General features: G+C 32.0%; 1 protein-coding gene across 1 annotated transcript; it reads left to right on the plus strand.

Annotated features, from left to right (window-relative positions):
* Nucleotides 1–30,118: 30,118 nt before the first annotated feature.
* LOC139901828 (probable ADP-ribosylation factor GTPase-activating protein AGD11) lies at nt 30,119–52,255 on the plus strand. The gene is made up of 5 exons (XM_071884504.1): nt 30,119–30,156; nt 30,833–30,917; nt 51,299–51,373; nt 51,482–51,577; nt 51,968–52,255. Exons 1-5 carry the CDS (start codon nt 30,119–30,121, stop codon nt 52,253–52,255), a joined length of 582 nt encoding a protein of 193 aa, XP_071740605.1.
* Nucleotides 52,256–72,089: the final 19,834 nt, after the last annotated feature.

Consider the following 72,089-nt stretch of genomic DNA (forward strand, 5'->3'; position numbering starts at 1 on the left):
CGCCACCATCATCTTACCACCGTCCAGACTAGTTTCACCACCCACAACCACTTTCCATCATTACCTTAAACCCACTTCGGTCAAAACATATATGAACACCATTAACACTAATAACCACGAGTAATGATTTTATTTTTTACATGAATCGAACACTTCATATTTTGTATCAAACAACCATCACAAACCACCCCAATATCATAACTCATAAACAAACACCACCTAACCATCACAAACTGTTGCAGCTACGATCGTCTTCTATTTTGCAGCCGTGAAACCACCATTGTTGCCATATGCTACAGTTGTATTGCTGCTACTAAGCTGTAAGTTTCTGTTTCTAATCAAGAACCAAAACGAACTCCAGCTGCAAACCTTTACTATTTCAGTACACCCTTTTTCTGTTTCTATTTAAAATATCCACGATGACTGCTACTGTACATCATCATCTTGAACTATCACTCGCCTCCTGTTGCTGCTATATCGATTCTAAACTGCTGCTTCTAAGTGTATTCTTCTATTTCACGCTGTAATTTATTCTTCTTCTTGAGACAATAAAGTTACAATGAAAATGATAGATTAAGGGGGCATGATGATTGATGTTGCAAATGGGCATCGTGCTAGTCTAAAAAGTAATAAGAAAACGATAGGATGAGCTGTAAAGGAAAATGAAACCTTTTTAAATTCTTATCTATCCGTGACTGCTTTACTCCCGTTTGGACTAGACGATCTCACATCACTCACCCATTGATTTTACTTGGGCCGTTTTTCTATTAGTGTTTTGGGCTGTAACAAAGACCCGTTTGCTTTCTGTTTTAATCGAAGCCCAACTATTATTTAGCCAACATTTAACTGCTATCTTTTTTCTTCTTCTTCTTCTTCCGTAAAACGCTCAACAAACCACCACACATGTTATTGTTGCTGCTATGGGTCTGCTTCAAATACTAACCTTGGATCATTGAAAACGACTGCTATTTTGTTCGAACCCAAAAACCATCCCAATCTTTATCTTTCAGTTCCTGTTGATGGCCAAGAACTACCACCACCGAACCCTTTAAAATTTGTTGATTAAAACAATTTGGATCGGGCTTCAATTGGGCCAAATAACTTACTTATGGGCTGCTAGTGGACTAGTCCTTGAAGTTGGGCCTTTAACAAAATTTCACTTGTAATTGAATCACTGCCATCATGACGTGTTTCTATTGTTTTCGAATGATGAAACTATTGACAATGGTGATGATGATTAAGAAGACAATAGAGTATGATTATGATGATGGTAATGACGGTATTATGTTGATACGAAGATAATTTTAGGATGATGATAATATCATAAAATAACAAGTATTCGTGATAATATGATTAATTGGTGATGTTAAATTGAAACGATGAAGCTGTTAAAACGATATATGATTATGGGACGTGGTGATAATCCTGTGATTTTATGAATCTGTGATAATCATGATTAAGATTATGAAGAAGATTAGTTACAGGATAAATAAATTTAAATGGTGGATTTAATCAGCAAGTAACGAAACAGAGGATTGGTTTGAGGGTGTTTTGGGTTTTCGAGAAGTCGTGGGTTCGAATCTGGGCTAAGGCGTTTATTTTTATAAAGCTTGTCTTCAAAGGTTGTATTCTATTATTAATTGTATTATTATTATTATTATCATTATTATTATTATCATTATTATTATTATTATTATTATTATTATTATTATTATTATTATTATTATTATTATTATTATTATTATTATTATTATTATTATTATTAACATTAGTAGTAAGATTATTGTTATTATTATTATTATTATTATTATTATTATTATTATTATTATTATTATTATTATTATTATTATTATTATTATTATTATTATTATTATTATTATTATTATTATTATTATTATCATTTATCATTAAAGATAGCATTTTTATTAAAATTTTCATTTCTAATAAAGTTATCATTTTTATTAAAACTATCATTTTATTTATTATTATTATTATTATTATTATTATTATTTTTAGCATTAACATTATTCTTATTATTACTATTATTATTAACATTATTTTTAATACATAAAAACATATTTGATATATAATCATATTGTATTACATAAAATATTGAATAAACATATTAACATTTATTATATAAATATTACATATAACAAATTATTAAATACCTATACACATATATTAATATAACTGTATGATTAAATATTAATTTTTATCATATACAAAATAAATAAATAAATAAATAAATAAATAAATATATATATATATATATATATATATATATATATATATATATATAAATATATATATATATATATATATATATATATACACATATGACATTCATGAAGAAGAAAATCCAACACCCATCACTCTTGTCTTCCTTCTTCACCCATGATCACGTCCGCCACCATGAACAACCCGCCACCATCATCTTACCACCGGCCAGACTAGTTTCACCACCCACAACCACTTTCCACCATTACCTTAAACCCACTTCGGTCAAAACATATATGAACACCATTAACACCAATAACCACGAGTAATGATTTTATTTTTTACATGAATCGAACACTTCATATTTTGTATCAAACAACCATCACAAACCACCCCAATATCATAATTCATAAACAAACACCACCCAACCATCACAAACTGTTACAGCTACGATCGTCTTCTATTTTGCAGCCGTGAAACCACCATTGTTGCCATCTGCTACAGTTGTATTGCTGCTACTAAGCTGTAAGTTTCTGTTTCTAATCAAGAACCAAAACGAACTCCACCTGCAAACCTTTACTATTGCAGTACACCCTTTTTCTATTTCTATTTAAAATATCCACGATGACTGCTACTGTACATCATTATCTTGAACTATCACTCGCCTCCTGTTGCTGCTATATCGATTCTAAACTGCTGCTTCTAAGTGTATTCTTCTATTTCACGCTGTAATTTATTCTTCTTCTTGAGACAATAAAGTTACAATGAAAATGATAGATTAAGGGGGCATGATGATTGATGTTGCAAATGGGCATCGTGCTAGTCTAAAAAGTAATAAGAAAACGATAGGATGATCTGTAAAGGAAAATGAAACCTTTTTAAATTCTTATCTATCCGTGACTGCTTTACTCCCGTTTGGACTGGACGATCTCACATCACTCACCCATTGATTTTACTTGGGCCATTTTTCTATTAGTGTTTTGGGCTGTAACAAAGACCCGTTTGCTTTCTGTTTTAATCGAAGCCCAACTATTATTTAGCCAACATTTAACTGCTATCTTTTTTCTTCTTCTTCCGTAAAACACTCAACAAACCACCACACATGTTATTGTTGCTGCTATGGGTCTGCTTCAAATACTAACCTTGGATCATTGAAAACGACTGCTATTTTGTTCGAACCCAAAAACCATCCCAAGCTTTATCTTTCGGTTCCTGTTGATGGCCAAGAACTACCACCACCGAACCCTTTAAAATTTGTTGATTAAAACAATTTGGAACGGGCTTCAATTGGGCCAAATAACTTACTTATGGGCTGCTAGTGGACTAGTCCTTGAAGTTGGGCCTTTAACAAAATTTCACTTGTAATTGAATCACTGCCATCATGACGTGTTTTTATTATTTTCGAATGATGAAACTATTGACAATGGTGATGATGATTAAGAAGACAATAGAGTATGATTATGATGATGGTAATGACGGTATTATGTTGATACGAAGATAATTTTAGGATGATGATAATATCATAAAATAACAAGCATTCGTGATAATATGATTAATTGGTGATGTTAAACTGAAACGATGAAGCTGTTAAAACGATATATGATTATGGGACGTGGTGATAATCCTGTGATTTTATGAATCTGTGATAATCATGATTAAGATTATGAAGAAGATTAGTTACAGGATAAATAAATTTAAATGGTGGATTTAATCAGCAAGTAACGAAACAGAGGATTGGTTTGAGGGTGTTTTGGGTTTTCGAGAAGTCGTGGGTTCGAATCTGGGCTAAGGCGTTTATTTTTATAAAGCTTGTCTTCAAAGGTTGTATTCTATTGTTAATTGTATTATTATTATTATCATTATTATTATTATCATTATTATTATTATTATTATTATTATTATTATTATTATTATTATTATTATTATTATTATTATTATTATTATTATTATTATTATTATTATTATTATTATTATTATTATTATTATTATTATTAGTATATTATTAACATTAGTAGTAAGATTATTGTTATTATTATTATTATTATTATTATTATTATTATTATTATTAAAATTATCATTTATTATTAAAGATAGCATTTTTATTAAAATTTTCATTTCTAATAAAGTTATCATTTTTATTAAAAATATCATTTTATTTATTATTATTATTAGTATTATTATTATTATTAGCATTAACATTATTCTTATTATTACTATTATTATTAACATTATTTTTAATACATAAAAACATATTTGATATATAATCATATTGTATTACATAAAATATTGAATAAACATATTAACATTTATTATATAAATATTACATATAACAAATTATTAAATACCTATACACATATATTAATATAACTGTATGATTAAATATTAATTTTTATCATATACAAAATAAATAAATAAATAAATAAATAAATAAATATATATATATATATATATATATATATATATATATATATATATATATATATATATATATAACGTATAATTTAAGATATAAATAAAATATACATCGAGATTTAGTAAAAATTCTATATAAACTACAAACAATAAATATATAAATATTATATAATTAATAGGTAAAATTATTTGATTTCAATTATATATGTTAATGTATATACTTGATATAGGTTCGTGAATCCGAAGCCAACCCTACACTTGTTCAATGTCGTCATATGTATTTTTACTACAAAATACATTAAGTGAGTTTCATTACTCCCCTTTTAAATGCTTTTGCAATTATATATTTTTGGGACTGAGAATACATGCGCTTTTATAAATGTTTTACGAAATAGACACAAGTAATTGAAACTACATTATATGGGTGAATGATCGAAGCCGAATATGCCCCTTTTGCTTGGTAGCCTAAGAATTAGTAAACCGATCTACTAATTGACACGAATCCTAAAGATAGATCTATTGGGCCTAACGAACCCCATCTAAAGTACCAGATGCTTTAGTACTTCGAATTCGTTTTTATCATGTTCGAAGGATTTTCCGGAATGATAGGGGATATTCTTATATGCATCTTGTTAATGTCGGTTACCAGGTGTTCACCATATGAATGATTTTTGTCTCTATGCATGGGACGGATATTTATGAGAACTGGAAATGAAATTCTTGTGGTCTATTAAAATGATGGAAATGATTATTTGTGTTAAACTAATGAACTCACCAACATTTTGGTTGACACTTTAAAGCATGTTTATTCTCAGTTATGAAAGAAATCTTCCGCTGTGCATTTGGTCATTTTAAAGATATTACTTGGAGTCATTCATGGCATATTTCAAAAGACGTTGCATTCGAGTCGTTGAGTTCATCAAGATTATTATTAAGTTAATTATAGTTAGATATATTATGAAATGGTATGCATGCTGTCAACTTTCATTGTAAAGAAATATTGCCTTTTAAAAACGAATGCAATGTTTGTAAAATGTATCATTTAGAGGTCAAGTACCTCGCGATGTAATCAACTATTGTGAATCGTTTATAATCGATATGGACTTCGTCCAGATGGATTAGGACGGGTTATTATAGCATCCGTGACAACGGATGGGGTTTGTTAGACCCAATAGATCTATCTTTAGGATTCACGTCAATTAGGGGCTCGGTTCCCTAATTCTTAGATTACCAGGCTAAAAGGGGCATATTCGGCTTCGATCATTCAACCATATAATGTAGTTTCGATTACTTGTGTCTATTTCGTAAAACAGTTATAAAAACAGCGCATGTATTCTCAATCCCACAAATATATATTGCAAAAGATTTAAAAAGGGAGCAAATGAAACTCACAATACTGTATTTTGTAGTAAAAATACATATGACGACATTGAACAATGCAGGGTTGGCCTCAGATTCACGAACCTATATCATTTCTATATATATATATATATATATATATATATATATTAATACCTATAATCGTAATTGAACAATTTCATATATTATAACTTATATTATATATATATATATATATATTTAATTTGTGTATATACATTTATAATGACTAATATTTATATAGTTATATTAATATATATTTGGTAAATATTATATTAAAAATACTTAATATGTTATATATGAATATCTATATAAAATGTTAATGTGATTAATACTTCCTTATATGTAATGTTACTAAAAGTATATTTTCTATATACGAAATATTTATTTGGTAACATAATATCAATAATAGCAATAAAAGTTGTTTTTGATTATAATGATAATACTACTAATAATAATAACTATAAAAATAATGATTTTACAAATAATAATAATACTAATATTTATTTTAATATCTATAATGATAATAATACTACTAATAATAAAACTAGTACTTATGATATTAAAAAAATAATAATGATAATAATAATAATAATAATAATAATAATAATAATAATAATAATAATAATAATAATAATAATAATAATAATAATAAATATAGTAATAATAACAACAATAATAATAATGGTAATCGTAATACTACCTCAAAGGAGTAGTCCTAAAAATAATGCCCAAGTCCGGGTTTGAACCCTCAACATCCAGCTAACCCGAAAACTCCCCTAACCACTACTCCATTTACCATTTTCTGTTTTAATCACCTCCCTAAATTTTTTAACCCTGATCTGTTTCCATTTTCATAACCCAAACATTATCATCTCATTAATTTCATCATTCTTTTAAATCATGTATCATCTATCATCACCATCTTTTATTATTCACGCATCATCATCATAACATATCCTTATCATGATCATACCAATATCATAATCTTAATCTAATTATAATCACAATCACTCTCGTTCATCATAACATGTATCATGCTTTTGGCCCAAATAATCCATTTTAACAGGAGTCCAATGGAAGAAAGGTACACGGCCCAACTTTACAATAAAATTATCGGCCCAACTAAGTATGATCATGGCAGTCCGTTAGTAACCTAATTCATTTGCACAGATAGTTTTAGGATTAGTAACTAGTGCGTGGAATTCGTAATCCAATAATACCCGTCCCCATCTTGACCCCATTAACGACATTATTAAATTCCAACTTGTTCATCATCATTATCTTTAAGTTCTATCCACTAGTAACATAAATACTACGAGTATAATGATAGTGCTTGGTTGAACCAGGAAACATTAACAGTAATAATCGATGGTCGTTGGCATTGATGGTGTTCGAGGGTGAGGTTGATGATGGTCTGAAACAGTAAACGAGCAGGTGGTTTAATTTAGTACACGATCATAGCATAAGAACAATAAATAATTTGGTGTTGGATGTTTGTTTCGAAGCAGAAATATGGTGTGAGTGTGTGTGGCTTTGGTCTGATACAGAATTAGTGATGAGGTTGTTGATCGAGGTAAAAACATAAGACGGGCACGAGTAGTAAATTGAAGAATAAAGAAGCAAACTCTTTTATGAAAAGGTGACGTTGGTTATTGTTGAAGAAGTCAGCCATATGCATTTTCGTAGCAAAATGATGGAACCTTTTATAGCTACTGTAACATTGACGTGTATAACATGATGGTTGTTCAATGATCCACAAGCAAGAAAAGGAATTCGTGAATTTACCATATTATCTAGACGATCAAGTATAGGAAGCATGGGTTCTTCAATTGTTGTTGTCGCAATTATTGATTTATTGTACTAAAAGGTTTTCTTCTAAAAGTTGTGGTCCTAACTTTTGTTTAAAGTAGTGGGTGTGGGTGAAGTGGGGTTAATTACTTTAGTATATGTCGTCCAAAAAGGAAATAAAAAAAGGCTAGTAGTTCAATTCATCCTCTTTAATATCTATCAAATGGGTTTTAGTTTATTAAAATAAACTAACAGAAGTTTCGGGTGACTCACGATAATGGTATTGGTGTTTTCAAATCAATGCAGGAACATAAACATAGCTGCGACAGCTTGTTCGTTTGGAAGGGCAGCAACTTTAAAATAGTTTATGGGATGGCGTTTTTCAAACAGAAGTAATAACAAGTAAGTGTAACAATAGCATGACAAAGTTGATGATGGGTTTAAGGTGGTGGTTGTTGATTCACGAAGACGAAATCAAAAACAGTAAATGGTGCTCGAATAATGTCGTGAAAGCTGGTGGTTGATGGTTGAAGAGGGTGGTGAATGGTTGATGGTGGTGATTTTCAAACGAAAAAATATAATAGGTGTGCTCGGTTTGGGTAGAAATAGAATACACACTAGCATAGTAAGCACGATGGTTGTGGGTTCAATATAGTAATATGCAGGTGATCATCATGGTAGTTTGTTTTTGTTTTTAAAACGGAAATGAGACGGAAATGAAAACAAATGAAGGGAGATGAAAAGTGTTCATGGTGGTTATGGGTTTTAAACAGAAATGAAGATACCTAGCGAGTAGTTGTGGTTCACACTATGGTGATGGTGTGGTCGAATCCAGGAGCAAGAAATTTGGGTTTGTGGTTGTCCATGGTGGAAGTATAGTGATGTTGGTAATCGAAACCAGAAGTCGAGATGGACAGATGGTTGTTCTTCGAATGATAGCAGCAAACTAGTGATCATGACTATTCGATGTTTGGTTAAAATGGGTTGTTCAATGATTGAAGAAAATGAAAGGGGTTGTGAATGACTTAGTGTGTATGTATATCTATATGTACCACATTCGTTCATATGCACTATATGTTGCAGATATTTTCATCAATCAACAATAGTGATTGAGTAGTAATATAATACTAATACTAATTTACTCAGTTGAATAAAATGAAGCGAAGAAACAGTAATCAAAATAATAGAGATCAACTTTACAGCTCAAATTCAATTTTTGTTGGTATAATATCACGCATGGAAATTGAAAACATGAACCAAACTGAAAGTGATATATAACAACTTATATTCGCTTAATTAGTTATTTATATAATTTATTAAATATTAATATTTATTAAATATATTAATAATAATAATAATAATGTTGTTAATATTAATAGTAATAATTATCATGATAGTAATAATTATTAATAACAATGTTAATAATAATAATCATTAATATTAGTGTTAAAAATGATATAATAATTATATTATTATGACAAATTAATATTAATACATAATTATTTACATAAAATGAAATATTATAAATCTTTACATATAATAATTACAATGTAAATGATTTTGTATAGAATTTATACATATATATATATACACACACACACACACACACACACACACACACACACACATACACACATACATATATTTATATATATCTAATTAGGTCGTTCGTGAATCGTCGGGAAATAGTTGAAGGGTAAATGAATACATGAACACAGTTCAAAGTTTTTGAGATTTCATCATTACAGACTTTGCTTATCGTGTCGGAAACATATAAAGATTAAGTTTAAATTTGATCGGAAATTTCCGGGTCGTCACAGTACCTACCCGTTAAAGAAATTTCGTCCCGAAATTTGATTGGGATGGTTATGGATGACAATAAGTATGTTTTCATGACGCATACGAGCTGAAAATTAAAGTTTTATCATTGATAATGCTAAAAACGAACATATATTTCATAGCATTATCCCTCAAGAAAGACAAGCTTTTAGTTGCAATTGTTCTATTTACAAGTGATATTCGTTTAAATAATAAAAGGTGAAGACAAAAGACAGATTCGACGAATTGAAGACGCAAACGACCAAAAAGCTCAAAAGTACAAAGTACAATCAAAGTGGTTCAAATTATTGATGAGAAACGTCTCAAAATTACAAGAGTACAAGACGCTAAACGCAAAATACAAGATATTAAATTGTACGAAAGGACGCTCGAAAATCCGGAACCGGGACCAAAGTCAACTCTCAACGCAACGGACTAAAAATTACAAGTCAACTATGCACATAAATATAATATAATATTTAAATAATTCTTAAAATTATTTATATATTATATTTATTTATAAAAACCGTCGGCAGAAGAAACAAGCTCAAGTGAGCTGGAAAAGCAGGCCATGCGATCGCATGGCCTGGCAGTTATAAAGCCATGCGATCGCATGGTGAATAGTACCAGGCCACATTCCTATAAAAGCATGCTTTGGTTGACTGATATATCCATCCATCTCTCTATCTATAAACGTATATATATTTATATTTTAATTTTAATTTTAATTTTAATTTCTAATAATAAGGGTATGTTAGCGAATGTTGTAAGGGTGTAAGTCGAAATTCTGTCCGTGTAACGCTACGCTATTTTTAATCACTGTAAGTTATGGTTAATGTTATTTTTAAATTAATGTCTAGTAGCTAAGTTATTATTATGCTTATTTAATGCCGAAGTAATCATGATGTTGGGCTAAATATTAAAATTGGGTAATTGGGCTTTGGACCATAATTGGGGTTTGGACAAAAGAACGACAATTGTAGAAATTAGACTATGGGCTATTAATGGGTTTTATATTAACTAAATGATACCTCGTTGATTTAATATATAGACTTATAATTTGACGTATTTATATATAACCACATACGCTTGACTGGGTACGGTGGGCGGGATATCTATAAATACCAATAATTTTTCATTTTATCGGACACAGAACTGGATTAATAGTTAATAGACTTGTTGAAACAGGGGTGGATTACATTCAAGGGTAATTGGTGTAATTATTAACAAAGTAGTAAAACCTTGGTCTACACGCAGTCGATAACCTGGTGTATTCATTAAACAAAGTATTAAGACCTAGTTACAATTCGAATCCCCAATTAGTTGGAATATTTGACTTCGGGAGTAAGAATAATTTGACGAAGACTTTCGCACTTTATGATTATGACTGATGGACTATTATGGACAAATCCGTATGGACATATCGAATAATCCAGGACAAAGGACAATTAACCCATGGGAATAAACTAAAATCAACACGTCAAACATCATGATTACGGAAGTTTAAATAAGCATAATTCCTTTATTTTCATATTTAATTGCACTTTTAATTATTGTACTTTTATTTATTATCATTTTATTTAATTGCATTTTTAATTATCGTACTCTTTAATTATCGCAATTTTATTTTATCGCACTTTTATTTATCGCAATTTCATTATCGTTATTTACTTTACGTAAAAAATTAAGTCTTTTATATAATTAATATTTTACATTAGGTTTTAACCGCGACTAAAGTTTTAAAATCGACAAACCGGTCATTAAACGGTAAAAACCCCTTTTATAATAATAATATTACTTATATATTTTTGTATTTTTACAAATATAGTTTTTAAAAATATAGCGTTAAGCTTGTTTAAAAGTCTCCCTGTGGAACGAACCGGACTTACTAAAAACTACACTACTGTACGATTAGGTACACTACCTATAAGTGTTGTAGCAAGGTTTAGGTATATCCATTCTATAAATAAATAAATATCTTGTGTATAATTATATCGTATTTAATAGTATTTCGTTGTAAAAATTAATACTATTTCCTAGTACACCTCGCACACATCAAGTATTTTTGGCGCCGCTGCCGGGGACAGCTAATACGCGAAAGCGCAAGGCTATAAAAAAAAAGATTTTTTTTATTATTAAGTTCTTTGTATAAACATTTACGTTTTAAATTTTAAAATACAAAAATATAAAAAGAAAAACAAAATATTTATATATTTTTAATAGTTTGTTATATATATATATAAAATTATAAAGTTCCTTTGTTTTTATTTTAATTTTTAAAATACAAGTTTTTATTTATTTATATCATTATTTATTAAAACAGAAAAAAAATATATAAAATAAAATTACTCGACCCGATCACTGTAGCAGCCCAAACCGTGGCCCGAAACCCTAGCTCATGCGATCGCATGAGCCCGAAGGCAAAAATTCATGCGATCGCATGAGTGTACCTGACACGCCAGAGTTAACTAGTTCAGCAATTATTACGTAATTATTATTATTATTATAATTAAAACCCTAATTAGGGTTATATTTAATATTAATTTAGTTTAGTTTTTAGTATTTAATTTATATATTTAGTTTATTTAGTTTTAATAAATTATAAAATTAATAGTTTTATAAAATAAATAATATAAAAATAATATTTTTATAAAAATTGTACTTTTTACAATTTTAAGATTATTTTTATATTTTGTAACTTTTAATTTATTTTAGCGTAATATTTGTATTTTTCGCTCGTATTTAGTTTTAAGTCATAGTTTTTGCCATAGTTATTTTTATTTCTAGATTTTTAGGCTTTGCCGTAAAATCCCTTAAGTGCTTTTTCTTTAGACTAAGATTTAGGTGCTTTAGAATTTTGCGACGCCGTTTTATATATTTTAGTACCATTTTAAGTTATTGCCATTTGGGATATAGTTTTTCTTTTAAGCTTTAATATTTTTAGACGCAACTTTTAATTCTTAGTTTTTAGTTCCTTTTTAAGTTTCGACGCGCTACGTTCTTTTTATTTTTCGACCTTTTATTTTTCGACGTTTTTCGACGCGCAATCTTTTTCTTTCTTATTTCTCGACGCTCTAGTTTATAGGACATAGAATTTTTTTTCTATTTCTTCTATAAAATTTCAAAACGAAAAATTATTTTAAGTGGTTAAATTGATAGACATCCATTTTCTGCTTCGTAGTAATAGTTGGATTTGTTAGTGGCTGAGTTGTGAGCTTCCGATTTAAAGGGTTCTGGCTCCCTGCTGCATCTATTGGCTATTCGAAACGTGGGCAAAAGCAGAAAAGTCTATTAATTAGATAACTTATATAATTTTTCTTTCTTTTATAACTAATAGGATATTCAGTGAATGCACCGAGCAAAACGTTCACCACCTTTTATACGTTCACCACCTGTAACTCGATCAAGACATCTAGCAAATATTGTCGCCGTTGATTTTTCTTTAGAATCGTCATCCAGTCGACCAAGTACTCCAATTCAAATTTCATAGTCCATTTTTTGAACCTGACCTCACAATTGAGAATCCGGAGAATATTCAAGAACAATTCATAGATCCTGAACCATTAATCTTTCCTCCAGAACCACCAATCATTCAAACAGAGATTGTCGAGGAACCAACCATTAAATCAGAATCCTTTAGTGATTCAGATTCAACAAATTCAATCATGGAGAATCTGGAACCTCTAAGTATGAAAGACCGAATGAGAGCTAAACGCACTGGCCAAGGTCACGCAATTACTCAACCAGACATTAATGCACCAGATTATGAAATCAAAGGACAAATTCTACACATGGTAACTAATCAATGCCAATTTAGTGGTGCGCCGAAGGAAGATCCAAATGAACATCTTCATACATTTAATAGGATCTGTACACTATTTAAAATCCGAGAAGTGGAGGATGAACAGATATATCTCATGTTATTTCCCTGGACTTTAAAGGGAAAAGCCAAAGATTGGTTAGAATCGTTACCTGAAGGGGCGATTGATACATGGGACGTTTTAGTTGAAAAATTTCTTAAACAATTCTTTCCGGCATCTAAAGCCGTGAGACTTCAAGGAGAAATTGTTACGTTCACACAAAAACCAAATGAAACTCTATACGAAGCGTGGACAAGATTTGGAAAGTTATTAAGAGAATGTCCGCAACATGGTTTAGATACTTGTCAAATAGTACAAATATTCTACCAAGGATGCGACTTCACTACAAGGAAAGACATCGATATAGCAGCTGGTGGTTCCATTATGAAGAAAACCGCAACTGATGCTTACAAAATTATTGATAACACTGCTTCCCACTCACATGAGTGGCACCAAGAAAAAGATATCGTTAGATCATCTAAAGCAGCTAGAGCCGATTCTAGCCATGATTTCGATTCCATTTCTGCAAAGATAGATGCTGTCGAGAGACGAATGGAAAAGATGACTAAAGATATTCACTCAATACGAATTAGTTGTCAGCAGTGTGGAGGACCACATTTGACAAAAGATTGTCTCAGTATTGAACTAACAATGGAACAAAGAGAGAATGTTTCATACATAAACCAAAGGCATGGAAATAATTATCAGAATAATTATCAACCGCCAAGACCAATTTACAATCAAAACCAGAATTATAACCGAAATGTTCCATACAACAACCAACAAGGTCCTAGTAATCAACAAGTATCCAATAATATTTACAATCAGCAAAGACCTATTTTTCAAAATAAACCACCACAAACCGATGATAAAAAGCCAAATTTAGAAGATATGATGTCAAAGCTAGTTGAATCTCAAACTCAGTTTTTCACATCTCAGAAACAAACCAATGAACAAAATGCTCAAGCATTTAGAAATCAACAAGCTTTTATTCAAAATCTGGAACAAGAAGTAAGTAACCTAGCAAGATTGATAGGTGAAAGAAAACCGGGAAGTTTACCTAGCGATACTAATGCTAACCCCCGGAATGAAACAGCTAAAGCCATTACCACAAGAAGTGATATTACACTTAAACCACCTGAAATACCTGTAATTTCTGATGAAGCTATTCCTACTCCACAAGAACCACAACCTGAGCAAAATAAGGAAACAGAACAGGTAGTTGAAAAGGTTAATGAAGATAACACAGTTAAGGCTAAACCTTATGTTAAACCATACCAACCACCACTTCCTTACCCGAGTAAAATGAGAAAAGAGAGACTTGAAGCCGAGCAATCCAAATTCTTGGATATGTTTAAACAAACAAATGTAAATCTTCCTTTCATTGATGTGATTTCAGGAATGCCTAGATATGCTAAATTCTTGAAAGATCTAATCACTAATAGAAAGAAAATGGAGGAACTCTTGGCTGTTACTATGAATGCTAATTGTTCTGCAGTGTTGTTGAATAAGATACCATAAAAATTATCAGATCCAGAAAGTTTCACAATTCCATGTTTTCTGGGTAGTCTTAGTTTAATAGAAGCATTGGCAGACTTAGGTGCTAGTATAAATCTAATGCCGTATTCATTATACGCTAAACTAGACCTTGGAGAATTGAAACCAACACGAATAAGTATACAACTAGCCGATCGATCAGTAAAATATCCCAGAGGGATAATTGAGAACATGCTAGTTAAAGTTGGTACTTTAGTATTTCCAGTAGATTTTGTTATTCTGGACATGGAAGAAGATTCTCGAGTTCCTCTCATATTAGGAAGACCATTCTTAAACACGGCCAAAGCAATAATAGACGTATTTGGTAAGAAACTGACCCTAAGTATAGAGGACGAGAGTGTTACCTTTTTAGTTGATAGAGCCATGCAACAACCGCAATCTGCAGATGATACATGTTATTATATTCAAACTAGAGATTCACATGCAGAATTGTTAGAAGAATTTCCAGAATTACAAGGAACAGGAGAATGTTCTTTAAGAGAAGGAACTGAACAAATTGATGAAGCTAAAATGTTAGCTACACTTATGGCTAATGGATATGAACCAACAACAGAAGAAATTCAAATGCTAAAAGAGGAAGACAGATATCGATATAAATCATCGATAGAAGAACCACCGACATTAGAGTTAAAGCCACTTCCAAACCATTTGGAATATGCTTATTTACATGGTGAGTCTGAATTACCTGTAATAATATCGTCTTCTCTTACTGAAAATGAAAAATCTCAACTCATTTCTGTGCTAAAAGCTCATAAACCAGCCATTGCATGGAAAATTCATGATATTAAAGGAATAAGTCCTTCGTATTGCACACATAAAATCCTTATGGAAGAAGGTCATAAAACGTATGTGCAATACCAACGAAGACTAAATCCTAATATGCAAGATGTTGTTAAGAAACAAATTATTAAACTGCTTGATGCAGGTTTAATTTATCCAATTTCTGATAGTCCATAGGTAAGCCCAGTTCAATGCGTACCTAAGAAGGGTGGCATGACTGTCATCATAAATGAGAAAAATGAGCTTATTCCTACTAGGACTATAACAGGATGGCTTATTTGTATAGATTATAGAAAATTAAATGACACCACCAGAAAAGATCACTTTCCCTTACCTTTCATTGATCAAATGTTGGAAAGATTAGCCGGAAATAGTTACTATTGTTTTCTTGATGGTTTTTTCGGATATTTTCAAATTCCAATAGCACCTGAGGATCAAGAGAAAACCACATTCACATGCCCTTATGGTACTTTTGCTTACAAACGCATGCCATTTGGACTTTGCAACGCCCCTGCAACCTTTCAAAGGTGCATGATGGCGATTTTTCACGACATGATAGAAGAATGCATGGAAGTTTTCATGGATGACTTTTTAGTCTTCGGTGATACTTTTGAAACATGTCTTGTTAATCTTGAACGAATGCTTATTAAGTGCGAACAATCAAATCTAGTACTTAATTGGGAGAAATGCCATTTCATGGTTAAAGAAGGCATCGTTCTTGGTCATAAAATTTTAAAGGAAGGAATTGAAGTGGATAGAGCTAAAGTAGATGTAATTGCTAAACTTCCACATCCCACCAATGTTAGAGGAGTTAGGAGTTTTCCAGGGCATGCCGGTTTTTACCGACGTTTCATAAAAGATTTTTCTAAAATTGCCACTCCTATGAATAAACTCCTAGAAAAGGATGCTCCATTCATCTTTTCAGATGAATGCATCAAATCTTTTAATATTCTTAAAGAAAAACTCACTAATGCGCCAATTATGATAACTCCAAATTGGAATCTACCGTTTGAACTAATGTGCGATGCAAGTGATTTTGCAATGGGAGCCGTTTTAGGACAAAGGATTGAAAAACGATTTCAACCTATATATTATGCTGGTAAGACGTTACAAGGAGTACAAACGAATTGCACAACTACTTAAAAAGAACTCCTGGCTATTGTCTTTGCTTTTGACAAATTTCGTTCATATCTCGTTCTAGCAAAAACGGTGGTCTATACCGACCATTCTGCTCTTAGATACCTTTTCTCGAAACAAGATGCCAAACCAAGATTAATCCATTGTATCTTACTCTTACAAGAGTTCAATATTGAAATCCGAGATAAAAAGGGAGCAAAAAATCTCGCCGCTGATCATCTTTCTCGTCTTGAAAATCCTGAATTAGAAGTTATAAATGAATCGGCCATACAAGACAACTTTCCTGATGAATATCTATTGAAGATAGATTGTAATGAAATTCCATGGTTTGCAGACTATACAAACTACTTAGCATGTGGATTCCTTGAAAAAGGATTATCGTACCAAAAATGAAAGAAATTCTTTAGTGATATAAAACACTATTTCTGGGAAGATCCACATTTGTTTAAAAGTTGTCCCGATGGAATAATACGCCGATGTGTATTCGGAGATAAATCTAGTAAAATATTAAACCATTGTCACACAGGACCAACAGGAGGGCATTATGGGCCTCAACTTACAGCAAGAAAAGTTTACGATGCTGGATTCTATTGGCCTACAATTTTCAAAGACGCACACCTTCTTTGCAAATTCTGTGATGCTTGTCAAAGGACCGGAAAAATAAGTTAACGTGATGAAATACCAAAAAATGTCATTCAAGTATGTGAAGTATTTGACATTTAGGGTATTGACTTTATGGGTCCATTTCCAAAATCTCATAATAATCTCTACATTCTAATTGCCATTGATTATGTATCTAAATGGGCGGAAGCACAAGCTCTCCCAACTAACGATGCATGAGTTGTAGTCAACTTTTTAAAACGTCTTTTTGCTAGGTTTGGAACACCGAAAGCTTTAATAAGTGATCGAGGTACTCATTTCTGTAATAATTAACTTGAGAAAGTTCTCAAAAGATATGGAGTAACTCATAAAATCTCCACTGCATATCATCCACAAACAAGTGGACAAGTTGAAAATACCAACCGAGCTTTAAAACGTATTCTAGAGAAAACCGTAGGATCAAATCCGAAGGAATGGTCCATAAAATTGGAGGATGCACTCTGGGCTTTTAGAACAGCCTACAAAACTCCAATTGGTACCACACCTTTTAAACTCGTTTACGAAAAAGCATGTCATCTTCCAGTAGAAATTGAACACAAAGTATTTTGAGCTTTGAAGACATGTAATCTGGATTTACATGAAGCCGGACGTCTACTATTAAGTCAAATAAATGAATTAGAAGAATTAAGACAAGAAGCATATGAAAATTCGTTAATCTATAAGGAAAGAACGAAGAAATGGCATGATAAAAGAATCAGAAGTTCAAAAGAATTTAAAGAAGGAGATAGAGTTCTTCTTTTCAATTCACGATTCAAGCTATTTTCTGGAAAATTGAAATCAAGATGGTCTGGACCATTCATAGTTAAAAGAGTTTTCCCATACGGAACAGTAGAGTTAATAAATTCAAATGGGATTGAATTTAAAGTTAATGGTCACAGAGTTAAACATTACATACATGATCCGATGAAAGTTGACAACGAAGTTAATCACAATTTCAACACCACAGCTAACTAAGTGTGGGGAGAATCAAATCTTTTTAGGGTAATATGTATTTCTGTTAGAGTTAGATTTTCTGTTTTCGTGTAGTTCTCGAAAATGGAATTCGAATGGTCTTTCCCTAGCAGACCCTAAAGAACTAGTCTTCTCCCCCCATTCTGAATTTTTATTTTTTTAGGTTTTACGAGATGAAGACTTCCTGTGAACTAAAACATGCTCTAATGCTACACGCTTTGATCACTAAACATAATAATGACACCCTTCCATGTGAATTGGTATCATTAATCAGAGGTAAATTGGACGGAGTAAGAAAAGAATCCAGGAACAAAAATAATAAGTTACAGTTTGGTAAAGGAAAATCAAAATCCGCAGCGAAAAGAAGAGCACGACACCTTGAAAGATGTCACAAATGCGGAAAATGGTCACACGAAGGAAAATGCTCAACGAATCAGACATATTCCAATACTGAATTCGTTACTTTATGCAGAGATGGACCGTTCATATGTTTCGAAGAAAAAACATTGAATGCTCGAGGTTACGCCTATGTAGCTATGGAAAACCAATTAGTCCGACTATCTTATGAGTGGGCTAAAACAGGTCACTGAGAATTCTATCTCACAGGTAAGTATGTACAGTTTTCATTGCTTTTAACCTTTTGATAATAAACGCTAAATTGTTCGCTATAAAGTATTAAATTGGTATTCAATAAAATTAGGTTTTGCGACCGAAATTATTGATATCATACAAAAAATTTATTACATCACTGCGAAATTTACCGTTTATTCTTAAGGTATAAATATCTTTAATCAATCAACCCAAAATATTTCAAAAATTCGTCATGAGTTAAACTAGGTTATGGAACCGAAATTACTTTACCGAAAAGAGGGGCGTATATTTTTGATAATATTTGATTGATTAAAGTGGGATAAAAGACCAAAAAGATTTTTAATTTTATTTTTACTTTGTTTATTAATATATAAATATTAAATTATTATTGTAAACTTTTTAAATCAATATATTTAAGTTTGTAAATATTTGAAAAATTAATATTTTTAATATAAGTTTCAATGTATAAAAACCAAAATATAATAAAAGTTTGGTGTGAATTTTCAATTTTATTAATATAAATTTTTAATTTTATGCATTTTAAATTTAAGTTTGGGGTGTGTTTGGGTGACGAGCTTGTTGGAGCTTATGGGAGCTTATAGGAGCTTGATCTTATGATTTTAATAAGCTCCAAGTCATAAGCTTCGTTTGGTAGAGAAAAAAAGTAGAGCTTATGAAAATCATAAGCTCTGAAAAAATAAGCTACTTTTAGTAGCTTATGAAAAAAAGTAGAGCTTATGAACTGAAAAATAAGCTCCAGCTAGTTTACCAAACACTTATAAAAAATAATAAGCTCCAGCTACCAGCTTAAAAAATAAGCTCCAGCTCCAGCTCTATCTCATAAGCTCCAGCTCCAGCTACAAGCTCCAGCTCCAGCTACTTTCATCCAAACACACCCTTGGTGTGAATTTAAAAACAAAAATTTACTTTATTTCGTTAAGTTAAAAATATGATTTTTAAAATTCGTCGTGAGTTGAAAACTAGGTCGTTAAACCAAAATTGCTTTACCCGAGGGCGGGACGAGAAATTTTATTATCATTATTTTTAATCTTATTGAATTAAAGTATGCCAAAAACATTAAAAAAAAAAACTAAAAATCTTTGCTTTTAAACGCCAATATGTTTGGAAACTTTGGTAAAATTTAATCATTTTTCTACGCTAATCACCCTCAATAATTTAAATTGTTACTGATTTCTTGCAAATGAGGGCATTTCAAGATCTTAAGTGTGGGAAGGAGTTAAATTCTTTCGAATTTTTAAAATTTTTGACTTATACACTTGGTTACCATTAAAAATACTAGTAACGCAGTAGTTGTATTAGAATCTAGTGCTCTCTGATAATAGAGAACCGTCCTAGTCTTATATACTGACTACCCAATTCTAGTAAAATTTTCAAAATTTTCAATTAAATGAATTCAAAATCATGTTTATACATATTTATGAACGATAAAACTAGGTGTTAATACTGAAATTATTGTTACCTCGGAAAGGACATAAATTGAGAAACAAACTAAAATGTTAGAATTCATTTAAAATGGAATAGAGGACAATAAAAAGGAAAATAAAAGCCAAGTATGGGAAAAATTATCAAGTTTTTTAAAACATATATCACATATTTTGTACAAAGATACTTTTGTTTTGGACAAAATTAACCATTTTACCCGATTTATTTTAATACTTTTAAAAGAAAGATGGATCTACACGATGAATCAATTCCATCATTAAAAGGAAGTAAAGTATTCCGAAAAAAGACACGCGCTTCTTGATTTAGGTCATGAAGTTGTCGTCCAGACCAGCTGTAGGTTGACGAAAAATCTAGAAAAGTCATCACGAAAATCAGCAGGAAATCCACGGACCTCAGCATCAAACAGGGTCGCCAAGTGGTTAGACTTATCCTAACCATGAGAGGATCTGTCTCGTAAAATGGGGAGGACGCCGTGCAAATTAGCTGGATAAGACTAATGAACCAGATTCTCAGAAAGGATAATCTCCTTAAAAAATCAAAAATCAGCTTTTAAGCCTGATATTACTCAATCCTAGAGATTGACCTTAAATATTGAGAATTACAAACTCATGGAATTTGATGATATCTAAACTCGAGCTTGAACGAGAAAATATTTTGATCAAAACTACAAACCGATTTGTTTTCTGAAAATCCATTTTCAATGCGTTCATTATCATTGAACATAAAATCCTAAGAATTCACCTGGAATTCATTAGGTCACCTGAACCAAATCGGGTGTCAACCGTAAGAACGGTGGTTGCATAGCATGGTCAAAGACATGACCTTGTGCCAGACTGAAAAAAAACTATAGGGTGAGCTTTACTATTGCTCCTACAAAGGATAGTAATTGCATCCGACACGTTATAAACCATAATTAAAAGCATGTCAGGGGACAATGCCTTAACAGTTGCTTGTTCAACGCTTTCCTTTACAACCGGACGGTAGTTTACCGAAAGGTAATATACGGAGCAAGTATACTGGACGTGTTGCTTTCCCAATACAAGGTTAGCAAGTGGGTGACACAAAACCGCAAGTTTTGAGCTAAAGTTTTCAAATCTGAAACCTACCAAACCCACAAAAACAATTTGCAAACACCGGTGAAGGGTTATTCTGGAAAACTTATCTAGGGTAAAAGCTAGATTAAATTTTCAAAAGATCAAATATTTTCATAAAGATTCAATTTCCTTAAAGGATCTAAATTTTTATAGTCATGTGGGACTGTAAACCACAACGTTACTACCATTGTTTATACCGCCGTATAGAAATCACTGATGTACAAAGTGTGAAGAATAAAGAAGTGATTCTAGTATTTTTATTTCAAGACTATATTGCTTGAGGACAAGCAACGCTCAAGTGTGGGAATATTTGATAATGCTAAAAACGAACATATATTTCATAGCATTACCCCTCAAGAAAGACAAGCTTTTAGTTGCAATTGTTCTATTTACAAGTGATATTCATTTAAATAATAAAAGGTGAAGGCAAAAGACAGATTCGACGAATTGAAGACTCAAACGACCAAAAAGCTCAAAAGTACAAAGTACAATCAAAGTGGTTCAAATTATTGATGAGAAACGTCTCAAAATTACAAGAGTACAAGACGCTAAACGCAAAATACAAGATATTAAATTGTACGAAAGGACGTTCAAAAATCCGGAACCGGGACCAAAGTCAACTCTCAACGCTCAACGCAACGGACTAAAAATTATAAGTCAACTATGCACATAAATATAATATAATATTTAAATAATTCTTAAAATTATTTATATATTATATTTATTTATAAAAACCGTCGGCAGAAGAAACAAGCTCATGTGAGCTGGAAAAGCAGGCCATGCGATCGCATGGCCTGGCAGTTATAAAGCCATGCGATCGCATGGTGAATAGTACCAGGCCACATTCCTATAAAAGCATGCTCTGGTCGACTGATATATCCATCCATCTCTCTATCTATAAACGTATATATATATATATATATATATATATATATATATATATATATATATATATATATATATATTTTAATTTTAATTTTAATTTTAATTTCTAATAATAAGGGTATGTTAGCGAATGTTGTAAGGGTGTAAGTCGAAATTCTGTCCGTGTAACGCTACGCTATTTTTAATCACTGTAAGTTATGGTTAATGTTATTTTTAAATTAATGTCTCGTAGCTAAGTTATTATTATGCTTATTTAATGCCGAAGTAATCATGATGTTGGTCTAAATATTAAAATTGGGTAATTGGGCTTTGGACCATAATTGGTGTTTGGACAAAAGAACGACACTTGTGGAAATTAGACTATGGGCTATTAATGGGTTTTATATTAACTAAATGATATCTCGTTGATTTAATATATAGACTTATAATTTGACGTATTTATATATAACCACATACGCTTGACTGGGTACTGTGGGCGGGATATCTATAAATACCAATAATTGTTCATTTTACCGGACACGGAACTGGATTAATAGTTAATAGACTTGTTGAAACATGGGTGGATTACATTCAAGGGTAATTGGTGTAATTGTTAACAAAGTAGTAAAACCTTGGTCTACACGCAGTCGATAACCTGGTGTATTCATTAAACAAAGTATTAAGACCTTGTTACAATTTGAATCCCCAATTAGTTGGAATATTTGACTTCGGAAATAAGAATAATTTGACGAAGACTTTCGCACTTTATGATTATGACTGATGGACTATTATGGACAAATCCGTATGGACATATTGAATAATCCAGGACAAAGGACAATTAACCCATGGGAATAAACTAAAATCAACACGTCAAACATCATGATTACGGAAGTTTAAATAAGCATAATTCCTTTATTTTCATATTTAATTGCACTTTTAATTATCGCACTTTTATTTATTGTCATTTTATTTAATTGCATTTTTAATTATCGTACTCTTTAATTATCGCAATTTTATTTTATCGCACTTTATTTATCGCAATTTCATTATCGTTATTTACTTTACATTTTAAATTAAGTCTTTTATATAATTAATATTTTACATTAGGTTTTAACTGCGACTAAAGTTTTAAAATCGACAAACCGGTCATTAAATTGTAAAAATCCCCTTTTATAATAATAATATTACTTATATATTTTTGTATTTTTACAAATATAGTTTTTAAAAATATAGCGTTAAGCTTGTTTAAAAGTCTCCCTGTGGAACGAACCGGACTTACTAAAAACTACACTACTGTACAATTAGGTACACTGCCTATAAGTGTTGTAGCAAGGTTTAGGTATATCCATTCTATAAATAAATAAATATCTTGTATAAAATTGTATCGTATTTAATAGTATTTCGTTGTAAAAATTAAAACTATTTCCTAGTACCTCGCACACATCAATCATCATCGAGTAATATAGACAAAACAATTTGATTTTGTGAAGAGTACGAGCGAAGCTATCATAAAAGAGTGAAATGAGTAAATGTAGGTTCGTCTTAACCGGCGACGTAGTCACAGTTGATTTCCGGAATTCAATGGATTTTGAGAAAATCTTCGTAATAAGATTTGTTCTTCGATAATTAATGAAATTAGGATCCGCTTTGATTAAATGCGATAATCTGTTTTGATTGCTTTGTCGGATATTTTACTATATATCCACCCCCTTCGTTTCCTTATTTCCACAACTCACACCTTCTATTCTTTCTCCCTCAATTTATACTTTAATGCATTTGTCAATATGTTCTATCCAGTTCTGATTCTTGATATACTCCTAACCTTCATATCTGTCATTCTTCTTTTTCATCTGCCGCCGGAAGAATCTATTCATTTCTACTATACTCTTGGTTTTATAGTGTTTTTAGTCCTCCCGTGTCTTTATATTGCTATATGCATCAATATATATGGTTTGTAATTTCTGGGTCGTTGTTGGGCTTTATATCTTCCCTTATATTTCGATGTCTCTGCTCCTGTCTTTCTGTAACTTTTGACATCTACGATTAATGTCTCTCCTATTTGCTGCGATTTATACTCCCATTTCTATTTCGGAGATTCATGCTTTTGTTTTCTCTTCGCAAGTAATGGTCCAGAATTCGTAGGTATGAAGTTTCGAATGAACATGGCTAATGTTCTAAGAGATTGTAATGGCACAATCTTGATTGGTTAAAATACCAGAATTCAAGAGGAAAGATTGGACTATCAAGAAATTATGTTCTTGATATGTTTATATATTAGATAGAATGTAAGAGTCGTGTAACATGGCATATGATGATGATATGGTCTGTGAATTATCACATTCTATTTAGAAACTCAGCATGACTTACGGTAATATAATCACGTTGATCAAGTGTCATTATATTATACTAACTCATGCATCAATTTCCAACACTACTTTAAAACATTCATAATTTCAACTCGAAGGTTTACAGAATATAGAAACTAAACAGTTTCCTTTATGATGTAATACAGATAACGCGAAGGGATAAATGATTTCAGATAAGAATAGTTATGAAAATACCTTCAGAAATATCGAGGATATTTATAATAAAAGATACGATGATATCTTAGAATTTCTAATATCGATGGATGATGAAGAAGATTTTTTCGTAAAAGTGTAGAGTCAGGAGCAAGGTATTCGTTAATGACTTCAGCAGATACTGAATCATTTAGATTCTTTGAAGACAGGTTTAGTCTTTGTGATTTATCTACAGCCTTCTTCATAGTTTGCTCAATTCATTTTTTAGTATCAAAACTTTTGAGCTTTTTTGACACTCCATTCTTTATCATCAAATTTTTGACTGTTAAGGCAGTCTTCAGTTTTCACTGCTTCATCAGCTTTTTTTCAAAGCTCAGAAAACTGATTCATAGGCTAAAACGCTTTTCAGGAATTCAGAATTGAAGATCATCATTCTAGGAGATAAAGGTTATATGTATATAACTATTGATATAGAAACCCTGCGAGATTCGAAATACTGATTACTGATTCTCGGTAATTGGTATGGTAATTCTCGTTACAAGATGCGGATAAGTATATGATAGGGTTTCGGTGTATATAATAATTTTTCAAAAAATCAAAGATCAATCAGGTTGTTGGTAAGTTTACTGCTAATGTGGCGGAATATAAAAGGTTCCCCGGTAACGATGGCAAAAGGCAATGTATATATATCGAGGTTATAATAAGGCTAGTCCGACTAAAAAGTAGAAGTTGACTTGCCGAAGCTGTGACAAAACTAGCTACTTTGAAAAGGAATTGCAATGTTATTTTCGGTAATAACAATGCCAAAGGAGCTAGCACAGATACGTGTTAAACATTTTCTCAGGTTCTGAGTGTGTTTAGGTGCATGAATATATGCATCAATCTTTTCTTCTGTAGATGAAGTGCGGTTGGTTCATCCTCTTAATTGAGGTGTTTTCAAGAATCATGAAAGGTTTGAACGCAGATTGTAATCGTCGAGATACAAATGAGGTTTAAGATGAAATCAAGTGGCAAACTTGAAGAATTGTTTAGTTTCATATGTTATAATCAATATTTTAATTCATTTTAATTGTCCAAGGTTAGTAGTCCACAATTAATAGTTCAACAATTCATACATAGTTTAATATATAATATTTGAATTAATTAATACGTGTCGTGACCCATTATATACATGTCTCAGACTCGATCACAACTCAAAGTATATATATATTATTTAGAATCAACCTCAACCCTGTATAGCTAACTCGAGCATTATTGCATATAGAGTGTCTATGGTTATTCCAAATAATATATAAAGATGCGTCGATATGATATGTCAAAACCTTGTATACGTGTCCCGATATTTAAAGTGCGTAAAATAAATAACAGAAATTACATGAGGATAAATAAAATTGCGATAATTAAAATTGAGATAAATAAATTGCGATAAATAAAATGTAATAAGGAATTAACAGTTAGCTAGGAACAGTTAGCTAGGATTTCGTTAGCGTGATTCTTAACAAAATTTCTCATAGTTAATTTGTTTGTATCTAACAAATTTTATTTTGTCCAATGTTTTCTTCATTATGCCACTTATTGAATTCTGATAGGTTAAAATTCAGATATGAAATTGAATGAAAATGGTTATTCTGTGGTGAATGAATTCGTATATCTGTGGATGTAAGTAGGATAGTAAATGACTGTTGAATCAGATTCAAAGAATGTACAGTGTAACTTATTAATGTGAAATCTAAATATTCCTCGGGTATTACCTACCCGTTAAAATATTTTTACCATTAACAGTTTGTACAAAAGAATTTTTAATTACAATCTTTATGAAAATATACCTACATATATATTTTCTTCAGATGTAATCATGGATTTAATGAGTCAATATGATATTAGACTCATTTGATTTACCGTTAGAACAAGAATATATAATATCTAAAACATTAGAGATTACATAATCGCCATGTCGAACGAAGATAAATGATGTAGAACGTCATGTAGAATGATGATTATGCTCGAGGTACATATTGTGATGTTGAGGCATGTGTTGTTGATGGTACGGGTGCTGTAATGGTTCTGTTGGCGTTGCTGATGTTGTTGAAGCTGGTAAGTTTTGCACCATATTCTCTAAAGCTATTACTCGAGCACGAAGTTAGTTGACATCTTGTATTACTCCGGGATGATTGTCGATTCGGACGAGCGGATGAATAAGATTCAGAATTTGAGATAGTATATAATCATGGCGAGATATTCAGGAAATGAGGGTGAAAATGGTGTTTCGAATTGGTTTGCCGGTGAGTGCTTCAGGTTCATCGCCAAGAGAAATTTGGTTGATGTAAAGTATCGCATTCTTCTCGTCTCCATTGATTAAGTCGACTACGAACTCATTAGATGAATTAGGGATGGCTGATTTGGTTGATTCATTCTGGTGACGCTGCTTTCGGAGCTCGAGTGAAACTCCATATCGGAATCCGAGGGACTTGAACTAGTGGCGATTTCCATTTCGTACGATTGAATAAAGGATTTTTCGGTATGAAATGAATTTCGGATATTGAATGGTATTCTAATTACATAGAATATCTATATATCTAGAACAAAAGATTTCGTAGATTACGGAGGAATTTACGGAATATATCAGGAAAAGTTTATAGTAACAGATATGCAAAGATATGGATTAGCAAATACGCTAAGATATGAATTTTTGTCTATACACTATTCATACAATCAATGAAGTAAGATATGTCTAGACTAAGAATGATAAGCATGTAATTTCCGACAGGATATGATAAGCAAAACGTTTTGACATGCAGCTAAGGTCGAAGTTCAGACTTACTAATGCATCCTAACAACTATCAGTTAGACACACTAATGCAAGACCTGGTTCGCTAAGACCACCGCTCTGATACCAACTGAAATGCCCCATTCATACCGATTATAAACGATTCACAATAGTTGATTTCATTGCGAGGTACTTGACCTTTATATGATACATTTTACAAACATTGTATTCGTTTTTAAAAGACAAACTTCCATTACATCGAAAGTTGATAGATATGCATATCCTTTCATAATATATCTAAACTATGAATGACTTAATATTGATCTTGATGAACTCAATGATTCGAATGCAACGTCTTTTGAAATATGTCATGAATGACTCCAAGTAATATCTCTAAAATGAGCAAATGCACAGCGGAAGATTTCTTTCATACCTGAGAATAAACATGCTTTAAAGTGTCAACCAAAAGGCTGGTGAGTTCATTAGTTTATCATAAACAATCATTTCCATTAATTTAATAGACCACAAGATTTCATTTTTGTTTCAAGGCGCAGGTCTGCTCACTGCTATAAAATTCATTCATATGGATTGAACACCTGATAATCGACATTTACAAGATGCATATAGAATATCCCCATCATTCCGGGACTCCTTCGGACATGATAAATTTTGAAGTACTAAAGCATCCGCGACAACGGATGGGGTTTGTTAGGCCCAATAGATCTATCTTTAGGATTCGCGTCAATTAGGGACTCGGTTCCCTAATTCTTAGATTACTTGGCTAAAAGGGGCATATTCGGCTTCGATCCATTCAACCATATAATTTAGTTTCGATTACTTGTGTCTATTTCATAAAACAGTTATAAAAACAGCGCATGTATTCTCAGTCCCAAAAATATATATTGCAAAAGCATTTAAAAAGGGAGCAAATGAAACTCACAATACTGTATTTTGTAGTAAAAATACATATGACGACATTGAACAATGCAGGGTTGGCCTCGGATTCACGAACCTATATCATTTATATATATATATATATATTAATACCTATAATCGTAATTGAACAAATTCATATATTATAAGTAATATTATATATATTTAATTTGTGTATATACATTTATAATGACTAATATTATATTTATATAGTTATATTAACATATATTTGGTTAATATTATATTAAAAATACTTAATTTGTTATATATGAATATCTATATAAAATGTTAATGTGATTAATACTTACTTATATGTAATGTTACTAATGTATATTTTTTATATACGAAATGTTTATTTGGTAACATAATATCAATAATAGTAATAAAAGTTGTTTTTGATTATAATGATAATACTACTAATAATAATAACTATAAAAATAATGATTCTATAAATAATAATAATAATAATACTAATATTTATTTTAATATCTATAATGATAATAATACTACTAATAATAAAACTAGTACTTATGATATTAAAAAAATAATAATGATAGTAATAATAATAATAATAATAATAATAATAATAATATATATTAATAATAACAACAATAATAATAATGGTAATAGTAATACTACCTCAAAGGAGTAGTCCTAAAAAAATACCCAAGTCCGGGTTTGAACCCGCGACATCCAGCTAACCCGAAAACTCCCCTAACCACTACTCCATTTACCATTTTCTATTTTAATCACCTCCCTAAATTCTTTTAACCCTGATATGTTTCCATTTTCATAACCCAAACATTATCATCTCATTAATTTCATCATTCTTTTAAATCATGTATCATCTATGATCACCATCTTTTATTAATCACGCATCATCATCATAACATATCCTTATCATCATCATACCAATATCATAATCTTAATCTAATTATAATCACAATCACTCTCGTTCATCACAACATATATCATGCTTTTGGCCCAAATAATCCATTTTAACAGGAGTCCAATGGAAGAAAGGTACACGGCCCAACTTGACAATAAAATTATCGGCCCAACTAAGTATGATCATGGCAGTCCATTAGTAACCCAATTCATTTGCACAGATAGTTTTAGGATTAGTAACTAGTGCGTGGAATTCGTAATCCAATAATACCCGTCCCCATCTTGACCCCATTAACGACATTATTAAATTCTAACTTGTTCATCATCATTATCTTTAAGTTCTATCCACATGTAACATAAATACTACGAGTATAATGATAGTGCTCGATTAAACCAGGAAACATTTACAGCAATAATCGAGGGTCGTTGGCATTGATGGTGTTCGAGGGTGAGGTTGATGATGGTCTGAAACAGTAAGCGAGCAGGTGGTTTAATTTAGTACACGATCAAAGCATAAGAACAATAAATAATTTGGTGTTGGATGTTTGTTTCGAAGTATAAATATGGTGTGTGTGTGTGTGTGGCTTTGGTCTGATACAGAATTAGTGATGAGGTTGTTGATCGAGGTAAAAACATAAGACGGGCACGAGTAGTAAATTGAAGAATAAAGAAGCAAACTCTTTTATGAAAAGGTGACGTTGGTTATTGTTGAAGAAGTCAGTCATATGCGTTTTCGTAGCAAAATGATGGAACCTTTTATAGCTACTGTAACATTGACGTGTATAACATGATGGTTGTTCAATGATCCACAAGCAAGAAAAGGAATTCGTGAATTTAACATATTATCTAGACGATCAAGTCTAGGAAGCATGGGTTCTTCAATTGTTGTTGTCGCCATTATTGATTTATTGTACTAAAAATTTTTCTTCTAAAAGTTGTGGTCCTAACTTTTGTTTAAAGTAGTGGGTGTGGGTGAAGTGGGGTTAATTACTTTAGTATATGTCGACCAAAAAGGAAATAAAAAAAAAGGCTGGTAGTTCAATTCATCCTCTTTAATATCTATCAAATGGGTTTTAGTTTATTAAAATAAACTAACAGAAGTTTCGGGTGACTCACGATAATGGTATTGGTGTTTTCAATTCAATGCAGGAACATAAACATAACAGCGACAGCTTGTTCGTTTGGAAGGGCAGCAGCTTTAAAACAGTTTATGGATGGCATTTTTCAAATAAAAGTAATAACAAGTAAGTGTAACAATAGCATGACAAAGTTGATGATGGGTTTAAGGTGGTGGTTGTTGATTCACGAAGAGGAAATCAAAAACAGTAAATGGTGCTCGAATAATGTCGTGAATGTTGGTGGTTGATGGTTGAAGAGGGTGGTGAATGGTTGATGGTGGTGATTTTCAAACGAAAACATATAACAGGTGTACTCGGCTTGGGTAGAAATAGAATACACACTAGCATAGTAAGCACGATGGTTGTGGGTTCAATATAGTAGTATGCAGGTGATCATCATGGTAGTTTGTGTTTGTTTTCAAAATGGAAATGAGATGGAAAGGAAAACAAATGAAGGGAGATTAAAAGTGTTCATGGTGGTTATGGGTTTTAAACAGAAATGAAGATACCTAGCGAGTGGTTGTGGTTTACACTATGGTGATGGTGTGGTCGAATCCAGGAGCAAGAAATTTGGGTTTGTGGTTGTCCATGGTGGAAGTATATTGATGTTGGTAATCGAAACCAAAAGTCGAGATGGACAGATGGTTGCTCTTAGAATGACAGCAGCAAACTAGTGATCATGACTATTCGATGTTTGGTTAAGATGGGTTGTTCAATGATTGAAGAAAATGAAAGAGGTTGTGAATGACTTAGTGTGTATGTATATCTATATGTACCACATTCGTTCATATGCACTATATGTTGCAGATATTTTCTTCAATCAACAATAGTGATTGAGTAGTAATATAATACTAATACTAATTTACTCAGTTGAATGAAATGGAGCGAAGAAACAGTAATCAAAATAATAGAGATCAACTTTACAGCTCAAATTCAATTTTTGTTGGTATAATATCACGAATGGAAATTGAAGACATGAACCAAACTGAAAGTGATATATAACAACTTATATTCGCTTAATTAGTTATTTATATAATATATTAAATATTAATATTTATTAAATATATTAATAATAATAATAATAATATTGTTAATATTAATAGTAATAATTATCATGATAGTAATAATTATTAATAACAATGTTAATAATAATAATCATTAATATTAGTGTTAAAAATGATATAATAATTATATTATTATGACAAATTAATATTAATACATAATTATTTACATAAAATGAAATATTATAAATCTTTACATATAATAATTACAATGTAAATGATTTTGTATAGAATATATATATATATATATATATATATATATATATATATATATATATATATATATACACACACACATACACACACACATACACATATATTTATACATATCTAATTAGGTCATTCGTGAATCGTCGGGAAATAGTTGAAGGGTAAATGAATACATGAACACAGTTCAAAGTTTTTGAGATTTCATCATTACAGACTTTGCTTATCGTGTCGGAAACATATAAAGATTAAGTTTAAATTTGATCGGAAATTTCTGGGTCGTCACAAAATTGATTAAGAGACATATCATTGCAAGAGACATATTCAACGTGCATTAAATACAAAATGGCTAGGTGAATGGTGCATTTACCTATGCCGACATCACCCATACAGTTGTACCCACTGTTGTAAAAAACCCGATTACTCTCCGATTAATCTTCGTGTACTCATTTTTTAGAGAAATTCATTCCGATTTTCTAAAATCCATTTGATTAATCGATCAATATCGATTGATAGGTTAAAATCAAATTTGGTAATCAAAGTCGGTCAAAGTCAAAATTGGTCAAAATTTTAACATTAATTTAAACTAGAACTTTAGAGTTTTGGAACAAAATGAAAAATTTTAAACAATTATATTAAAATTTATGTTATACTTTATGGTTTTTTCTATATACACATATAATTCATGAAATTTAATATTTATATGTATAAAGTACAATCCGATTAATCTACAATCAATCCTGAATTGACGATTGCTCCTTCCAAATTCCTGACTGATTAATCTCCGCATATGTATCCATCCAATCCTTGCACCAATTAACAGATCCAACGGTTCAGATATCCCCAATTTCAAATAATGGACACATGTAAGGCCATGATAGTTTCAACCCATGGCCCAAGCCCACAAGTGCCTACTATATAACTCATGTATTTACCCTCATCGTTATTTTACCAACTCCTCCGCCCTTATTACTGAGCATTTTTAATCTTCAAGGTCTTCATCTTCTTCATTCATCTTCGATCAGATTCTTCATATCCACCATGGTCAATTTTTACCCTTCACTCCATCGCGTATAAATATCTCAAAAGCAAATGTAGAGGATGAAGTGTATACGGTAAACAATGAGTTGCATGCACAATGTACATAACAAAATTCATTACTTATTAAATGGAAACCAATTGCGCTCACCAATGAGCAAAGATCAAACAAACCCACAGATGATAAAATTACCCTCTACTTGAAAGCTATCTCGGTTGGAAATTGACGGTCACCCTCAATTGATTTTTTGTTACAAGTATTATCATTTTACCAAATTAAATACAAAACTAAGTGATTCAATTTTTGTGTTTTACATGACATATTTACCTTTTTCATCTTGAATATTATCAGAATTATACATAGAAGACTACATATGTTTATATTTGCCTCCAACACGGTTGTATCTCAGACAAATTTGATTATGCTACAACTAGGGATAGCAACGGGCGAGAAAAAACCCGTGACCCACGGGTATCCGATCCGCGACGGGCGGGTAACATCATAAATTCTTACCCGCGGGAACGGGTACGGGTAAAAAATTATACCCACAGCCTCCTCTATAGTTTGCTCAATCCGTTTTCCAATTCCAAACCTTCTTTTTTTCTGAGCTTTACTATCACATTATTCTTTATCATCAAACTTTTGACTGTTAAGGTCGTTTACAGTTTTTGCTGCTTCATTCAACTTTTTCAACATTTAGAGTATTGGTTCATAGACAAGGTGCTTTTCAGAATTTCAGAATGAAAGATCATAATTGTAAGAGATAAATGTTATATGTATACATATAACTATTGAAGTAGAAACGTTGCAAGATTTAAAATACTGATTGCTGATTTCTAGTAATTGGTATGGTAATTCTCGTTATAAGATGTGGATGAGTATATGAATAAGTTTTAACGAACAAATATAATGGTTCTTCGGAGAGACTTGAGCCAATGAGTAATGAAGTTGCTGGTAAGTTTACTGCTAATGTGGTGGAATATAAACGGTTCTCCGGTAACGATGATGAAAGGCAACTTATATATCGAGGTTATAATAGAGTTTATTCAAATGAAAAGTCAAAATTGATTTGTTGAAGCTGTGACAAAATTGACTACTTTGGAAAGGGATTGCAAAATTATTTTCGGTGATAACAACGCCAAAGGAGCTAGCACAGATACGTGTTAAACGTTTATTCATCCTCCATTTTCTAAGCCAAACTCCATGTTGTATTTTATCTTCAATCTTCATATTGTTACATTTATTTAAAATTAAAAAATACAACTAATCTAGCACTTTTACAAATTTAAATAAATCTAAATACAATACTATGAAATTGAAAAATAAATATATACAACTTTGGCTTCAAAATCGCCTTTCTAATAGAATAAATAACCAACATGACATAATATTATCATAATCAACAATCATGACAATCTCACATAGGTCGGGGCATTATGGGCTATGTGTGCAATCACAATTTTAATAACTACATTATTAAAACCTAAGTATGGCTTGTCCATGGTTACAATGCGTGTGTATAACCATGGAATAAAATAAACAACAATTATTCAAGCTATAGTAAATAAATTCAAAATTTATAACGGTGATTCTTTTCAGATCTTATTCGTGCGTCATGAGGTAATCAACAAAGTTGACTTTCAAAACCATAAAGGTTTTGACTTTTACCAATTCACCACAAAGCTAAATCCAAAGAAAATCACGTGACAATTAAGATGGTGTAAAAGAGGCTCGGATACCATTGTTGGAAAACCGTGTGTACTTTTAAATCAGATTAACGCAGCGGATAGTTAAAATAATAATCAATTATTATTTTATAAACCATTTACAAAATTAAATATTCATATATTTAAATTTATTAAAACATGCACATGATTAACGATCCCAAAGATCCAGTTACAAACACTAATAATTGTCAAAATATGTAATTCACAAAGTGAGTAAACGATACGATATACCTTTCTTGAAGAAATTGATTGAAGGAGAGAAACCTATGATCAAAAATATGACAGTCTCTTAGGATAGTCCACACTACACTTCAAACGACCGTAAATGGATGCTAGTCCAAACCCAAGTAACGTAATTAATATAATCGAATTATATTAATATATCAAATAATAGATATACTCCGTATATAGTTTTAACTAATGTTGGCTTCGGTTTCATGCGGCTCAATAGCAAAATTTTGTTTTTTAACCAATGCATAAAATCAGAGAGTTTTTTGAGTATTTTTTTTCTTCCTCTGTTATGCCAAGCGAAAAATCCCATATATATATTCTGTTTTTCAAACTAGTTTGCAAGTTGATTGAATAAAATACTTAAGATATGAAAAAGTATAAATGCTCCATCCAATCATATATATATATATATATATATATATATATATATATATATATATATATATATATATATATATATATATATATATATATATATATATATATATATATATATATATATATATATATATATATATATATATATTTTATTGTATTTTGTGTCTAAGTCCACCGATTCCAAACAAGTTGTTAGATGCCCTTTTCAAAACAAACAAGATTTTATGGATCTTGTATATCATTAAATATAAACCATCAATCAAATCAATTCACAAGTTCAATATGGTGATTTGAGTATATATTTTCTTAAAGTTGTTTGTTTTATTTCTTGTATCAAGACAAAAATAAACCAACAACCAAATCAAGGAAATCAATTAATATTAATCATTTAATTAATTAATTAATTATTTTAATTTGTTTCGCTACTTGAGTAATATATATACATCATATATATATTTCATTTGACATCTAAGTGTATATTTGTGTGACCCCGAAGGCTCAAATGAATTAGCCATATAGTTATACGTTGTACCTTGCACATTAATCCTACAGACTCCCACTTGTGCATTGTGCAACAGCAACTAACTATACAAACAATGGATACTGTCTAGCAACATGCCATTGTCCCTAAATTCATGTGAGGGTAGTTTCTCAGAACTGGTTGTAGTAAGTGTTAAATGTCATTCATCCCTTTGTTTCAGATACTTTAGTTAAACTTGAGATATGGATCATCGGTCATTCTCATTTGTTCAACAATTTTATTTCTCGATCTTAGAACTGAATTAGATCACCAAATTAATTAAGTATCATCTTAATTACATCTATTTGCGGCCACCCAAATATCTTATTCATTCATCGAGGAGCTCAAAAGTATCTAACTCCAAACATTTCAGAGGAACAAATCCTATATTGCATACACGTGTCTATCACGAGCTTTACATTATACCCAATAATGGCCTTTATAACAGCCTTATTCAGGACAACGTTTAACCATATCAAAGTACAATGCTACAATCATCAAGACGGGCGTGCATCTCAAGTCTAAGGACACAAAGAGATAATCACTAAAAGATTCACTACTGACTACGATCCATGTAGTGACATCTCATGGTTGGGTCATTCCAATATTCATCATCAATGAATACATATGAATTTTGGTCTCAACAAGTTAACTATTCATCATCAATGAATATAACCAAAATTTCACATTAATCTTAATTCATGTTATTCCCATAACATGACCGATTATGGAAATTTTGAATAATCAACAATTATTCATGGATTAAACATGCTAATATAGAACACAGTGATATAAATGAAAACGATCATACCAACTATATATCAATCCATTAATATAAAACTGCTTAATGTTCCAAAAATATCCAAATACTAAATTACAAATGAAAAAGATCAGCAGCATAACGAAGTCCAGTATTACTAGAATGATCATCATGCTTGTTGTGCATCATGGGCTTCATGAACGGGTCAGCCACTTTATCATTTGTATGAACCTTTAAGAATACTAATATCATTCCTCTTAATGAATTAATGAATGTAGTCAAACTTTTGAAGAATGTGCCTGATACTTTTATGTACATGTGATTCTTTCAAAAGTATATTAACACTCAAACTATCACAGTACATATTATAGAAGATTAAATGTTGTGTACTACTCTGAGTATAATAACAAACTTCCTTATCCAGACATCTTTCTGAGCAGCTTCTCAGTCAACAATGTATTCTGCTTTTGTTGTAGATTGTTCAATAGTTCTCTTCCTAGAGCTCTTCCAATCAACTATCTTTCCCATCATGACAAAGAAACAACGTGACTGGATCGAGAATCATCTTGATCAGTTTGGAAACTAGAATCAGTATAAAACTTAATACTTAACTCTTCTTCCAAACTACCGTAAACCAAGAACATATCATTAGTACTATGCAAATACTACAGAATATTCTTAACAACAATCCAATATACTTCACCAGGATTATGTTGACAATGACTCGTCAAACTCAAAACTAATTAAACATCGAGTATAGTACATATCATGGCATACATAATGGATCATATAGCCGAAGCATATGTGATACATTTCATTTTTCTCATCTCGTCTGCTGTGATAGGACTTTTGAGACTTTCTCACGGTTATGCCCTTTTGCATTGGCAAAGCTCCATGCTTGGAGTTTTGCATGCTAAATCTCTGCAAGATAATGTATGTACTTTGATTCAAATCAATAAGCCAATTGGATCTATTATATAGATTCTTATTCCAATAATATAAGTAGCTTCATCACAATCCTTTATGGAAATACATTTTCCAAGCCAAGACTTGACATCTTGCAAGTTGGAATGTTATTTCTAATAAGTAATATGTCATCAACATATAAGATCAAGAAGACTACTCTGCTCCCACTAGCTCTAATGTAAACTCAGGGCTTATCTTGGTTTTGAGAAAAATTAAACACTTTGATTTTCTCATTAAACTTAAGATTCTAGCTCCTGGATGCTTGATTTTATCCATAAATGGATTTTAGAAGCTTGCATACTTTATTAGGATGCTTAGGATTCATGAACCCTTCTGCCTGAACCATATATACGTCCTCGCTTAGGTCGTCATTTAGGAAAGCGGTTTTGACATCCATTAGCCATATTTTATTATCATGAAAAGTAACCATGGCAATAAGTATCCTAATTGTTTTAAGGCTCGCGACTGGTGAAAAACTTTCATCATAACCTTTTGTCACTAATCGATCTTTAAAAATGTTTACATTACCGTCCATATTAGTCTTCCTTTGAAGACCCATTTTTACCTCATTGTCTTACAATTGGGTAGAAGATCATTCAAGTCTCATACTTGATTATCCTTCATGGACTGCATATATGTATTCATAGAATCTAGTCATTTTCAGATTCAGGATCTGATATGGCCTCACGCAGCTAGAGGGTTCATTATAATCCCTTAGTTGAGGTTTATCTGAATTAATCAGATAATTAAACCTCATAAGCCGATGAGTTCTACTAGATCTATAAAGTGCAGGTGTAACACGTTCTGGCTCACCAATAGTGCACTCAGTTTCAACGTGTGGATTGCTAGTGCTTACTGAAGGTATGGTACTTTAAAGTACTTAAATTTCTTCGAGATCTACTTTACTCCCACTGACTTCTTGTAAGAGAAGATCTCTTTCCAGGAATTCAGCAGATCGAGCAGAAAACACGTTGTCTTCAGCTTGGTAGTAAAAGTAGTAACCCATTGTTTCCTTTATGTATCGTACAAAGTAACATTAGATAGTTCTGGGTTCTAATTTGTTTGAAGTGTCATGCTTCATGTACTCTTTACAACCCCGGACTTTCAGATAAAACAACTTGGGATTCTTCCCATGCCATAACTCATATGGTGTCTTTTCTACCTTCATAGTTGGAATCACATTGAGTATGCATGCAACAGACTCTCATGCATATCCCTAAAAGACGGTAGTAGAGAAATCAGACTCATCATAAATACAACTATATCAAGTAAAGTTCGATTCCTCTTACTCAGACACACCATTGTGTTGTGGTGTGTAAGGTAGAGTGAACTATGAGACAATCCCACAATTCTTTAGGTGGTCGAAAAAACTCTTAACTCATAAACTTACTTACTCCATCGGAGTGAAGTGCTTTAATGGTCTTTCCAAGCTGATTATCTACTTCATTTTGGAATAATTTTGAATGTTAAAATAGCTTTATGTTTATGTTTCAGCAAGTGAACATAATCATAGCTACTGTACTCATCAGTAAATGTAAAGAAGTAAAATTAACTAAATCTATACATTATGCTTAAAGGGCTACATACAACAGTATGTGTTAGTCCTAAAAGATCTTTAGCTCTTTTATCTAAATCGGAGAAAGAAACATTTGTCATCTTTTCACATAAACATGACTCACATACATCAAATGACTCAGAGTCAATTGATTCTAAAAGTCCATTAGATTGGAGTTTTGAAATGTATTGTTTGTTTATATGACCAATATGACAATGTCATAAATAGATCGTATTCAAGTCTTGCTTGAAGACTTTGACGATGTAGGTATACACAGAATTCTCATTTGAAATTACACTATGCATATCAATTTCAAAAATACCATCACGTGGATAGGTGTTAAGATAAATATATTATCCTTAGAAACTGAAATACCTAAGTGTGTAAATGCAAGTTCAAAACTAGCATCTTTCAAACTATGTCGCTCGCAGTATTGAGAGCATAATGTTATTATTCCAACAAAATAATAAGACCACTTAGAGAAAAAAGTTCAGAGGTACCAATAGCTTTAACAAAAGCTTGATCCCCATTGCCTACTTACAAATCTAGTATGTCTTCCTTCAGTCTATTACTTCTTCTCATTCCCTTCATATTGTTACAGGTGTGAATGCCACAATCAGTTAACAAAGATCTAGGAATCACTAGAAGAAGTTTATAACTATATATAGAATATACCTGATTTGCTAGTCTCACTAGCGTTGCTTTTTCTCAGCTCAGATTGGAAGATATGACAACTTCCTTCTTCAATTGCCAACCTTTCCACAATGGAAACATTCGGCATCTTTTGTTGGGCTTTCCTTCTTGGAAGGTGGAATATTTTTCCTAGCAAATGATTTGTCATTTTCCTTCCACAAAGTATTCACCTTATTCTTTTTCACCCTTCAATCCTATTTCTTCCTGATCATCGAACAACATTCGATAATCATTTTGCTGAGCAGCAGCAACTGCCATAACAGAAAGAAAGGATATGGGTTCTAAACTTTATTCAACTTCCAATTATACTTGAGAACAATTCTCAGGTTATAGTGCCAGTCTAGGAAGTTTGAACATTGAGTTTATCCTTCTCAAACAAAGAAGGAAGTGTGTTTTGGTTTACATTTTGATTATTTGACATCTACATCAGATATAAGATTCAATTTAGTATTTTTGATATTGAGCTTTAATAAATTAACTACCCAAGTTTTTATAATATTTTTAAAAAACAATTAATTTACGAAATCCTAAGATCCACATAGAGGTTCCATAGCCACATCTGTTGATCAGCTAGCAGTTATGGAGTCTATTGGTAGGTAGCGGGTACCAATTGCATTACAAGTACAACTCTTAGATCTTTATGGGACCTAGAGATATATGTAGTCCAACAAACCACTATTATCTAATGTCGTGTTTGTCCAATCATTGCCTCGAACTCAGGTCTCACCGTGAATACGGTTAAGTCGTCCAATTTGGAAACAGTGGAATTCACGCTTGTCTCACTAGATCGAAAAATCCACCTCGTGGCTATAATTTAGCCTATCTCACTAGATCAGAAAAATAACGTGGAGTGTTTGCAAGCTCATTGGATGGCATGACTTAAATTTAACGGGTATTTTGGAAAAAGTTTGTGTCAACGAATAATGCATGCACACAAGATTCGCTACACTATTAGTTAAAAAACTTTTTAACCAATTGTATATGTCGATTATGTTTGTGATCTAATTTGTTATTTAATTTATAGGATATAAAAATAACAAATACACAAACGTGTATCGTTTTAAAACAGTTTTAAAAGATGTCGTCCATATATATTATTTGACTTTCAAAATCATTTAACATTAAACTCGTTAGAGTTTAACTTATTTTAAAATCATCAATTTTAATCTTTGAAACTCGTTTAGAGTTTTAGTTAATGTTTCCATCAAAAACATATATATAATTTGAGTCTCAAAATTATTTAACGTTAAACTCGTTTAGAGTTTAACTTTTTAAAATCATCAATTTTAATCTTTGAAACTCGTTACCGGTTTTATTTGATGTTTTCGTCAAAAACATTATGCATATATATTAATCAACAATTATATATGAATACAAAAATAAAACACAACCATGCATCACACATACATAGCCTAGCCCAAAAATCCTATGCTTGATCCCATGAGCCGACATGAGATCAAGAGGTCAAACTAAAGGTAATATCGTAGCTCCCACTTAATTCAAGAATCAAGTGAAAACTTGACAAACACCATCGTTGTTAACTTGATCTATCCTCCATTTTCTAAGCCAAAGTCCATGTTGTATTTTATCTTCAATCTTCATCTTGTTTCATTTATTTAAAATTAAAAAATACAACTAATCTAGCACTTTTACAAATTTAAATAAATCTAAATACAATACTATGAAATTAAAAAATAAATATATACAACTTTGGCTTCAAAATCGTCTTTCTAATAGAATAAATAACCAACATGACATAATATTGTCATAATCAACAATCACGACAATCTCACATAGGTCGGGGCATTATGGGCTATGTGTGCAATCACAATTTTAATAACTACATTATTAAAACCTAAGTATGGCTTGTCCATGGTTACAATTGATGGAATTCAACATTTCAACAAGTTCTTAAATAAACAAATTCATGAAACCAATTCATTTAGAGTTAAGAAAGAGGAAGCATGTTATTAAGAAAACATGTTAATATGTTAAACCACTTAAATTGAATTCCATGAAGTTATCAAGTCTTGAACTATACTTACAAACCAAAGAGAAGGATAAGAGATAATACCTCCTCAATATAGATTGAGGGCTGTTTTGGACAGCAGGAATGTTGAAGAAGGTGATGCAAAATGAGCTTCTAACTTGAAGCCTCAAGTGTGAAATACCCCAAGCAATTAACCCCAACACTTATGCCTTTAGTTAGGAATTGATTTACACTTGATGTGAGCTTGTAAAAGCAAAGTTAGAACCTCTCTTGAGTCCTAAATAGCCCACGGATTTCAGACAGCAGCAGGAGCAATTTTATGCAGTTTTTACTTGTTGTTTTGTTGTGTATTGCATGTTCTCATTGAGTCAAGACCTTGGTAAACTTATTAAGCATGCACCTAGGAGTTAAGACCTCAAAAGTACCAAAAGGAATAAGCATGGGAGGACTTCTTGGGTCTACAAAATCTGCCCACATTTACCCATTATTTTATACAAGATGTTAATTTTATAAAACTTGTAAATAATTTTATAAAACTTGTATAAAATAAACATGTACTTGTTACTTGCAATAATTTTATAAACCATTTTATAAAATATAATACAACATAATTATTTAAACCTATAAATAATTAAATACAATTATCCAAATAATTTATTTCAAGTAATAACATTTCAGAAAACCGATTTTCTAAAGTTCAAGTGTCGCGTATTTATTTAACGATCCAGTCGTTAAGATTAAATACATATAAAGTGTTGGTAAGCTTGTCATTGGGTATGACCCGACTTGGATCAAAACATATTAGCCACATTAATTTAATATGTCTCTCGGGCATACGAAATACCTTCAATCTCCCACTTGCACGAGAAACATAAGAAATTAATGCAAGTGATGGATACCACCTAACGACCGTCCATCACCCCCAATATGTTATGACTTTGTGCCATTCAATAACATCATCCTTTTCGAGTTCCCATCTCGAATATGAATAGGTGAATCTTTTCATTTATCCTTTCATCCTAGATGTCATGTTAAATCCAAGAGATACAGAGTGATCACTCTCTTATAGATTTAACTTTATCAGGCCTTAGACATCTGACTCTCAACGAATAAGAGGGATAAATTCCATCTTGACTACATACGTCCTAAATAAATACCTTGCATTATTCCTGAGCTCTCCCTTATGAACTACCATATTTCAGAATAGTGAAGGAAAGAATCAAGGCACAATACTTGGTAAATATCCGAACCCAATATGTATCTCAGGTCAGAGGATACAATGATATTCGCCTTTACTCAAGATTACATGTGATCAACCACAAAGGCTCCATTTAGTGAATCTTGAGTGCGGGTCTTCCAATATTTGTATCCCACAAATATCTATGAACCTTGGTTGCAACCTTGCATTTCATTCAGCTCGTGAATGTATACCAATCCAAGTTCACAATAGTCTAAACCTCACACTTGTTCCCACGAATGTAATCGACTACGGAATTTAGAATAATTACTTATTCATGGATAAAATATGCAAAATAGGAACATGACTCAAAATAAATTAATACCATAATTATATTAATGAGTTTGAACAAATTTCGTTCCGTTACAATACTTAAAATAGATCATGACCAATCACTAGAATATCGAAGCCGTAATGCACAAACATGTCCTGTATGTTTTGATCCATGTAAGAGCTTCGTGAGAGGATCCGCTATATTAAGATCTGTGTGAACTTTGCGAATACATATCTTTCCCTTTTCAACTTCATCCCTTATGTAGTTGAATCTCCGCTCAATGTGACGGGTCTTTTGGTGAGCACGGGGTTCTTTGATTTGAGCAATCGCACCCTCGTTGTCACAAAAGATCTCAAGAGGGTCCTGAATGGAAGGGACTACTCCTAAGTCGTCGATGAATTTCTTCATCCATGCAGCTTCCTGAGCTGCCAATGATGCGGCGATGTACTCCGACTCTGTAGTGGATAATGCAACAACATCCTATTTTGAACTCTTCCAAGAGACCGCACCTCCATTTAACATGAAGACATAACCGGATTGTGATCGAGAATCATCTCGATCAGTTTGGAAACTCGAGTCCACGTAACCCTTTACAGAAAGTTCCTCCTCACCAGATCCATATATTAGAAACATATCCTTAGTCCTCCTAAGGTATTTCAATATACTTTTAACCGCAATTCAATGACTGTTTCCTAGGTTATTCTGGTATATTCTTGTCAAGCTTAGGGCGCATGACACATCCGGTCTAGTGCATATCATTGCATACATGATTGACCCAATAGCAGATGAATAAGGGACTCTCTTCATTCTCTATTGTTCATCTTTCGAGGTAGGGCACTGAGATGAACTGAGAGGCGTTCCTCTTTGAATAGGTACCAAACCACTCTTAGAGTTCTCCATCTTGAACCTTTTCAAGACCTTTTCAATGTATGCACTTTGATTCAAACCTATCAGTTTCTTGGATCTATTCCTGTAGATCCCAATCCCCAAAACGTATTGTGCTTCTCCAAGATCCTTAATGGAGAAGCATTTACTTAGCCAAGTTTTAACTCCTTGCATTTTCGGAATATCATTTCCAAATAACAATATATCATCCACATACAGTACAAGGAACATGATAGTGCTCCCACTAGCTTTCTTGTATACACAAGCTTCATCACCATTTTTGATGAAGCCAAATTTCTCGGCCTCCTCATTAAAACGATGATTCCACATTGTAGATGCTTGTTTCAATCCGTAGATTGACTTCTTTAACTTGCATACCTTTTTAGGATATTTCGGATCAACAAAACCTTCAGGCTGAACCATATAGACATCTTCCACAAGATATCCATTTAGGAAAGCGGTCTTGACATCCATTTGCCATATTTCATAATCATAATGAGCAGCAATGGCAAATAATATCCTAATAGACTTTAGCATTGCCACAGGCGAAAAAGTTTCATCATAGTCAACCCCTTAAGTTTGAGTGAAACGTTTTGCTACAAGTCTAGCTTTATATGTATCCAAGTTTCCATGTATGTCGGTTTTCATTTTGAAGAGCCATTTACAATCAACTAGCCTAGAGCCAGCAGGTTGTGCAACAAGTTCCCAAACTTGGTTGTCATACATGGATTGCATCTCAGCGTTCATGGCTTCCTGCCATTTATCCTTATCAATCCTTGATAAAGCATCTTGGTAGTTTGCTGGTTCATCCAAATCAACCACATAGCAACCATCCATGAGAAACCCATATCTCTCAGGAGGATTACTAATTCTACAAGATCTGCGAACGTCTTGTGTATTTTGATCATCCATTTGATCATTCTCAACATTTTCATGTTGAGTGCTAGTATCAACCAAATGTGTATCATCTACTTGATCTCGAACCTCCTCAAGATCTATCTTCCTTTCACTACCACCTTCCATCAGGAACTTAGTTTCAAGGAATTCAGCCTTCCGAGCAACAAATACATTTTGTTCGGAGGGATCATAGAAATAATATCCCATATTATCCTTGGGATATCCTATGAAGATACACTTTGTGGATCGAGCATCTAACTTATTAGGGACGTAACGCTTAGGGTAAGCTTCACATCCCCATACCTTTAAGTATGATAGAGATGGAGGTTTTCCAAACCACATCTCATGAGGTGTTCGTTCCACTTTCTTGGTTGGGGCCATATTTAAAATACGAGCCGCGGAGCATAGACAATAACCCCAAAATGATAGAGGTAACGAGCTTCTAGCCATCATAGATCGAACCATATCCATTAGGGTTCGGTTCCTCCTTTCGAAAACTCCATTCAGTTGGGGTGTTCCAGGAGGAGTGAGTTGCGAGATAATCCCACAACTTCTAAGATGATCTTGGAAAGCATCGCTTATGTACTCACCTCCTCTATCAGTACAAAGTACCTTGATTGTCTTATTGAGTTGATTTTGTACTTCGTTTTGATACTCTTTGAATGCTTCAAAAGTTTCGTCCTTATGTCTTAACAAGTAGACGTATCCGAAACGACTAAAGTCATCAATGAAAGTAACGAAGTATCTTTCACCATTCCTAGTTGTGGGCTTAAAGGGTCCACATACATCCAAATGTATTAATCCCAATAAGTCCTTAGCCCTTTCGTAGGTCCCTTTGAAAGGTGCTTTAGTCATTTTGCCTTGCAAACAAGATTCACATACATCAAACGAGTCTAGTTCATTTGATTTCAAAAGGCCATTCTTTTGAAGTGTATGCATTCGATTCTTGTTTATGTGACCAAGGCAACAATGCCATAAGTAGGAATCACTCAAATCCCTTTTGAGTTTCTTGGTGCTAGTATGGTATATTGAGCTACTAGATGATGTGTCATCATGAACCAATTCATAAATTCCATTTGAAGGCGAAGCCTTAAAATAGAATACATTATCTAAATAAATGTGGATATCATCATTAACAAAATTAAGATAAAAACCACATTGTTTTAAACGAGAAACTGAAATAATGTTTCGACATAAATCCGGTGCATACAAAACATTGTTCAAAATAAGTTCCAAACCACTCGGAAGCTTTAATAGAAAGTCTCCTTGAGCCTTCACTTGCACTTTTGCTCCATTACCCATAAAGAGACTTGATGTTCCCGTTTGCTTGCTACTTCTTTTGAACCCCTGCAAAGAATTGCAAATGTGAGTTCCACATCCAGTGTCTAATACCCATGTATTAGAAGAAGTAATACTAAGCTCTATATATACCATATATATATTACCTGAGGTTTGCCCCGCTTCCCTCTTTTCCTTTAACTCCTTAAGGTAGACCGGGCATTTGCGTTTCCAGTGACCCATTTCACCGCAACCGAAGCACGGGTCTTCCTTGGGGTTTGCTTGTCCGGCAACCTTTTGCTTCTTGTTCTTATTTTTGGTTGGGGTAACCATCCTCCCCTTTCCCTTGCCTTGATGGGCGGGTCCTTTCCTCTTAGCCGCCTTTGGCTTAGAGGTGTTGTTACATTTGGACCCACCATCATTGATCATTAGCACGGGTGAAGCCCTCTTACCCATGCTAGTTTCCGCCGTCCTAAGCATGCCATGAAGTTCGCCAATGGTCTTATCCATCCCATTCATATTGTAATTAATTACAAATTAGTCAAACCTCTTTGACAAGGAGTTTAGGATAAGATTCGTGGCTAGCTCATTAGATATGTTGAGATTAAGATGGTTTGCGCGATCAATGAGGCTTTTCATCTTAAGGACATAAGATGAAACGGATTGGGAGTCGTCCATACGACATGCATGAAGCGCTCGAACGGTCTCGAAGCGCTCGACACGTGCTTGTTGAAGGAACATCTCCTTCAATTGCGTGATCATGTCATATGCAGTATGATGCTTGAAATCCTTTTGGAGTTCGGGTATCATAGTCCCAAGCATTAGGCAAGCGACTTGCACCGAATCGGCGCAATACTTATCCTAATAAGCCATGCCTTCCGCATCATCCTCGTCGGGTTGATCGGGAATGGGGTCTTCTAACACATACGCCTTATCCTCAAGTTTGAGGACAATCCTAAGATTGCGGAACCAATCCATAAAGTTCGTATGGTTGAGTTTGTCTTTCTCGAGGAGAGACCTTAACGATAGGTTGTTCAAGTTAATAGGTGCGTTTTGCATGTTGTTGTTATTGGCGGCCATCTACAAAATTTAACAAAGTTCATTTGAGTATCGATTTTAAATTTAATAAACAATACCCTTTTAAATTTTAATTGACTTATTAAATATTAGAATCCAACGGTAAATCAAATTTCGGTTAGGTGACCTTTATCCCGTTATTTGATTTAGCTAGGTAGTCATTTATATGACAATTGCAATCCTTTTGCAACTTCTAAATTATAGGATCATGCAATCCTTTTGCATGGCATATTCATCCCATCAACGCCTATTTGTTTCTCATGCTTCGGTGACCCTAAGTTCACGATTCCCAAATCAAGTCGTCCTACTTGTGTAAACGTGTAAATTTAACATCCAAGTGGTTAGGTGACCTTTATCCCACAAGTGTGCGAAATTTACCTCAATCATATTAGTTTGCTCACAACGGTTAGGTGACCTTTATCCCATTATGAGTTCCCTAATATTTTCAAGTGTCACACAAAAGGATGGCGTTTAACTTGTTTGCCTTGTCGATTAAGGGATTTTAAGTTTTCGTTAATTCTAGTTTAAGAAAACATTTATGCCACACACCAACATGCATTTAGTGTATGGTACTTGTGAAAAACCATTTTCATGCCTTGTAATTAAGCTAATTACTTGATATAAATCATTTTATATATGATCCTAATCATAACCGTTTATTAATGTCCTTTTAGCCATTTCAATTTAACCATTTAAATTGTCGTATTGCATGTCGTTAATAACGTCTAATTTAACCAATTAAATTGTAGTTATGCTTGTTGTTAACTTGAGTGATAACTTGTTGTAGTAACATACACAATCCACAATCATACAAGAAATATAACAACCACGCATGCAAACAAATGTGTTCACAATCAAGCCAATTTGGTAGACATTTGTTTAGCCGAAAACAAATGTCACCGGTTAAGGGTTATAACACTAAGTAGGAGATTTCAAAATCTCCCACTTAATCTTGCATCCAAATGCATCTTCCAAGTCTTCATCTTGTATCTTCATTTTTACAAAAAACATATCCTAATACATTTTTCTAGAAAATGAAAATACAACCTAATCTATTTTACATACCAAATATAAAATAAATTACATAACCAAAATAACAATATTACAAACCAACTTGAATGAATATTACAACCACATGAATGAATTAATATTACATACCAAATGAATTATTAATAATCATCCAAACATGAAACCATTCAAACAAAAGGCCAAGGCTTGATTGTGAACTTCAACATACAACAAAATGACCAAAATGGAAGAACCAAACCCATTTTTGGAGCTTCCAAATTCGGCCAAAAATACCAACCCTCCCAAACCCGAAAGTTTTTGCATTCCGTATTCATGCATGTACTTAGAATGCAAATATAGCGGGTTTAAAGGCCATATAAGAAGCATAATCCATAGACTTCCGCTCTAGATACCATTGATGAAATTCAACATTTCAACAAGTTCTTAAATAAACAAATTCATGAAACCAATTCATTTAGAGTTAAGAAAGCGGAAGCATGTTATTAAGAAAGCATGTTAATATGTTAAACCACTTAAATTGAATTCCATGAAGTTATCAAGTCTTGAACTATACTTACAAACCAAAGAGAAGGATAAGAGATAATACCTCCTCAATATAGATTGAGGGCTATTTTGGACAGCAGGAATGTTGAAGAAGGTGATGCAAAATGAGCTTCTAACTTGAAGCCTTAAGTGTGAAATACCCCAAGCAATTAACCCCAACACTTATGCCTTTAGTTAGGAATTGATTTACACTTGATGTGAGCTTGTAAAAGCAAAGTTAGAACCTCTCTTGAGTCCTAAATAGCCCACGGCTTTCAGACAGCAGCAGGAGCAATTTTATGCAGTTTTTACTTGTTGTTTTGTTGTGTATTGCATGTTCTCATTGAGTCAAGACCTTGGTAAACTTATTAAGCATGCACCTAGGAGTTAAGACCTCAAAAGTACCAAAAGGAATAAGCATGGGAGGACTTCTTGGGTCTACAAAATCTGCCCACATTTACCCATTATTTTATACAAGATGTTAATTTTATAAAACTTGTAAATAATTTTATAAAACTTGTATAAAATAAACATGTACTTGTTACTTGCAATAATTTTATAAACCATTTTATAAAATATAATACAACATAATTATTTAAACCTATAAATAATTAAAAACAATTATCCAAATAATTTATTTCAAGTAATAACATTTCAGAAAACCGATTTTCTAAAGTTCAAGTGTCGCGTATTTATTTAACGATCCAGTCGTTAAGATTAAATACATATAAATTGTTGGTAAGCTTGTTATTGGGTATGACCCGACTTGGATCAAAACATATTAGCCACATTAATTTAATATGTCTCTCGGGCATACGAAATACCTTCAACAATGCATGTGTATAACCATGGAATAAAATAAACAACAATTATTCAAGCCATAGTAAATAAATTCAAAATTTATAACGGTGATTTTTCTCAAATCTTATTCGTGCGTCATGAGGAAATCAACAAAATTGACTTTCGAAACCATAAAGTTTTTGACTTTTACCAATTCACCACAAAGCTAAATCTAAAGAAAATCACGTGACAATTAAGATGGTATAAAAGCGGCTCGGATACCACTGTTGGAAAACCATGTGTACTTTTAAATTAGATTAACGCAGCGGATAGTTAAAATAATAATCAATTATTATTTTATAAACCATTTACAAAATTAAATATGCATATATTTAAATTTAATAAAACATGCACATGATTAACGATCCCAAAGTTCCAGTTACACCACTAATAATTGTCAAAATATGTAATTCACAAAGTGAGTAAACGATATACCTTTCTTGAAGAAACTGATTGAAGGAGAGAAACCTACGATCAAAAATATGACCGTCTCTTAGGATAGTCCACACTACACTTCAAATGACCGTCAATGGATGCTAGTCCAAACCCAAGTAACGTATTAATATAATCGAATTATATTAATATATCAAATAATAGATATACTCCGTATATAGTTTTAACTAAAGTTGGCTTTAGTTTCGTGCGGCAAAGAAATGAAATTCAATAGAAAAATTTTGTTTTTTAAACCAATGCACAAAATCAGAGAGTTTTTTTAGTATTGTTTTTCTTCGTCTGTTATGCCAAGCGAAAAATCCCATATATATATATTTTGATTTTCAAACTAGTTTGCAAGTTGATTGAATAAAATACTTAAGATATGAAAAAGTATACCTGCTCCATCCAATCATATATATATATATATATATATATATATATATATATATATATATATATATATATATATATATATATATATATAAATATATATTTGTATTTTGTGTCTAAGTCCACCGGTTCCAAACAAGTTGTTAGATGCCCTTTTCAAAACAAACAAGATTTTACGGATCTTGTATATCATTAAATATAAACCATCAATCAAATTAATTCACAAGTTCAATATGGTGAATTGAGTATATATTTTCTTAAAGTTGTTTGTTTTATTTCTTGTATCAAGACAAAAATAAACGAACAACCAAATCAAGGAAATTAATTAATATTAATCATTTAATTAATTAATTAATTATTTTAATTTGTTTTGCTACTTGAGTAATATATATACATCATATATATATATTTCATTTGACATCTAAGTGTATATGTGTGTGACCCCGAAGGCTCAAATGAACTTAGCCATATAGTTATACGTTGTACCTTGCACATTAATCCTACAGGTCATAGGCATAGACCTTGTTATTCGAGATGTGAGAAGTAGTGATCCTTATGTTATGCTCTCATTGGGAAATCAAGTAAGCCTAAAGCATACTTAATAATATCTGTTTCTGTTGCATAACTGTAATGTAGTTAGATAAATTTATACTGGTCTCATAATAAGAAGATCTTGTTTTTGGCTGCAGTCAGTGAGGACGCAATTTATAAAGAACAACCTCAATCCTGTTTGGAATGAAACGTTAATGTTATCGATTCCCGACAACGTTCCACCTTTGGTAGTGGTAAGCTAAATTTTGTTTAAGTTTTATTTTGATTGACTTAGTGTAAAATGTTATTATCCATGAAGGAAAAAGATACAAACATAGATGTCATATGTATAGATAGCAAACAGGGCGGTTTGTTAATTTATTTTTAGAAGGATAGGTTTTCCCTGTTCAGGCTAACGAGAAAGGGGAGTATTCTTACTTAGATTTACATGTTTGACATGTTAGCTTTAAAAGATGCCCTAAAATAGGCCAGTTCACATTAATTGTTTGATTATACTATTTCAAAATTAACCTGCTATACTAGTTTGTCACGTGTTCTAAAGTCGGTTATATACAGCAACTGTACCCTGTTGTAGGAGTGATTAACTAAAATGAATTGGCTAATCAGTTTAAGCTGTTATGCAGAGTGTTTTTGACAAGGATAAGTTTACAACCGATGACTTTATGGGTGAGGCTGAGATTGATATTGATTCGTTGGTCGCTGCTGCCAAAGCATTAGAAATATGTAATCCCACCGATCCCTCAACGCAAATCGAAAAAGTGACAGATGGAAAAGACAAAAATCCCGTTGTCAATAATGGGATGATCACTGTCGCAGACGGGAAGGCAAAGCAAGGAATTGTTCTTAAGCTGGAAAACGTTGAGAGTGGTGAGATAGAACTAGAAATTGAATGTGTGCCATTAACCCAATAAATGTGAGAAAACGCCCAATATTATTAACTAGTTTTTTTCTTCATGTAGGATTTTTGTGATATGCATATGTTATCATAGGGTGGATTTGGGTATGTTTGAGTGATTAGGATGATTAATGTTGTAGTGTATGTAATGTTCATTTGATGTAAGAAATCTCTGTTTATTTATTTTCAAGGCCCTCTTTTAGAACAAATATAACATTCTTAGTGTAAGATAAAATCATCGTATGGCTATCTCGAAATTATGTGCTTGTTAGGAACTCGACCACTATGGTTTCCTGCATCTTTCTAAGAAAAAAATAATTTTGTAGTAGCATATTTTGTTAATGTCGGTTACCAGGTGTTCACCATATGAATGATTTTTAATTCGCGGGTTACGCGTATTATTTTTGTACTCAGGTTACGTGTACAATTAAATATCTGAAATCTTGTGGTCTATTAAAATATTGAAATGATTGTTATGATAAACCTATGAACTCACCAACCTTTTGGTTGACACGTTAAAGCATGTTTATTCTCAGGTATTAAGGAAATCTTCCGCTGTGCATTTGCTCATATTAGAGATATTACTTGGAGTCATTCATGACATATTTTAAAAGACGTTGCATTCGAGTCGTCGAGTTCATCAAGATTATTATTAAGTCAATTATAGTTGGATATATTATGAAAAGGTATGCATGTCGTAAATTGTCGATGTAATGGAAGTTTGTCTTTTAAAAACGAATGCAATGTTTGTAAAATGTATCATATAGAGGTCAAGTACCTCGCGATGTAACCAAATGTAATGTATTCATCCAGATGGATTAGGACGGGTCACATCATGTGGTATCAGAGCGGTGGTCTTAGCGAACCAGGTCTTGCATTAGTGTGTCTAACTGATAGTTGATAAGATGCATTAGTAAATCTGGACTTCGACCATGTCTGCATGTCAAAATTTTTGCTTATCATTTTTAGTCGGCAACCATCTGCTTATCATTCTTAGGAAATTACCTACTTATCATTTTTAGTCTAGACACATCTTACTGCATTGATTGCATAAATAGTGTATAGACAAAATTCATATCTTAGCGTATCTGCTAATTCATATCTTAGCGTATCTGTTACTGATAATGCTAAAAATGAACATATAATTCATAGCATTATCCTTCAAGAAAGACAAACTTTTAGTTGCAATTGTTCTATTTACAAGTGATATTCGTTTAAATATTAAAAGGTGAAGACAAAAGACAGATTCGACGAATTGAAGACGCAAACGACCAAAAAGCTCAAAAGTACAAAATACAATCCAAGTGGTTCAATTTATTGATGAGAAACGTCTAAAAGTTACAAGAGTACAAGCCGCGAAATGCAAAGTATAAGATATTTAATAGTACGAAAGGACGTTCGAAAATCCGGAACCGGGACATGAACCAACTATCAACGCGTAACTCAACGGAGCTAAAATTACAAGTCAACAATGCACAAGAATATAATATAATATATAATTAATTATATAAAATTATATATATTATATTATATATATTAAATAATCGAGCAGCCCACGTTTTAAAAGTAATGTGAGCTGGTACAGCTGGCCATGCGATCGCATGGCTAGGAAGAAGGAAATTCATGCGATCGCATGAAGGCCTGTAGCTGGCCAAGTCCTATAAATTGCAACGATTTCGGACGAGTCTTAGACAATATAATTCAATCTCTCTCACTCTCTGATATATATTTATATTTATTTTATAATTTTAATTTTAATTTAAGATTAATAATAAATAATAATAAGGTTATAGTGGAGAATATTTTAAGTTTGTAAGTCAAAATTCTGTCCGTGTAACGCTATGCTATTAATATTCATTGAAAGTTATGTTCAACCTTTTTAAATTAATGTCTCGTAGCTAAGTTATTATTATGCTTATTTAAGCCGAAGTAATCGTGATGTTGGATTAAATATTAAGACGGGGTAATTGGGCTTTGTACCATAATTAGGGTTTGGACAAAAGGCCGACACTTGTGGAAATTGGACTATGGGCTATTAATGGGATTTATATTTGTTTAACTGAATGATAGTTCGTTAATTTAATATAGAGATTTACAATTTAACGTATCTATAAATAACCACATACACTCGATTGGACACGATGGACGGGATATTTATAAATACTAATAATCGTTCATTTAACCGGACACGAAAATGGATTACTAGTCAATGGACTCATTAAAACAGGGGTGGATTACATACAAGGACACTTGGTGTAATTGTTAATAAAGTATTAAAACCTTGGATTACACACAGTCGATAACCTGGTGTAATCATTAACAATGTATTAAACCTTATTACAGTTTAAGTCCCCAATTAGTTGGAATATTTGACTTCGAATATAAGGATAATTTGACGAGGACACTCGCACTTTATATTTATGACTGATGGACTGTTATGGACAAAAACCGTATGGACATATTGAATAATCCAGGACAAAGTACAATTAACCCATGGTAATAAATTAAAATCAACATGTCAAACATCATGATTACAGAAGTTTAAATAAGCATAATTCCTTTATTTTATATCTTATCGCACTTTTAATTATCGTACTTTTTAATTATCGCAATTTTATTTATCGTCATTTTATTTATTGCACTTTAAATTATCGCACTTTTATTATCGTCATTTACTTTACGCTTTAAATTAAGTTATATTTATTTTTAATATTTTACATTAGGTTTTAATTGTGACTTAAGACATAAAATTGACAAACCGGTCATTAAACGGTAAAAACCCCCTTTTTATAAAAATAATAATACTACTTATATATATATATATATATATATATATATATATATATATATATATATATATATATATATATATATATATATATATATATATATATATATATATATATATATATATTTATACAAATATAGTTTAAATATAGCGTTAAATTTAGTTGTATCCCTGTGGAATGAACCGGACTTACTAAAAACTACACCACTGTACGATTAGGTACACTGCCTATAGTGTTGTAGCAAGGTTTAGGTATATCCATTCTAATAATAAATAAATAACTTGTATAAAATTGTATCGTATTTAATAGTATTTCGCAATAAAAATATAACTATTTCGTATACACCTCGCATAACATCAAGTATTTTTGGCGCCGCTGCCGGGGAACAACTCTTAAACGCCGAAAGCGAAAAGCTATAAAAAAGATTTTTATTAAGTTTTAATTTCTTTTTGTAAAAATAAGTTTTAAAAATTAAAAATACAAAAATATAAAAAGAAAAAAACAAAATATATATATTTTTAAGAGTTTGTTTAAAATAAATAAAATTATAAAGTATTTTTATTTCTATTTTAGTTTTTAAAATATAAGTTTAATTTAATTTATATAAATATTTTGTAATAAATTAGAAAATTAAAAAAAAATAGAAAAAAAAAATATAAGTAAAACTGAATCGGGCCGAACACTGTAGTAGCCCAACAAACTGAACTAGATCCGTAGGTCATGCGACCCCATGACAATATAACTAACACTCCATGCAATAGACAGGCCTGAAACCTCGTTTGATCAGAATTAGGGTTAGTTTAATAATAATTATTATTAATTAATTAAGTTTAGGGTTTAAATTAATTATTATTATTATTATTATTATTATTATTATTATTATTATTATTATTATTAACCTAATTAGGGTTATTTAGTTTATTATTTAGTTTTAGTTTTACTATTTAGTTTGTAATTTAATTTTTATCTAGTTTTATTAATTAGATAAAATTGATACTTTTATAAAATAAATAATATAAAAATAATATTTTTATAAAAATAAGTAATTTTATCTTTTTATAAATTGTATATTTTAATAATTTATTTCATAATTTGTATTTTTATCATTCGTAATTAGTTTTAAGATTAGTTTTTACCGTAGTTATTTTTAATTCTAGATTTTTAGGCTTTGCCGTAAAATCCCTTAAGTGCTTTTTCTTTAGACTAAGATTTAGGTGCTTTAGAATTTTGCGACGCCGTTTTAAGATTTTAGTACTTTTTAAGTTATTGCCGTTTTGGATTTAGAATTCCTCTAAGTTTTAATACCTTTAGACGCAACTTTTAATATTTAGTTTTTAGACTTTTGAGTTTCGACGCTTTACTTTCTTATTATTATTTTTCGACCTTTTATTTTTCGACGTTTTACGACGCACTCTTTTTCTTTCTCATTTCTACGCTCTAGTTTTTAGGACATAGATTTTTTTTCTTCAAAATTTCGACGAAAAATTATTTTAAGCGGTTAAATTGATAGACATCCAAAATTTTCTGGTTCGTAGTAATAGTTGGATTTGTTAGTGACGAGTTGTGGGCTTCCGATTTAAAGGGTCCTGGCTACCTGCTGCATCTATTGGCTATTCGAAACGTGGGCAAAATCAGAAAAGTCTATTAATTTGATAGCTTATATAATTTTTATCTTTTATAACTAATAGGATGTTCTGTGAATGCACCGAGCAAAACGTTCATCACCTTTCATACGTTCACCATCTGTAACTCGATCAAGACATCTAGCCAATGTTGTCGCCATTGATTTTTCTTTAGAATCGTCATCTAGTCGACCAAGTACTCCAATTCAAATTTTCGATAATCCATTTTTTGAACCCGACCTCACAATTGAGAATCCGGAGGATATTCAGGGATAATTCAGAGATCCTGAACCACTAATCATTTCTCCTGAACTACAAATCACTCATCCAGAGATTGTTGAGGAAGAAACCATTAAGTCAGAATCCTCTAGTGATTCAGATTCAACAATTTCAATCATCGAAAATCTGGAACCTCTAAGTATGGAAGATCGAATGAGAACTAAACGCACTGGCCAAGGTCATGCCATTACTCAACCAGACATTAATGTGCCAGATTATGAAATCAAACGACAAATCCTACACATGGTAACTAATCAATGCCAATCTAGTGGTGCGCCGAAGGAAGATCCAAATGAACATCTTCGTACCTTTAATAGGATCTGTACTTTATTCAAAATAAGAGAAGTTGAGGATGAACAGATCTATCTCATGTTATTTCCCTGGACTTTAAAGGGAGAAGCCAAAGATTGGTTAGAATCGTTACCTGAAGGGGCGATTGATACATGGGATGTTTTAGTTGAAAAATTTCTTAAACAATTCTTTCCGGCATCTAAAGCCGTGAGACTTCAAGGAGAAATTGTTACGTTTACATAAAATCCAAATGAAACTTTATATGAGGCGTGGACAAGATTTGGAAAGTTGTTAAGAGGATGTCCGCAACATGGTTTAGACACTTATCAAATAGTACAAATATTCTATCAAGGATGCGACATTACCACAAGAAAAGACACCGACATAGCAGCTGGTGGTTCCATTATGAAGAAAACCACAACTGAAGCTTACAAAATTATTGATAACACTGCTTCCCACTCACATGAGTGGCACCAAGAAAAAGATATCGTTAGATCATCTAAAGCGGCTAGAGTCGATTCTAGCCATGACTTTGATTCCATTTCTGCAAAGATAGATGCTTTCGAGAGACGAATGGAAAAGATGACTAAAGATATTCACACAATACGAATTAGTTGTTAGCAGTGTGGAGGACCACATTTGACAAAAGATTGTCTCAGTATTGAACAAACAATGGAACAAAGAGAGAATGTTTCATACATGAACCAAAGGCCTGGAAATAATTATCAGAATAATTATCAACCTCCAAGAACAATCTACAATCAAAACTAGAATTATAACCGAAATGTTCCATACAACAACCAACAAGGTCCTAGCAATCAACAAGTATATAATAATACTTACAATCAGCAAAGACCTATTTTTCCAATTAAACCACCACAAACTGATGATAAAAAGCCAAATTTAGAAGACATGATGTCAAAGCTAGTTGAATCTCAAACGCAGTTTTTCACATCTCAAAAACAAACTAATGAACAAAATGCTCAAGCATTTAGAAATCAACAAGCTTCTATTCAAAATCTGGGGCAAAAAGTAAGCAACCTAGCAAGGTTGATAGGTGAAAGAAAACCGGGGAGTCTACCTAGCGATACAAATGCTAACCCCCGGAATGAACAGCTAAAGCCATTACCACAAGAAGTGGTATTACACTTAAACCACCTGAAATACCTGTAATTTCTGATGACTCTATTCCTACTACACAAGAACCACAATCTGAGCAAGAAAAGGAAAAAGAACCGGTAGTTGAAAAGGTTAATGAAGATAACACAGTTAAGGCTAAACCTTATGTTAAACCATACCAACCACCACTTCCTTACCCGAGTAAAATGAGAAAAGAAAGACTTGAAGTCAAGCAATCCAACTTCTTGGATATGTTTAAACAAATAAATTTCAATCTTCCTTTCATTGATGTGATATCAGGAATGTCAAGATATGCTAAATTTCTGAAAGATCTAATCACAAATAGAAAGAAAATGGAAGAACTCTCGGCTGTTATAATGAATGCTAATTGTTCTGCAGTGTTGTTGAATAAGATACCAGAAAAACTTTCAGATCCAGGAAGTTTCACAATTCCATGTTTTCTGGGTAGTCTTAGTTCAATAGAAGCATTGGCAGACTTAGGTGCTAGTATAAATTTAATGCCATATTCATTATACGCTAAACTAGACCTTGGAGAATTAAAACCAACACGAATAAGTATACAACTAGCCGATCGATCAGTAAAATATCCTAGAGGGATAATGGAGAACATGCTAGTTAAAGTTGGTACTTTAGTATTTCCAGTAGATTTTGTTATTCTGGACATGGAAGAAGATTCTCGAGTTCCTCTCATATTAGAAATACCATTCTTAAACACGGCTAAAGCAATAATAGACGTGTTCAGTAAGAAACTGACCCTAAGTATAGAGGACGAGAGTGTTACCTTTTCTGTTGATAGAGCCATGCAACAACCGCAATCTGCAGATGATACATGTTATTATATTCAAACTATAGATTCATATGCAGAATTGTTAGAAGAATTTCCAGAATTACAAGGAACAGGAGAATGTTCTTTAGGAGAAGGAACTGAACCAATTGATGAAGCTGAAATGTTAACCGCACTCATGGCTAATAATTACGAACCAACAACAGAAGAACTTCAAATGTTAAAAGAAGAAGACAGATATCGATACAAATCATCGATAGAAGAACCACCGACATTAGAGTTAAAACCACTTCCAAACCATTTGGAATACGCTTATTTACATGGTGAATCAGAATTACCTGTAATAATATCGTCTTCTCTTACTGAAAATGAAAAATCTCGACTCAATTCTGTACTAAAAGCTCATAAACCAGCTATTGCATGGAAGATTCATGACATTAAAGGTATAAGTCCTTCGCATTGCACACATAAAATCCTTATGGAAGAAGGTCATAAAACGTATGTGCAACGCCAACGAAGACTAAATCCTAATGTGCAAGATGTTGTTAAGAAAGAAATTATTAAACTGCTAGATGCAGGTTTAATTTATCCAATCTCTGATAGTCCATGGGTAAGCTCAGTTCAATGCGTACCTAAGAAGGGTGACATGACTGTCATCACAAATGAAAAAAAATGAGCTTATTCCTACTAGGACTGTAACAGGATGGCGTGTCTGTATTGATTATAGAAAATTAAAAAACGCCACCAGAAAAGATCACTTTCCCTTACCTTTCATTGATCAAATGTTGGAAAGATTAGCCAGAAATAGTTACTATTGTTTTCTTGACGGTTTATCCGGATATTTTCAAATTCCAATAGCAACCGAGGACCAAGAGAAAACCACGTTCACGTGCCCTTATGGTACTTTTGCTCATAAATGCATGCCATTTGGACTTTGCAACGCCCCTGCAACCTTTCAAAGGTGCATGATGGCGATTTTTCACGACATGATAGAAGAATGCATGGAAGTTTTCATGGATGACTTTTCAGTCTTCAGTGATACTTTTGAAACATGTCTAGTTAATCTTGAACGAATGCTTATTAGATGCGAGCAATCAAATCTAGTTCTTAATTGGGAGAAATGCCATTTCATGGTTAGAGAATGCATCGTTCTTGGTCATAAAATTTCAAAGGAAGGAATTGAAGTGGATAGAGCTAAAGTAGATGTAATTGCTAAACTTCCACATCCCACCAATGTTAGAGGAGTTAGGAGTTTTCTAGGGCATGCCGGTTTTTACTGACGTTTCATAAAAGATTTTTCTAAAATTGCCACTCCTATGAATAAACTCCTAGAAAAGGATGCTCCATTCATCTTTTCAGATGAATGCATCAAATCTTTTAATATTCTTAAAGAAAAACTCACTAATGCGCCGATCATGATAACTCCAAATTGGAATTTACCATTTGAACTAATGTGCGATGCACGTGATTTTGCAATGGGAGCCGTTTTAGGACAAATGATTGAAAAATGATTTCAACCTATTTATTACGCTAGTAAGACGTTACAAGGAGCACAAACGAATTACACAACTACTGAAAAAGAACTCCTTGCTATTGTCTTTGTTTTTGACAAATTTCGTTCATATCTCGTTCTAGCAAAAATGGTGGTCTATACCGACCATTCTGCTCTTAGATACCTATTTTCAAAACAAGATGCCAAACCACGATTAATACGTTGGATCTTACTCTTACAAGAGTTCGATATTGAAATCCGAGACAAAAAGGGAGCAGAAAATCTCGCAGGTGATCATCTTTCTCGTCTTGAAAATCTCGAATTAGAAGTTCTAAATGAATCGGCCATACAAGATAACTTTCCTGATGAATATCTATTGAAGATCGATTATAATGAAATTCCATGGTTTGCAAACTATGCAAACTATTTAGTATGTGGATTCCTTGAAAAAGGGTTGTCGTACCAAAAACGAAAGAAATTCTTAGTGATATAAAACACTATTTTTGGGAAGATCCACATTTGTTTAAAAGTTGTCCCGATGGAATAATCCGCCGATGTGTATTCGGGGATGAAGCTAGTCAAATCTTAAACCATTGTTACACAGGACCAACATGAGGGCATTATGGGCCTCAACTCACAGCAAGAAAAGTCTACGACGCTGGATTCTATTGGCCTACAATTTTCAAAGACGCGCACCTTCTTTGTAAATCCTGTGATGCTTGTCAAAGGGCCGGAAAAATAAGTCAACGTGATGAAATGCCATAAAATGTCATTCAAGTATGTGAAGTATTTGACGTTTGGGGTATTAACTTTATGGGTCCATTTCCAAAATCTCATAATAATCTCTACATTCTCGTTGCCATTGATTATGTATCTAAATGGGCGGAAGCACAAGCTCTCCCAACTAATGATGCACGAGTTGTAGTCAACTTCTTAAAACGTCTTCTTGCTAGGTTCGGAACACCGAAAGCTTTAATAAGTGATCGGGGTACTCATTTTTGTAATAATCAACTTGAGAAAGTTCTCAAAAGATATGGAGTAACTCATAAAATCTCAACTGCTTATCATCCACAAACAAGTGGACAAGTTTAAAATGCCAACCGAGCATTAAAATGTATTCTAGAGAAAATCATAGGATCAAATTCGAAGGAATGGTCCATGAAATTGGAGTATGCACTCTGGGCTTTTCGAACAGCCTACAAAACTCCAATTGGAACCACACCTTTTAAACTCTTTTACGGAAAAGCATGTCACCTTCCAGTAGAAATTGAGCACAAATCATTTTGGGCTTTGAAGACATGTAATCTTGATTTGCATGAAGCCAGACGTCTACGGTTAAGTCAATTAAACGAATTAGAAGAGTTAAGACATGAAGCATACGAAAATTCATTAATCTATATGGAAAGAACGAAGAAATGGCATGATAAAAGAATCAGAAGTTCAAAAGAATTTAAGGAATGAGACAGAGTCCTTCTTTTCAATTCACGATTCAAGCTATTTCCTGGAAAATTGAAATCAAGATGGTCTGGACCATTCGTAGTCAAAAGAGTTTTCCCATACGGAATAGTAGAATTAATAAATTCAAATGGGATTGAATTTAAAGTCAATGGTCACAGAGTTAAACATTACATACATGATCCGATGGAAGTTGACAATGAAGTTAATCACAATTTCGACACCACAGCTAACTAAGTGTGGGAAGAATCAAGTCTTTTTAAGGGTACTATGTATTTCTGTTAGAGTTAGATATTCTGTTCTCATGTAGTTTTCGAGAATCGAATCCGAATGGTCTTTCCCTAGCAGACCCTAAAGAACTAGTCTTCTCCCTCCATTCTGAATTTTTATTTCTTTTAGGTTTTACGAGATGAAGAATTCCTTTGATCTGAACCATGGTCTACTACTACACGCTATTATTACTAAATGTAATAATAACATCTTCCCGAGTGAACTGGTATCATTCATAAGAGGCAAAATGGATGAAGTGAGGAGAAAACTCAGGAACAATCATCATAAGACACATTTTGGTAAAGGAAAATCAAAATCCGCAACATAAAGAAGAGCACGAAACCTTGAAAGATGTCATAAATGCGAAAAATGGTCACACGAAGGTAAATGTTTGAACAATCAAACATATTCAAATACCGAATTTGTTACTCTATGCAGAGAAGGACCGTTCATATGTTTAGAAGAAAAATTATTGAAGAATCGAGGTTACGCTTATGTATCTATGGAAAACAAAATCACACGACTCTCCTATGAGTCGGCTAAAGCAGGTCTTTGAGAATTCTTTCTCACAGGTAGGTATGTACAGTTTTTATTTTATTTTATTTTATTGCTTTTAACCTTTTGATAATAAACGCTGAATCGTTCACTATAAAGTATTAAATTGATATTCAATAAAATTAGGTATGTGAAACCGAAATTATTGATATCATACAAAAATTTATTACATCACTGCGAAATTTACCGTTTATTCTTAAAGTATAAATATCTTTAATCAATCAATCCAAAATATTCAGAAATTTGTCAGGAGTAAAACTAGGTAATTTAGCCGAAATTACTTTACCCAAAAGAGGGGTGTATATTTTTGATAATATTTGATTGATTAAAGTGGGATAAAAGACCAAAAAGATTTTTAATATTAATTTTTATCTTGTTTTTAAATTAATATTAAATTATTATTGTAAATTTTTAAAATCAATATATTTAAGTTTTTAAATATTTTAAAAATTAATATTTTCAATATAAGTTTATAAAATTAATGTATAAAAATATTAATAATATTAATATGAATTTTTAATTTTATGCATTTTAAATTTAAGTTTGGTGTGAATTTAAAAACAAAATTTACTTTATTTCATTAAGTTAAAAATATGATTTTTAAAATTTGTCGTAAGTTGAAGACTAGGTCGTTGAACCGAAATTGCTTTACCCGAGGGCGGGACGAGAAATTTTATTATCATTATTTTTAATCTTATTGAATTAAAGTATGTCAAAAACATTTAAAAAACCCAAAAATCTTTGCTTTTAAAACAGCGCTTTAAAATGACAAATTTTAAAATTTTGTCGAGAGACGAACTAGGTCGACGTACCGAAACGCCCTCATTCTTAAAAGAAACAAAATTTTAATTAATTTAATTTTTGTTTTATTAGTCAAAGGTTTTATAAAAAAAAAACACATTAGACCCCATGCGATCGCATGGGGTTTGTGCTGGAAAGCCATGCGGTCGTATGGCACTAAAATGCTGGATAGGATCAAAAGCCATCGAGCTGTTCTGTCTTCACAATAACACACACACAAACACACGAAAACTCTCCCAAAAATTCACCTAAAATCACCAATTTTCAACCAAATTTCGTCCTACAATCCGCTATAAACATGTCTTTTCTCAGATGGGGAAGCAGGAAGGTAAAGATTTCACCCCTAAAACTCTTTAAATTCGAGTTTTAGTGTTCTTGAGCTAATTTTTACCTAATTTGATTTTGTTAATTTTTAGTGTAATTAGAGTTAAATTGTTAGTATATTATGCATGTATAACCTAGATTGATGATATATATCATGATTTGAAGCCTTAAACTTCAAAATTTGTAGAAATCTAGGGTTTGTGTTCTTGAGCAATTTGGGGCTTTTTGATATAAACAGGTTATGGCCGATTTTTGTCATGAATTATTGCTAAATTAAGTAGTGTAACATGTTTAGGTAGCTAAATGATCCAAACATTGATCCTAAACATGATTTTTGAGAATTAAAGTAGACTTTTTAAGTCTAAAATTCATGAACTTGATTAATTTGATATAAATGCCATTTGAAACTTGTTTAATTGCTAGTAATGATTATTTTAACATGTTATTTGAGTTGAATGCTTATGAACTTTGTAAACATTTTCATATATGCTTATTTGAAAAAGTGTAGAATTGATAAAAATATGAAAATGAGTATAAGTTTAATATGGATTAAACATGTTATTGTAATTGTTTTAATTTGTTATTTTGCTAACACTAATGCATATTTGGATGCACAAATTTTGTGTTTAATGTGTTTTGCAGAGAAATACCGATACGGACGGTGCATCATCGTCTAGGCAACCTGATCCGGAACCACAGCCAGAGATGCAATATCACGAACCGGAACACCAACCTGAACAACAACAACATTATGATCAACACGTACCATACTATGAACCAGAACCACAATTTTTTATTGCCTACGTAGTATTTCCCATTCACCATATAATAGAACACCCAACAATTCATGAAGAACAGTTGCATCTCAATCTAAGGATTGATAGAAGTTGGAGAGATTACCCGATGTACCAAAGTAACAAATTTAAGTTTTGGACCAAAAATGTAGAAGTACCAAGGGTAATAGAATGGGAGCCTTTGGAAAGGGTCCACCTAGCTAACCCAGTTAGGCAGCATCTAATCCAAAGGTATGGCAGCTCTTCTTTTACTGATTGTAAACGTTTATTTACCACTCGTAGGCCTGTATAAAGAGTGATGTGTTGAGCTAATGAGTACTATAGCTTTTAATAAGGATGTAAATAGGTTAGATGATAAGAGTTTTCTTAGATTTTTACTTGGCCGTAGGATGTACAGGATGTCCATGCTGGACATGGCCACGGCTTTACAGATTTACACTCCCACTGAATTACTATCACCTAATTGTACAAATTCGATTTATCATGGTGAGTGGGTAGATAGAAATTTTGACGCTAACGCCATCTGGAGGCGTATGTCAAATTTTAATGTGTTTACGCGGGGAGGAAGACACTCCTATTTAGATATTAATAAAGCCGAGCTTCGTATAATACATAGATTCTTAGCAAACTCGATTACACAAAGAGGTAACAACAAGGAAAAAATGACCTTACACAATTTATTTTACCTTAAGTGCATTCGAAACACTAGAAGCTTTGTTAATATCCCCTACTGTATTGGTTTTTATCTGTCCAAAATGGTGGAAGGTATACAGGAAGGAGGAATAATAGGAGGAGGTATTTTTGTTACTCTCATTGGAGAGTATTTAGGTGTAGATAGGGATCAAGAGGGTCCGATGATGGTATGTAGGGAACAGGACGAGACTTTAGGTTTGCAAGTCTATCAAGGTGCAAAGGTATTGACTAGGAGATGCAATCAGGCAGTACAATATCAGGGCCGCCATCCATAGGTAGAGAGGGGTTCGGATGAGGAGATGGAGGAAGCGGATGACATTAGGGATGTCATTAGGGATAGTGCTACTGACGTTTTCCAGCGTATAGATGAGGTAGAAATGACTAATGAGGATAGGCATCGTCGGTATGAGCAGTGGCAAGCCGCGAATGAGTATGTGACTTCCAGGCGACGCCAATACGATAGCTGGCAAGTTCATCAGCACCAAATCATGAGCCATCTATCATATCAGGTACCAAATAACTACTTCCTGACTCGGCCTGCTTACTATCCACCGCATCAGCCCGACATGCGACCACCCTTTGACCTGTACGACCCCAATCAAGCATACCAGAACACCTATCACCAACCATGGAACCCAAACGATGATATGAACTGGAACCCCTATCCAAATCAATAGTGTTCCATTGGTGATTACTTATCTTTTATTATTTTATCTATTTATGCTAAACATTTAACATTTTGATACTTTAATGTAATGTTTAATATTTTTATTATTTTTGTACTAATATTTCATTTTTTGTAATTTGAAAGTGGGATATCAAGTCCCATTTCAAATTACCATGCATGTTTATATTTGTATTGTATGTATTTTATCTCATGTACACAACAGGGTAAAACAGCGCATTTTCAAAGACTGGCATTAAGATCAGCAAAAGCTATTAATTTTGACGACAAAACAAAAATAAGTATGATGTAACAACAGACGGAATGAACAAATGATGTGCACCATTTATCATTCAACACAAACAACAATATGTTTGGAAACTTTGGTAAAATCTTAAATCATCTTTTTACACTAATCACCCTCAATAATTTAAATGATTACTGATTTCTTGGAAATGAGGGCATTGCAAGATCTTAAGTGTGGGAAGGGGTTAAATTCTTTCGGATTTTTAAATTTTTTTTTAATTTAAACACTTGGTTACCATTAAAAATACTAGTAACGCAGTAGTTGTATTAGAATCTAGTTCTCTCTGATAATAAAGAACAGCCCTAGTCTTATATAATGACTACCCAATTCTAGTAAAATTTTTAAAATTTTTTCAAATAAATGAATTCAAAATCATGTTTATACACATTTATGAACGATAAAACTAGGTGTTAACACAGAAATTATTGTTACCTCGGAAATGACATAAATTGAGAAACAACTCAAAATGCTTGAATTCATTTAAAATGGAATAAAGGATAATAAAAAGGCAAAGAAAGGAAAATAAAAGCCAAGTGTGGAAAAAATTTACCAAGTTATTTAGAACATATATCACATATTTTTGTACAAATAATTAAAGATACTTTTGTTTTGAACGATATTAATTAGTTTTATCCAGTTTATTGTAATATAAATGGAATTTAAAAGGAAGTAAAGTATTCCGAGAAAAAGACACGCGCTTCTTGATTTAGGTCATGAAGTTGTCGTCCAGACCAGTTGTAGAGTCTACGAAAAACCTTGAAAAGTTTTCTCAAAAATCAGCTGGAAATCCACGGACCTCAGCATAAAACAGGGTCGCCAAGTGGTCAGACTTATCATAACCATGAGAGGATCTGTCTCGTACAATGGGGGGAGGGGGCACCGTGCAAATTAGCTTATAAGACTAATGAATCAGATCCCCAGAAAGGATATTCTCCTTAAAGATCAAAAATCAGCTTTTAAGCATGATATTACTCAATCCTTGAGATTGACCTTAAAGATTGAGAATTACAAACTCATGGAATTCAATGATATCTAAACTCGAGTTGAACGAGAAAATATTTTGATCAAATTACAAGCCGATTTGTTTTCTGAAAACCCATTTTCAATGTGTTCATTACCATTTTACGTAAAATCCTAAGAATTCACCAGAATTCATTAGGTCACCTGAACCAAATCGGGTGTCAACCGTAAGAATGGTGGTTGCATAGCATGGTCGAAGACAGGACCTTGTGCCAGACCGAAAAACTATAGGGTGATCTTTACTATTGCTCCTACAAAGGATAGTAATTGCATCCGACACGATATAGACCATAATTAAAAGCATGTCACGGGACATTGCCTTAACAATTGCTTGTTCAACGCTTTCCTTTACAACTGGACGGTAGTTTACCGAAAGGTAATATACGGAGCAAGTATACTGGACGTGTTGCTTTCCCAATACAAGGTTAGCAAGTGGGTGACACAAAACCATAAGTTTTAAGCTAAAATTTTCAAATCTGAAACCCACAAAATCCACAAAAACATTTTGCAAACACCGGTGAAGGGTTATTCCGAAAAACTTATCTAGGGTTTCTCGCTAGATTGAATTTTCAAAAGATCAAAAGTTTTTATAAAGATCCAATTTTCTTAAAGGATCTAAATTTTTATAGTCATGTGGGACTGTAAATCACATCGTTACTACCATTGTTCATACCGCCATATTAAAATCACTGATGTACAAAGTGTGAAGAATAAAGAAGTGATTCTAGTAAAGTTTTATTCAAGTTCTATATTGCTCGAGGACAAACAACGCTCAAGTGTGGGAATATTTGATAATGCTAAAAACGAACATATATTTCATAGCATTATCCTTCAAGAAAGACAAGCTTTTAGTTGCAATTGTTCTATTTACAAGTGATATTCATTTAAATATTAAAAGGTGAAGACAAAAGACAGATTTGACGAATTGAAGACGCAAACGACCAAAAAGCTCAAAAGTATAAAATACAATCCAAGTGGTTCAATTTATTGATGAGAAATGTCTAAAAGTTACAAGAGTACGAGCCGCGAAACGCAAAGTACAAGATATTAAATAGTAAGAAAGGACGTTCGAAAATCCAGAACCGGGACATGAACCAACTATCAATGCACAACTCAACGGAGCTAAAATTACAAGTCAACGATGCACAAGAATATAATATAATATATAATTAATTATATAAAATTATATATATTATATTATATAAATTAAATAATCGAGCAGCCCACGTTTTAAAAGCAATGTGAGCTGGTACAGCTGGCCATGCGATCGCATGGCCAGGAAGAAGGAAATTCATGCGATCGCATGAAGGCCTGTAGCTGGCCAAGTCCTATAAATTGGAAAGATTTCGGACGAGTTTTAGACAATATAATTCAATCTCTCTCACTCTCTGATATATATTTATATTTATTTTATAATTTTAATTTTAATTTAAGATTAATAATAATAAGGTTATAGTGGCGAATGTTTTAAGTTTGTAAGTCGAAATTCTGTCCGTGTAACGCTACGCTATTAATACTCATTGTAAGTTATGTTCAACCCTTTTAAATTAATGTCTCGTAGCTATGTTATTATTATGTTTATTTAAGCCGAAGTAATCGTGATGTTGGATTAAATATTAAGACGGGGTAATTGGGCTTTGTACCATAAATGGGGTTTGGAAAAAAGACCGACACTTGTGGAAATTGGACTATGGGCTATTAATGGGCTTTATATTTATTTAACTGAATGATAGTTCGTTAATTTAATATAGAGATTTACAATTTGACGTATCTATAAATAACAACATACACTCGATCGGACACGATGGGCGGGATATTTATAAATACAAATAATCGTTCATTTAACCGGACAGGGGAATGGATTAATAGCCAATGAGTCCATTAAAACAGTGGTGGATTACATACAAGGACACTTGGTGTAATTGTTAATAAAGTATTAAAACATTGGATTGCACACAGTCGATAACTTGGTGTAATCATTAACAATGTATTAAACCTTATTACAGTTTAAGTCCCCAATTAGTTGGAATATTTGACTTCGGATATAAGGATAATTTGACGAGGACACTCGCACTTTATATTTATGACTGATGGACTGTTATGGACAAAAACCGTATGGACATATTGAATAATCCAGGACAAAGGACAATTAACCCATGGTAATAAATTAAAATCAACACGTCAAACATCATGATTACAGAAGTTTAAATAAGCATAATTCCTTTTTTTATATCTTATCGCACTTTTAATTATCGTACTTTTTAATAATCGCAATTTTATTTACCGTCATTTTATTTATTGCACTTTAAATTATCGCACTTTTATTATCGTCATTTACTTTACTGTCACGACCCTACTTTTTCCGTTATCTTTTACCGTTAATTATTTAACGACCGTTAACTGTTATTTGTGCCACGTCAATTACATGACCTATATTATTATTTTTGTAATAATATATATATTAATTATTATGTGTTATGTGAATATTTGTATTCATATTTTAAGTTATACGTTTCTACGTGTCGCGGATTTCTATCCGGCGAATCTTTTCGGTTTTCAAACCAACGGTCGAGTTTTTGGGATATTTAAATCCTAATTATTTTAAATATGATATTTTAAGATCATATAATTATATATAGTATTTATATATATTTTTCGTCGCGTATTTGTTATCTCTCCGAATTTTTAATCGCATAAGCGTGTTTTCGCGTTTCGGGTTTCGTTCGGGCTTTTGGGCCACAAGTAAATCAATTTTAGACATTTGCTCTCATTCCTCCTCTCCCCTTAATTTTTCATTTTGTGATATTTTTTTCATTTCGTCAAAAATCCCTTAAACCTAATTTTAGACATTTGCTCTCATTCCTCCTCTCCCCTCCCTTTGTGCCGTTGCCCAACACCACAAAAACATCATCATCATTCAATCTTGCTTGGATCAAGGATTAAACAACATAAATGTGTTCCTCTCAATCTCCTCTACGCGATTATACTTATTGATTATCATTTGGGTATAAACCCTAACCCTAGAACTTTTGATTTTTCATTATTTTTCTGTATTTTGATTATATATTGATAGTATGATGATTACTTGTTGTTGTAATGGTGTTTGTATGCGTAGAATTACTCGAATACATATGTTTTCGGTTTGATATAATTGGGACAGCAGCTTTTTATTTAATTCTGGAATTGTGACTGATATAAAAGTGAAAATAAAGTAGTTATATGCGTTCCTCTCATCAAGACATTAATTTTAGACTCCAGATTCATGTCGTTTCGATTCCCGTAGCCCTAGATATGATCAAAATGGTATTTTGTTGAAATTGAAATGTGATATTGATATGAACCAGGTTTGGTCCGACTTTGTGACCATATTTGGTGACTTTAGGGTGTGTTAGTGTGTTAGGATCAATTATGGGATGAACTTTCATGTTCGGGTCATCTAAATCCGAGCCACGAATCACCCGTTATGGTTAAAACACGATTTTGATTGAATTGAAGTTCCAAGTGGTGTCATGGCTGATCACCACGACTTGTGGACTGTTCTTGGTGTGTTCTTGAGTGTACCAAAGTGTTGGGTGGTTTGATTAGGCGGAGATATATGTAAGGCTCGCTGAAAACCGACACCCGGGGATCAAGATACGACCCGATGAACTTTTGATTTAAAACTTATGATTAATTATTAAACTTATGATATAAATAATGAGTTTCATTATCATTTAATTACTTATGATATAAAAATTAATTATTAAATTTTAAGACTTATGATATATATTTATTATATCATTTAATTATTACTTATGATTTAATTAACATTTTAATTAAACTTATGATTAATAATACTTTTATTATTAATGGAAAATACTTATGATAAGTATTAAACTTATATTATGAGATTATTATAATAAGACTTACAATAAGGATTAATTAATTATTTAATTATTATAAGGCTTAGTTATTATTTATTTATAATTTAATTATTAAATACTTATGATTTAATAATTATAATTAGAAACTTATGATATGATTAATAATTCATTATTAATTAATAATACTTATGATATGATTTAAAATTTATTATTAATTAATAATACTTATATTATGACTAATATTTAATTAATTAATTAAATACTTATGTTATATTAATTATATCATTTAAACTTATATTAACTTTAATAATTCATTTTAATTTAATTAAACTTATGTTATGACATAATTAGACATATTTAACTTTAATAAACGTTACAACTTACATTATTATTACAACTTACATTTTTAAAATTAACGTTGACTATGTTTGACCAAGGTTGACTTTTGAGTTGACTTTCGGTTGACTTTGACTTTCAGTTGACTTTTGTTGACTTTCTAATTAAGGAAACTTTCCTAACTTATAAACTTTCCTAAAATAGCAACTTTCTAAATTTGGAAACTTTTCAAAAATAGAATCTTCTCAAAAATAGAAACTTTCCAAAAGTAGAAACTTTCCAAAAATAGAAACTTTCCAAAAATGGAAACCTGCTAAAAATAGAAACTTTCTAAAAATAGAAAGTGTGTGTCCGTACACTGTTTCGATCAA

The sequence above is a fragment of the Rutidosis leptorrhynchoides genome, chromosome 1 (genome assembly GCF_046630445.1).
Source record: "Rutidosis leptorrhynchoides isolate AG116_Rl617_1_P2 chromosome 1, CSIRO_AGI_Rlap_v1, whole genome shotgun sequence".
In the NCBI taxonomy this organism is placed as follows: domain Eukaryota; kingdom Viridiplantae; phylum Streptophyta; class Magnoliopsida; order Asterales; family Asteraceae; genus Rutidosis; species Rutidosis leptorrhynchoides.

Coding starts and splice junctions, on each gene's coding strand:
- LOC139901828 (XM_071884504.1), top strand. CDS start 30,119: ATGGTGTTCGAGGGTGAGGTTGATGATGGTCTGAAACA. Junction 30,157..30,832: donor GTTGATGATGGTCTGAAACA/GTAAGCGAGCAG, acceptor AATTCAATGCAG/GAACATAAACATAACAGCGA. Junction 51,374..51,481: donor TGCTCTCATTGGGAAATCAA/GTAAGCCTAAAG, acceptor TTTTGGCTGCAG/TCAGTGAGGACGCAATTTAT.